This window comes from Cetorhinus maximus, chromosome 19, assembly GCF_964194155.1.
Source record: "Cetorhinus maximus chromosome 19, sCetMax3.hap1.1, whole genome shotgun sequence".
Lineage (NCBI taxonomy): Eukaryota > Metazoa > Chordata > Chondrichthyes > Lamniformes > Cetorhinidae > Cetorhinus > Cetorhinus maximus.
Genome location: NC_135897.1, coordinates 20,516,294 through 20,588,382, shown reverse-complemented (window position 1 = coordinate 20,588,382; position 72,089 = coordinate 20,516,294). Strand labels below are relative to the sequence as shown.

General features: G+C 48.1%; 1 protein-coding gene across 1 annotated transcript; it reads left to right on the top strand.

Moving 5' to 3' along the window:
- The first annotated feature begins 21,075 nt into the window (after window positions 1-21,075).
- On the top strand, window positions 21,076-58,158 carry klhl30 (kelch-like family member 30). Its single transcript, XM_078563563.1, has 7 exons — window positions 21,076-21,919; window positions 38,198-38,363; window positions 43,191-43,277; window positions 45,375-45,530; window positions 46,558-46,746; window positions 47,920-48,065; window positions 52,344-58,158. The coding sequence occupies exons 1-7, from the start codon at window positions 21,146-21,148 to the stop codon at window positions 52,590-52,592; spliced, it is 1,767 nt and encodes a 588-aa protein (XP_078419689.1). The 5' UTR covers window positions 21,076-21,145; the 3' UTR covers window positions 52,593-58,158.
- The last annotated feature ends 13,931 nt before the right edge of the window (window positions 58,159-72,089 follow it).

The following is a 72,089-nucleotide window of genomic DNA, read 5'->3' as shown; positions in this document are numbered from 1 at the left end:
ACAAGGCACTGTGAGACAGGGCATTGTGACAGGACACTGTGAGACAGGGCACTGTGAGACTGGGCTCTGTGACAGGACACTGTGAGACAGGACACTGTGAGACAGGACACTGTGAGACAGGGCACTGTGACGCAGCGCACTCGGACAGGAAACTGTGAGAAAGGGCACTGCGAGACAGGGCACTCGGACAGGACACTGTGAGGCAGGGCACTGTGAGATAGGGCACTGTGAGATAGGGCACTTGGACAGGGCACTGTGAGACAGGGCACTCGGACAGGACCCTGTGAGACAGGGCACTGTGAGACAGGGCACTGTGAGACATGGCATTGTGAGACAGGACAATGTGAGACAGGACACTGTGAGACATGGCACTGTGAGACATGGCACTGTGAGACAGGGCACTTGGACAGGACACTGTGAGACAGGGCACTGTGAGATGGCACTGTGAGACAGGGCACTTGGACAGGGCACTGTGAGACAGGGCACTGTGAGAGAGGACACTCTGAGACAGGACACTGTGAGACAGGACACTGTGAAACAGGGCACTGTGACAGGGCACTGTGAGACAGGACACTGTGAGACAAGGCACTGTGAGACAGGGCACTGTGAGACAGGGCACTCGGACAGGGCACTGTGAGACAGGGCACTTGGACAGGGCACTGTGAGACAGGGCACTGTGAGAGAGGACACTCTGAGACAGGACACTGTGAGACAGGACACTGTGAAACAGGGCACTGTGACAGGGCACTGTGAGACAGGGCACTGTGAGACAGGACACTCTGAGACAGGACACTCTGAGACAGGGCACTGTGAGACAGGGCACTAGGACAGGACACTGTGAGACAGGGCACTTGGACAGGGCACTGTGAGACAGGGCACTGTGAGACAGGGCATTGTGAGACAGGGCACTGTGAGACAGGACACCGTGAGACAAGACACTGTGAGACAGGGCACTGTGAGACAGGGCAATGTGAGACAGGGCACTGTGACAGGACACTGTGAGACAGGACACTGTGAGACAGGGCACTGTGACAGGACACTGTGAGACAGGGCACTTGGACAGGGCACTTGGACAGGGCACTGTGAGACAGGGCACTTGGACAGGGCACTCTGAGACAGGGCACTTGGACAGGACACTGTGAGACAGGGCACTCGGACAGGACACTGTGAGACAGTGCACTCGGACAGGGCACTTTGAGACAGGACACTGTGAGACAGGGCACTGTGAGACAGGGCACTGTGAGACAGGACACTCTGAGACAGGGTACTGTGAGACAGGGCACTTTGAGACAGGGCACTGTGAGACAAGGCACTGTGAGACAGGGCACTCTGAGACAGGGCACTGTGAGACAGGGCACTGTGAGACAGGACATTTGGTCAGGACACTGTGAGACAGGGCACTCGGACAGGACATTGTGAGACAGGACACTGTGAGAGAAGACACTGTGAGATTGGCACTGTGAGACAGGGCACTGTGAGACAGGATACTGTGAGACAGGGCGCTCGGACAGGGCACTGTGAGACAGGGCACTTGGACAGGGCACTGTGAGACCGGGCACTGTGAGACAGGACACTGTGAGACATGGCACTCTGACAGGGCACTGTGAGACAGGACTCTCTGAGACAGGGCACTGTGAGACAGGACACTGTGAGACAGGGCACTGTGAGACAGGACACTCTGAGACAGGGTACTGTGAGACAGGGAACTGTGAGACAGGGCACTGTGAGACAGGACACTGTGAGACAGGACACTGTGAGACAGGGCACTCTGAGACAGGGTACTGTGAGACAGGGCACTGTGAGACAGGGCACTCGGACAGGGCACTGTGAGACAGGGCACTGTGAGACAGGACACTGTGAGACAGGGCACTCTTAGACAGGGTACTGTGAGACAGGGCACTGTGAGACATGGCACTGTGAGACAGGACACTGTGAGACAGGGCACTGTGAGACAGGACACTGTGAGACATGGCACTGTGAGACAGGGCACTGTGAGACAGGTCATTTGGACAGGACACTGTGAGACAGGGCACTCGGACAGGACATTGTGAGACAGGACACTGTGAGAGATGACACTGTGAGACAGGGCACTGTGAGTTAGGGCACTGTGAGACAGGGTACTGAGAGACAGGACACTACGAGACAAGGCACTGTGAGACAGGGCACTGTGAGACAGGGCACTCGGACAGGGCACTGTGAGACAGGGCACTTGGACAGGGCACTGTGAGACAGGGCACTGTGAGAGAGGACACTCTGAGACAGGACACTGTGATACAGGACACTGTGAAACAGGGCACTGTGACAGGGCACTGTGAGACAGGGCACTGTGAGACAGGACACTCTGAGACAGGACACTCTGAGACAGGGCACTGTGAGACAGGGCATTAGGACAGGACACTGTGAGACAGGGCACTTGGACAGGGCACTGTGAGACAGGGCACTGTGAGACAGGACACTCTGAGACAGGGCATTGTGAGACAGGGCACTGTGAGACAAGACACTGTGAGACAGGGCACTGTGAGACAGGGCACTGTGACAGGACACTGTGAGACAGGACACTGTGAGACAGGGCACTGTGACAGGACACTGTGAGACAGGGCACTTGGACAGGGCACTTGGACAGGGCACTGTGAGACAGGACACTCGGAGAGGGCACTGTGAGACAGGGCACTTGGACAGGGCACTCTGAGACAGGGCACTTGGACAGGACACTGTGAGACAGGGCACTCGGACAGGACACTGTGAGACAGGGCACTCGGACAGGGCACTGTGAGACAGGACACTGTGAGACAGGGCACTTTGAGACAGGACACTGTGAGACAGGGCACTGTGAGACAGGGCACTGTGAGACATGGCATTGTGAGACAGGGCATTTGGTCAGGACACTGTGAGACAGGGCACTCGGACAGGACACTGTGAGACAGGGCACTCGGACAGGGCACTGTGAGACAGGACACTGTGAGACAGGGCACTGTGAGACAGGACACTGTGAGACAGGGCACTGTGAGACAGGGCACTGTGAGACAGGGCACTCTGAGACAGGGCACTGTGAGACAGGGCACTGTGAGACAGGGCACTGTGAGACAGGGCACTGTGAGACAGGACACTGTGAGACAAGATACTGTGAAACTGGACACTGTGAGACAAGGCACTGTGAGACAGGGCATTGTGACAGGACACTGTGAGACAGGGCACTGTGAGACTGGGCTCTGTGACAGGACACTGTGAGACAGGACACTGTGAGACAGGACACTGTGAGACAGGGCACTGTGACGCAGCGCACTCGGACAGGAAACTGTGAGAAAGGGCACTGCGAGACAGGGCACTCGGACAGGACACTGTGAGGCAGGGCACTGTGAGATAGGGCACTGTGAGATAGGGCACTTGGACAGGGCACTGTGAGACAGGGCACTCGGACAGGACCCTGTGAGACAGGGCACTGTGAGACAGGGCACTGTGAGACATGGCATTGTGAGACAGGACAATGTGAGACAGGACACTGTGAGACATGGCACTGTGAGACATGGCACTGTGAGACAGGGCACTTGGACAGGACACTGTGAGACAGGGCACTGTGAGATGGCACTGTGAGACTGGGCACTTGGACAGGACACTGTGAGACACGGCACTGTGAGACAGGGCACTCGGACAGGACACTGTGAGTCAGGGCACTGTGAGACAGGGCACTGTGAGACAGGGTACTGTGAGACAGGACACTGTGAGACAGGGCACTGTGAGACAGGGCACTTGGACAGGGCACTGTGAGACAGGGGACTTGGACAGGACACTGTGAGCCAGGGCACTGTGAGACAGAGCACTGTGAGACAGGGCACTTGGACAGGACACTGTGAGACAGGGCACTGTGAGACAGGGCACTCGGACAGGACACTGTGAGACAGGACACTGTGAGACAGGGCACTGTGAGACAGGGCACTGTGAGACAGGGCACTCGGACAGGACACTATGAGACAGGACACTGTGAGACAGGGTACTGTGAGACAGGACACTCTGAGACAGGGCACTGTGAGACAGGACACTGTGAGACAAGATACTGTGAAACTGGACACTGTGAGACAAGGCACTGTGAGACAGGGCATTGTGACAGGACACTGTGAGACAGGGCACTGTGAGACTGGGCTCTGTGACAGGACACTGTGAGACAGGACACTGTGAGACAGGACACTGTGAGACAGGGCACTGTGACGCAGCGCACTCGGACAGGAAACTGTGAGAAAGGGCACTGCGAGACAGGGCACTCGGACAGGACACTGTGAGGCAGGGCACTGTGAGATAGGGCACTGTGAGATAGGGCACTTGGACAGGGCACTGTGAGACAGGGCACTCGGACAGGACCCTGTGAGACAGGGCACTGTGAGACAGGGCACTGTGAGACATGGCATTGTGAGACAGGACAATGTGAGACAGGACACTGTGAGACATGGCACTGTGAGACATGGCACTGTGAGACATGGCACTGTGAGACAGGGCACTTGGACAGGACACTGTGAGACAGGGCACTGTGAGATGGCACTGTGAGACAGGGCACTTGGACAGGGCACTGTGAGACAGGGCACTGTGAGACAGGACACTCTGAGACAGGGTACTGTGAGACAGGGAACTGTGAGACAGGGCACTGTGAGACAGGACACTGTGAGACAGGACACTGTGAGACAGGGCACTCTGAGACAGGGTACTGTGAGACAGGGCACTGTGAGACAGGGCACTCGGACAGGGCACTGTGAGACAGGGCACTGTGAGACAGGACACTGTGAGACAGGGCACTCTTAGACAGGGTACTGTGAGACAGGGCACTGTGAGACATGGCACTGTGAGACAGGACACTGTGAGACAGGGCACTGTGAGACAGGACACTGTGAGACATGGCACTGTGAGACAGGGCACTGTGAGACAGGTCATTTGGACAGGACACTGTGAGACAGGGCACTCGGACAGGACATTGTGAGACAGGACACTGTGAGAGATGACACTGTGAGACAGGGCACTGTGAGTTAGGGCACTGTGAGACAGGGTACTGAGAGACAGGACACTGCGAGACAAGGCACTGTGAGACAGGGCACTGTGAGACAGGGCACTCGGACAGGGCACTGTGAGACAGGGCACTTGGACAGGGCACTGTGAGACAGGGCACTGTGAGAGAGGACACTCTGAGACAGGACACTGTGAAACAGGTCACTGTGACAGGGCACTGTGAGACAGGGCACTGTGAGACAGGACACTCTGAGACAGGACACTCTGAGACAGGGCACTGTGAGACAGGGCATTAGGACAGGACACTGTGAGACAGGGCACTTGGACAGGGCACTGTGAGACAGGGCACTGTGAGACAGGACACTCTGAGACAGGGCATTGTGAGACAGGGCACTGTGAGACAAGACACTGTGAGACAGGGCACTGTGAGACAGGGCACTGTGACAGGACACTGTGAGACAGGACACTGTGAGACAGGGCACTGTGACAGGACACTGTGAGACAGGGCACTTGGACAGGGCACTTGGACAGGGCACTGTTAGACAGGACACTCGGAGAGGGCACTGTGAGACAGGGCACTTGGACAGGGCACTCTGAGACAGGGCACTTGGATAGGACACTGTGAGACAGGGCACTCGGACAGGACACTGTGAGACAGGGCACTCGGACAGGGCACTGTGAGACAGGACACTGTGAGACAGGGCACTGTGAGACAGGACACTGTGAGACAGGGCACTGTGAGACAGGGCACTGTGAGACATGGCATTGTGAGACAGGGCATTTGGTCAGGACACTGTGAGAGAGGGCACTCGGACAGGACATTGTGAGACAGGACACTGTGAGAGAAGACACTGTGAGATTGGCACTGTGAGACAGGGCACTGTGAGACAGGGCATTTGGTCAGGACACTGTGAGACAGGGCACTGTGGGACAGGACATTGTGAGACAGGACACTGTGAGAGAAGACACTGTGAGACAGGGATCTGTGAGACAGGGCACTGTGAGACAGGGCACTGTGAGACAGGGCACTCGGACCGGGAACTTGAACAGGGCACTGTGAGACGGCACTTGGACAGGACAGTGTGAGACAGGGCACTCGGACAGGATATTGTGAGTCAGGACACTGTGAGAGAAGACACTGCGAGACAGGGCACTGTGAGATAGGGCACTGTGAGACAGGGCACTGAGAGACAGGACACTGTGAGACAGGGCACTGTGAGACAGGGCACTCGGACAGGGCACTGTGAGACAGGGCACTGTGAGACAGGGCACTGTGAGACAGGACACTGTGAAACAGGGCACTGTGAGACAGGGCACTGTGAGACAGGGCACTCTGAGACAGGACACTCTGAGACAGGGCACTGTGAGACAGGACACTGTGAGACAAGATACTGTGAAACTGGACACTGTGAGACAAGGCACTGTGAGACAGGGCATTGTGACAGGACACTGTGAGACAGGGCACTTTGAGACTGGGCTCTGTGACAGGACACTGTGAGACAGGACACTGTGAGACAGGACACTGTGAGACAGGGCACTGTGACGCAGCGCACTCGGACAGGAAACTGTGAGAAAGGGCACTGCGAGACAGGGCACTCGGACAGGACACTGTGAGGCAGGGCACTGTGAGATAGGGCACTGTGAGATAGGGCACTTGGACAGGGCACTGTGAGACAGGGCACTCGGACAGGACCCTGTGAGACAGGGCACTGTGAGACAGGGCACTGTGAGACATGGCATTGTGAGACAGGACAATGTGAGACAGGACACTGTGAGACATGGCACTGTGAGACATGGCACTGTGAGACAGGGCACTTGGACAGGACACTGTGAGACAGGGCACTGTGAGATGGCACTGTGAGACTGGGCACTTGGACAGGACACTGTGAGACACGGCACTGTGAGACAGGGCACTCGGACAGGACACTGTGAGTCAGGGCACTGTGAGACAGGGCACTGTGAGACAGGGTACTGTGAGACAGGACACTGTGAGACAGGGCACTGTGAGACAGGGCACTTGGACAGGGCACTGTGAGACAGGGGACTTGGACAGGACACTGTGAGCCAGGGCACTGTGAGACAGAGCACTGTGAGACAGGGCACTTGGACAGGACACTGTGAGACAGGGCACTGTGAGACAGGGCACTCGGACAGGACACTGTGAGACAGGACACTGTGAGACAGGGCACTGTGAGACAGGGCACTGTGAGACAGGGCACTCGGACAGGACACTATGAGACAGGACACTGTGAGACAGGGTACTGTGAGACAGGACACTCTGAGACAGGGCACTGTGAGACAGGACACTGTGAGACAAGATACTGTGAAACTGGACACTGTGAGACAAGGCACTGTGAGACAGGGCATTGTGACAGGACACTGTGAGACAGGGCACTGTGAGACTGGGCTCTGTGACAGGACACTGTGAGACAGGACACTGTGAGACAGGACACTGTGAGACAGGGCACTGTGACGCAGCGCACTCGGACAGGAAACTGTGAGAAAGGGCACTGCGAGACAGGGCACTCGGACAGGACACTGTGAGGCAGGGCACTGTGAGATAGGGCACTGTGAGATAGGGCACTTGGACAGGGCACTGTGAGACAGGGCACTCGGACAGGACCCTGTGAGACAGGGCACTGTGAGACAGGGCACTGTGAGACATGGCATTGTGAGACAGGACAATGTGAGACAGGACACTGTGAGACATGGCACTGTGAGACATGGCACTGTGAGACATGGCACTGTGAGACAGGGCACTTGGACAGGACACTGTGAGACAGGGCACTGTGAGATGGCACTGTGAGACAGGGCACTTGGACAGGGCACTGTGAGACAGGGCACTGTGAGAGAGGACACTCTGAGACAGGACACTGTGAGACAGGACACTGTGAAACAGGGCACTGTGACAGGGCACTGTGAGACAGGACACTGTGAGACAAGGCACTGTGAGACAGGGCACTGTGAGACAGGGCACTCGGACAGGGCACTGTGAGACAGGGCACTTGGACAGGGCACTGTGAGACAGGGCACTGTGAGAGAGGACACTCTGAGACAGGACACTGTGAGACAGGACACTGTGAAACAGGGCACTGTGACAGGGCACTGTGAGACAGGGCACTGTGAGACAGGACACTCTGAGACAGGACACTCTGAGACAGGGCACTGTGAGACAGGGCACTAGGACAGGACACTGTGAGACAGGGCACTTGGACAGGGCACTGTGAGACAGGGCACTGTGAGACAGGGCATTGTGAGACAGGGCACTGTGAGACAGGACACCGTGAGACAAGACACTGTGAGACAGGGCACTGTGAGACAGGGCAATGTGAGACAGGGCACTGTGACAGGACACTGTGAGACAGGACACTCTGAGACAGGGCACTGTGAGACAGGACACTCTGAGACAGGGCACTGTGAGACAGGACACTCTGAGACAGGGCACTGTGAGACAGGACACCGTGAGACAAGACACTGTGAGACAGGGCACTGTGAGACAGGGCACTGTGAGACAGGGCACTGTGACAGGACACTGTGAGACAGGGCACTGTGACAGGACACTGTGAGACAGGGCACTTGGACAGGGCACTTGGACAGGGCACTGTGAGACAGGGCACTTGGACAGGGCACTCTGAGACAGGGCACTTGGACAGGACACTGTGAGACAGGGCACTCGGACAGGACACTGTGAGACAGTGCACTCGGACAGGGCACTTTGAGACAGGACACTGTGAGACAGGGCACTGTGAGACAGGGCACTGTGAGACAGGACACTCTGAGACAGGGTACTGTGAGACAGGGCACTTTGAGACAGGGCACTGTGAGACAAGGCACTGTGAGACAGGGCACTCTGAGACAGGACACTGTGAGACAGGGCACTGTGAGACAGGGCACTTGGACAGGGCACTGTGAGACAGGGGACTTGGACAGGACACTGTGAGCCAGGGCACTGTGAGACAGAGCACTGTGAGACAGGGCACTTGGACAGGACACTGTGAGACAGGGCACTGTGAGACAGGGCACTCGGACAGGACACTGTGAGACAGGACACTGTGAGACAGGGCACTGTGAGACAGGGCACTGTGAGACAGGGCACTCGGACAGGACACTATGAGACAGGACACTGTGAGACAGGGTACTGTGAGACAGGACACTCTGAGACAGGGCACTGTGAGACAGGACACTGTGAGACAAGATACTGTGAAACTGGACACTGTGAGACAAGGCACTGTGAGACAGGGCATTGTGACAGGACACTGTGAGACAGGGCACTGTGAGACTGGGCTCTGTGACAGGACACTGTGAGACAGGACACTGTGAGACAGGACACTGTGAGACAGGGCACTGTGACGCAGCGCACTCGGACAGGAAACTGTGAGAAAGGGCACTGCGAGACAGGGCACTCGGACAGGACACTGTGAGGCAGGGCACTGTGAGATAGGGCACTGTGAGATAGGGCACTTGGACAGGGCACTGTGAGACAGGGCACTCGGACAGGACCCTGTGAGACAGGGCACTGTGAGACAGGGCACTGTGAGACATGGCATTGTGAGACAGGACAATGTGAGACAGGACACTGTGAGACATGGCACTGTGAGACATGGCACTGTGAGACATGGCACTGTGAGACAGGGCACTTGGACAGGACACTGTGAGACAGGGCACTGTGAGATGGCACTGTGAGACAGGGCACTTGGACAGGGCACTGTGAGACAGGGCACTGTGAGAGAGGACACTCTGAGACAGGACACTGTGAGACAGGACACTGTGAAACAGGGCACTGTGACAGGGCACTGTGAGACAGGACACTGTGAGACAAGGCACTGTGAGACAGGGCACTGTGAGACAGGGCACTCGGACAGGGCACTGTGAGACAGGGCACTTGGACAGGGCACTGTGAGACAGGGCACTGTGAGAGAGGACACTCTGAGACAGGACACTGTGAGACAGGACACTGTGAAACAGGGCACTGTGACAGGGCACTGTGAGACAGGGCACTGTGAGACAGGACACTCTGAGACAGGACACTCTGAGACAGGGCACTGTGAGACAGGGCACTAGGACAGGACACTGTGAGACAGGGCACTTGGACAGGGCACTGTGAGACAGGGCACTGTGAGACAGGGCATTGTGAGACAGGGCACTGTGAGACAGGACACCGTGAGACAAGACACTGTGAGACAGGGCACTGTGAGACAGGGCAATGTGAGACAGGGCACTGTGACAGGACACTGTGAGACAGGACACTCTGAGACAGGGCACTGTGAGACAGGACACTCTGAGACAGGGCACTGTGAGACAGGACACTCTGAGACAGGGCACTGTGAGACAGGACACCGTGAGACAAGACACTGTGAGACAGGGCACTGTGAGACAGGGCACTGTGAGACAGGGCACTGTGACAGGACACTGTGAGACAGGGCACTGTGACAGGACACTGTGAGACAGGGCACTTGGACAGGGCACTTGGACAGGGCACTGTGAGACAGGGCACTTGGACAGGGCACTCTGAGACAGGGCACTTGGACAGGACACTGTGAGACAGGGCACTCGGACAGGACACTGTGAGACAGTGCACTCGGACAGGGCACTTTGAGACAGGACACTGTGAGACAGGGCACTGTGAGACAGGGCACTGTGAGACAGGACACTCTGAGACAGGGTACTGTGAGACAGGGCACTTTGAGACAGGGCACTGTGAGACAAGGCACTGTGAGACAGGGCACTCTGAGACAGGGCACTGTGAGACAGGGCACTGTGAGACAGGACATTTGGTCAGGACACTGTGAGACAGGGCACTCGGACAGGACATTGTGAGACAGGACACTGTGAGAGAAGACACTGTGAGATTGGCACTGTGAGACAGGGCACTGTGAGACAGGATACTGTGAGACAGGGCGCTCGGACAGGGCACTGTGAGACAGGGCACTTGGACAGGGCACTGTGAGACCGGGCACTGTGAGACAGGACACTGTGAGACATGGCACTCTGACAGGGCACTGTGAGACAGGACTCTCTGAGACAGGGCACTGTGAGACAGGACACTGTGAGACAGGGCACTGTGAGACAGGGCACTGTGAGACAGGACACTCTGAGACAGGGTACTGTGAGACAGGGAACTGTGAGACAGGGCACTGTGAGACAGGACACTGTGAGACAGGACACTGTGAGACAGGGCACTCTGAGACAGGGTACTGTGAGACAGGGCACTGTGAGACAGGGCACTCGGACAGGGCACTGTGAGACAGGGCACTGTGAGACAGGACACTGTGAGACAGGGCACTCTTAGACAGGGTACTGTGAGACAGGGCACTGTGAGACATGGCACTGTGAGACAGGACACTGTGAGACAGGGCACTGTGAGACAGGACACTGTGAGACATGGCACTGTGAGACAGGGCACTGTGAGACAGGTCATTTGGACAGGACACTGTGAGACAGGGCACTCGGACAGGACATTGTGAGACAGGACACTGTGAGAGATGACACTGTGAGACAGGGCACTGTGAGTTAGGGCACTGTGAGACAGGGTACTGAGAGACAGGACACTACGAGACAAGGCACTGTGAGACAGGGCACTGTGAGACAGGGCACTCGGACAGGGCACTGTGAGACAGGGCACTTGGACAGGGCACTGTGAGACAGGGCACTGTGAGAGAGGACACTCTGAGACAGGACACTGTGATACAGGACACTGTGAAACAGGGCACTGTGACAGGGCACTGTGAGACAGGGCACTGTGAGACAGGACACTCTGAGACAGGACACTGTGAGACAGGGCATTAGGACAGGACACTGTGAGACAGGGCACTTGGACAGGGCACTGTGAGACAGGGCACTGTGAGACAGGACACTCTGAGACAGGGCATTGTGAGACAGGGCACTGTGAGACAAGACACTGTGAGACAGGGCACTGTGAGACAGGGCACTGTGACAGGACACTGTGAGACAGGACACTGTGAGACAGGGCACTGTGACAGGACACTGTGAGACAGGGCACTTGGACAGGGCACTTGGACAGGGCACTGTGAGACAGGACACTCGGAGAGGGCACTGTGAGACAGGGCACTTGGACAGGGCACTCTGAGACAGGGCACTTGGACAGGACACTGTGAGACAGGGCACTCGGACAGGACACTGTGAGACAGGGCACTCGGACAGGGCACTGTGAGACAGGACACTGTGAGACAGGGCACTGTGAGACAGGACACTGTGAGACAGGGCACTGTGAGACAGGGCACTGTGAGACATGGCATTGTGAGACAGGGCATTTGGTCAGGACACTGTGAGAGAGGGCACTCGGACAGGACATTGTGAGACAGGACACTGTGAGAGAAGACACTGTGAGATTGGCACTGTGAGACAGGGCACTGTGAGACAGGGCATTTGGTCAGGACACTGTGAGACAGGGCACTGTGGGACAGGACATTGTGAGACAGGACACTGTGAGAGAAGACACTGTGAGACAGGGAACTGTGAGACAGGGCACTGTGAGACAGGGCACTGTGAGACAGGGCACTCGGACCGGGAACTTGAACAGGGCACTGTGAGACGGCACTTGGACAGGACAGTGTGAGACAGGGCACTCGGACAGGATATTGTGAGTCAGGACACTGTGAGAGAAGACACTGCGAGACAGGGCACTGTGAGATAGGGCACTGTGAGACAGGGCACTGAGAGACAGGACACTGTGAGACAGGGCACTGTGAGACAGGGCACTCGGACAGGGCACTGTGAGACAGGGCACTTGGACAGGGCACTGTGAGACAGGGCACTGTGAGACAGGACACTGTGAAACAGGGCACTGTGAGACAGGGCACTGTGAGACAGGGCACTGTGAGACAGGACACTCTGAGACAGGGCACTGTGAGACAGGACACTGTGAGACAAGATACTGTGAAACTGGACACTGTGAGACAAGGCACTGTGAGACAGGGCATTGTGACAGGACACTGTGAGACAGGGCACTTTGAGACTGGGCTCTGTGACAGGACACTGTGAGACAGGACACTGTGAGACAGGACACTGTGAGACAGGGCACTGTGACGCAGCGCACTCGGACAGGAAACTGTGAGAAAGGGCACTGCGAGACAGGGCACTCGGACAGGACACTGTGAGGCAGGGCACTGTGAGATAGGGCACTGTGAGATAGGGCACTTGGACAGGGCACTGTGAGACAGGGCACTCGGACAGGACCCTGTGAGACAGGGCACTGTGAGACAGGGCACTGTGAGACATGGCATTGTGAGACAGGACAATGTGAGACAGGACACTGTGAGACATGGCACTGTGAGACATGGCACTGTGAGACATGGCACTGTGAGACAGGGCACTTGGACAGGACACTGTGAGACAGGGCACTGTGAGATGGCACTGTGAGACTGGGCACTTGGACAGGACACTGTGAGACACGGCACTGTGAGACAGGGCACTCGGACAGGACACTGTGAGTCAGGGCACTGTGAGACAGGGCACTGTGAGACAGGGTACTGTGAGACAGGACACTGTGAGACAGGGCACTGTGAGACAGGGCACTTGGACAGGGCACTGTGAGACAGGGGACTTGGACAGGACACTGTGAGCCAGGGCACTGTGAGACAGAGCACTGTGAGACAGGGCACTTGGACAGGACACTGTGAGACAGGGCACTGTGAGACAGGGCACTCGGACAGGACACTGTGAGACAGGACACTGTGAGACAGGGTACTGTGAGACAGGGCACTGTGAGACAGGGCACTCGGACAGGACACTATGAGACAGGACACTGTGAGACAGGGTACTGTGAGACAGGACACTTGCAGACAGGGCACTGTGAGACAGGACACTGTGAGACAAGATACTGTGAAACTGGACACTGTGAGACAAGGCACTGTGAGACAGGGCATTGTGACAGGACACTGTGAGACAGGGCACTGTGAGACTGGGCTCTGTGACAGGACACTGTGAGACAGGACACTGTGAGACAGGACACTGTGAGACAGGGCACTGTGACGCAGCGCACTCGGACAGGAAACTGTGAGAAAGGGCACTGCGAGACAGGGCACTCGGACAGGACACTGTGAGGCAGGGCACTGTGAGATAGGGCACTGTGAGATAGGGCACTTGGACAGGGCACTGTGAGACAGGGCACTCGGACAGGACCCTGTGAGACAGGGCACTGTGAGACAGGGCACTGTGAGACATGGCATTGTGAGACAGGACAATGTGAGACAGGACACTGTGAGACATGGCACTGTGAGACATGGCACTGTGAGACATGGCACTGTGAGACAGGGCACTTGGACAGGACACTGTGAGACAGGGCACTGTGAGATGGCACTGTGAGACTGGGCACTTGGACAGGACACTGTGAGACACGGCACTGTGAGACAGGGCACTCGGACAGGACACTGTGAGTCAGGGCACTGTGAGACAGGGCACTGTGAGACAGGGTACTGTGAGACAGGACACTGTGAGACAGGGCACTGTGAGACAGGGCACTTGGACAGGGCACTGTGAGACAGGGGACTTGGACAGGACACTGTGAGCCAGGGCACTGTGAGACAGAGCACTGTGAGACAGGGCACTTGGACAGGACACTGTGAGACAGGGCACTGTGAGACAGGGCACTCGGACAGGACACTGTGAGACAGGACACTGTGAGACAGGGCACTGTGAGACAGGGCACTGTGAGACAGGGCACTCGGACAGGACACTATGAGACAGGACACTGTGAGACAGGGTACTGTGAGACAGGGCACTGTGAGACAGGGCACATGGACAGGACACTGTGAGACAGGGCACTGTGAGACAGGGCAGTGTGAGACAGGGCACTTGGACAGCACACTGTGAGACAGGATACCGTGAGACAGGGCACTTGGACAGGACACTGTGAGACAGGGCACTGTGAGACAGGACACTGTGAGACAGGGCACTGTGAGACAGGGCACTGTGAGACACAGCACTCGGACAGGACACTGTGAGACAGGGCACTGTGAGACAGGACACTGTGAGACAGGGCACTGTGAGACTGGGCACTCGGACAGGGCACTGTGAGACAGGGCACTGTGTGACAGGGCACTGTGAGACAGGGCACTGTGAGACAGGGCACTCGGACAGGTCACTTTGAGACAGGGCACTCTGAGACAGGGCACTGTGAGACAGGACACCGTGAGACAAGACACTGTGAGACAGGGCACTGTGAGACAGGGCACTGTGAGACAGGGCACTGTGACAGGGCACTGTGAGACAGGACACTGTGAGACAGGGCACTGTGACAGGACACTGTGAGACAGGGCACTGTGACAGGACACTGTGAGACAGGGCACTTGGACAGGGCACTTGGACAGGGCACTGTGAGACAGGGCACTTGGACAGGGCACTCTGAGACAGGGCACTTGGACAGGACACTGTGAGACAGGGCACTCGGACAGGACACTGTGAGACAGTGCACTCGGACAGGGCACTTTGAGACAGGACACTGTGAGACAGGGCACTGTGAGACAGGGCACTGTGAGACAGGACACTCTGAGACAGGGTACTGTGAGACAGGGCACTTTGAGACAGGGCACTGTGAGACAAGGCACTGTGAGACAGGGCACTCTGAGACAGGGCACTGTGAGACAGGGCACTGTGAGACAGGACATTTGGTCAGGACACTGTGAGACAGGGCACTCGGACAGGACATTGTGAGACAGGACACTGTGAGAGAAGACACTGTGAGATTGGCACTGTGAGACAGGGCACTGTGAGACAGGATACTGTGAGACAGGGCGCTCGGACAGGGCACTGTGAGACAGGGCACTTGGACAGGGCACTGTGAGACCGGGCACTGTGAGACAGGACACTGTGAGACATGGCACTCTGACAGGGCACTGTGAGACAGGACTCTCTGAGACAGGGCACTGTGAGACAGGACACTGTGAGACAGGGCACTGTGAGACAGGGCACTGTGAGACAGGACACTCTGAGACAGGGTACTGTGAGACAGGGAACTGTGAGACAGGGCACTGTGAGACAGGACACTGTGAGACAGGACACTGTGAGACAGGGCACTCTGAGACAGGGTACTGTGAGACAGGGCACTGTGAGACAGGGCACTCGGACAGGGCACTGTGAGACAGGGCACTGTGAGACAGGACACTGTGAGACAGGGCACTCTTAGACAGGGTACTGTGAGACAGGGCACTGTGAGACATGGCACTGTGAGACAGGACACTGTGAGACAGGGCACTGTGAGACAGGACACTGTGAGACATGGCACTGTGAGACAGGGCACTGTGAGACAGGTCATTTGGACAGGACACTGTGAGACAGGGCACTCGGACAGGACATTGTGAGACAGGACACTGTGAGAGATGACACTGTGAGACAGGGCACTGTGAGTTAGGGCACTGTGAGACAGGGTACTGAGAGACAGGACACTACGAGACAAGGCACTGTGAGACAGGGCACTGTGAGACAGGGCACTCGGACAGGGCACTGTGAGACAGGGCACTTGGACAGGGCACTGTGAGACAGGGCACTGTGAGAGAGGACACTCTGAGACAGGACACTGTGATACAGGACACTGTGAAACAGGGCACTGTGACAGGGCACTGTGAGACAGGGCACTGTGAGACAGGACACTCTGAGACAGGACACTGTGAGACAGGGCATTAGGACAGGACACTGTGAGACAGGGCACTTGGACAGGGCACTGTGAGACAGGGCACTGTGAGACAGGACACTCTGAGACAGGGCATTGTGAGACAGGGCACTGTGAGACAAGACACTGTGAGACAGGGCACTGTGAGACAGGGCACTGTGACAGGACACTGTGAGACAGGACACTGTGAGACAGGGCACTGTGACAGGACACTGTGAGACAGGGCACTTGGACAGGGCACTTGGACAGGGCACTGTGAGACAGGACACTCGGAGAGGGCACTGTGAGACAGGGCACTTGGACAGGGCACTCTGAGACAGGGCACTTGGACAGGACACTGTGAGACAGGGCACTCGGACAGGACACTGTGAGACAGGGCACTCGGACAGGGCACTGTGAGACAGGACACTGTGAGACAGGGCACTGTGAGACAGGACACTGTGAGACAGGGCACTGTGAGACAGGGCACTGTGAGACATGGCATTGTGAGACAGGGCATTTGGTCAGGACACTGTGAGAGAGGGCACTCGGACAGGACATTGTGAGACAGGACACTGTGAGAGAAGACACTGTGAGATTGGCACTGTGAGACAGGGCACTGTGAGACAGGGCATTTGGTCAGGACACTGTGAGACAGGGCACTGTGGGACAGGACATTGTGAGACAGGACACTGTGAGAGAAGACACTGTGAGACAGGGAACTGTGAGACAGGGCACTGTGAGACAGGGCACTGTGAGACAGGGCACTCGGACCGGGAACTTGAACAGGGCACTGTGAGACGGCACTTGGACAGGACAGTGTGAGACAGGGCACTCGGACAGGATATTGTGAGTCAGGACACTGTGAGAGAAGACACTGCGAGACAGGGCACTGTGAGATAGGGCACTGTGAGACAGGGCACTGAGAGACAGGACACTGTGAGACAGGGCACTGTGAGACAGGGCACTCGGACAGGGCACTGTGAGACAGGGCACTTGGACAGGGCACTGTGAGACAGGGCACTGTGAGACAGGACACTGTGAAACAGGGCACTGTGAGACAGGGCACTGTGAGACAGGGCACTGTGAGACAGGGCACTCTGAGACAGGACACTCTGAGACAGGGCACTGTGAGACAGGACACTGTGAGACAAGATACTGTGAAACTGGACACTGTGAGACAAGGCACTGTGAGACAGGGCATTGTGACAGGACACTGTGAGACAGGGCACTTTGAGACTGGGCTCTGTGACAGGACACTGTGAGACAGGACACTGTGAGACAGGACACTGTGAGACAGGGCACTGTGACGCAGCGCACTCGGACAGGAAACTGTGAGAAAGGGCACTGCGAGACAGGGCACTCGGACAGGACACTGTGAGGCAGGGCACTGTGAGATAGGGCACTGTGAGATAGGGCACTTGGACAGGGCACTGTGAGACAGGGCACTCGGACAGGACCCTGTGAGACAGGGCACTGTGAGACAGGGCACTGTGAGACATGGCATTGTGAGACAGGACAATGTGAGACAGGACACTGTGAGACATGGCACTGTGAGACATGGCACTGTGAGACATGGCACTGTGAGACAGGGCACTTGGACAGGACACTGTGAGACAGGGCACTGTGAGATGGCACTGTGAGACTGGGCACTTGGACAGGACACTGTGAGACACGGCACTGTGAGACAGGGCACTCGGACAGGACACTGTGAGTCAGGGCACTGTGAGACAGGGCACTGTGAGACAGGGTACTGTGAGACAGGACACTGTGAGACAGGGCACTGTGAGACAGGGCACTTGGACAGGGCACTGTGAGACAGGGGACTTGGACAGGACACTGTGAGCCAGGGCACTGTGAGACAGAGCACTGTGAGACAGGGCACTTGGACAGGACACTGTGAGACAGGGCACTGTGAGACAGGGCACTCGGACAGGACACTGTGAGACAGGACACTGTGAGACAGGGTACTGTGAGACAGGGCACTGTGAGACAGGGCACTCGGACAGGACACTATGAGACAGGACACTGTGAGACAGGGTACTGTGAGACAGGACACTTGGAGACAGGGCACTGTGAGACAGGACACTGTGAGACAAGATACTGTGAAACTGGACACTGTGAGACAAGGCACTGTGAGACAGGGCATTGTGACAGGACACTGTGAGACAGGGCACTGTGAGACTGGGCTCTGTGACAGGACACTGTGAGACAGGACACTGTGAGACAGGACACTGTGAGACAGGGCACTGTGACGCAGCGCACTCGGACAGGAAACTGTGAGAAAGGGCACTGCGAGACAGGGCACTCGGACAGGACACTGTGAGGCAGGGCACTGTGAGATAGGGCACTGTGAGATAGGGCACTTGGACAGGGCACTGTGAGACAGGGCACTCGGACAGGACCCTGTGAGACAGGGCACTGTGAGACAGGGCACTGTGAGACATGGCATTGTGAGACAGGACAATGTGAGACAGGACACTGTGAGACATGGCACTGTGAGACATGGCACTGTGAGACATGGCACTGTGAGACAGGGCACTTGGACAGGACACTGTGAGACAGGGCACTGTGAGATGGCACTGTGAGACTGGGCACTTGGACAGGACACTGTGAGACACGGCACTGTGAGACAGGGCACTCGGACAGGACACTGTGAGTCAGGGCACTGTGAGACAGGGCACTGTGAGACAGGGTACTGTGAGACAGGACACTGTGAGACAGGGCACTGTGAGACAGGGCACTTGGACAGGGCACTGTGAGACAGGGGACTTGGACAGGACACTGTGAGCCAGGGCACTGTGAGACAGAGCACTGTGAGACAGGGCACTTGGACAGGACACTGTGAGACAGGGCACTGTGAGACAGGGCACTCGGACAGGACACTGTGAGACAGGACACTGTGAGACAGGGCACTGTGAGACAGGGCACTGTGAGACAGGGCACTCGGACAGGACACTATGAGACAGGACACTGTGAGACAGGGTACTGTGAGACAGGGCACTGTGAGACAGGGCACATGGACAGGACACTGTGAGACAGGGCACTGTGAGACAGGGCAGTGTGAGACAGGGCACTTGGACAGCACACTGTGAGACAGGATACCGTGAGACAGGGCACTTGGACAGGACACTGTGAGACAGGGCACTGTGAGACAGGACACTGTGAGACAGGGCACTGTGAGACAGGGCACTGTGAGACACAGCACTCGGACAGGACACTGTGAGACAGGGCACTGTGAGACAGGACACTGTGAGACAGGGCACTGTGAGACTGGGCACTCGGACAGGGCACTGTGAGACAGGGCACTGTGTGACAGGGCACTGTGAGACAGGGCACTGTGAGACAGGGCACTCGGACAGGTCACTTTGAGACAGGGCACTGTGATACAGGGCACTGTGAGACAGGGCACCGTGAGACCGGACACTGAGAGACAGGGCACTGTGAGACAGGTCACTCGGACAGGTCACTGTGAGACAGGGCACTGTGAGACAGGGCACTGTGAGACAAAGCACTCCGTGACAGGACACTGTGTGTCAGGACACACTGTGATAGGACACTTTGTGAGGCAGGATACTCTGAGACCGGATGCCCAGTTGCCGGCTATTCTATAGCAGGCAAGTTTTTATGAGGCGCTCTGAAACATAATTTTGTAACTGGTCACTATGGTGCCATCTGCCCTCTAGTACATCTTGTACTTGCCCATTCTTTGGATATGATCTCACACAGTGTGTGCTTGCAGTTGTTTAACTGTGGGAAGCATCACAGCTAAGCCTGAAACTGTACTCACCCAATATGCTGTGTCTTACTGGGGTTACCGGACACATCATAAGCAGGAACTCTGGCTGTATTGCACCTCTCCAGCCTGGAGGCTTTGAGACCAACTATAAAAGAAATAACTTGCATTTAGGTAGTGCTTTTCATGACCACCGGACATCCCAAACTGCTTTACAACCAATGAAGCATTTTTGAAGTGCAAATCCCTGTTATAATGTAGCAGTGCCAGTGAAATTGTACACAGCAAGTTCCCAAAAGCACCAATGTAATAATGTTGGTTGAGGGATAAATATTGGCTAGGACACTGTGGAGAACTCCTATGCTCCTCTTTAATATAGTGCCATGGGATCTTTTAAATCTACCTGAGAGGGTAGGCAGGGCCTTGGTTTAATATCTCAACTGAAAGGTAGCACCGTCAACAGTGTAACACTACCTCAGCATTGCATTGCACAGTCAGCCTCAATTTTGTACTTAAATCCCTGGAGTTGGACTTTGAACCCAAAGACCTCTGACTCATAGTTGAGAGGGCTGCCCACTGAACCACAGCTGCAGTGTCCTAAATGCTGCTTCAGCTGAAACCAGATAACTGAGCACAGATGAAACTTGGGACCTCTGCTCAGCTGCCCTGCAGATAGACTAAACAAGGAGAAATCACATCTTCAGTCTGTAAAGTTCACTTCTCTGCTTTTGTCCAGGGTCAACTTTGCAAACGATGGCTCCAACGTGTCTCTAAACGACAGTGGACTCCCCGAAACAGCGAAAAAGTGAAGCGCGATGGTGCGGAATGTGGACGACTTTGACTTCTGCCTCCCATCTCACCCTCAGAGCCTGCTGGAGGGTCTCCGATCCCTGCGCTCCAACCCCAAGCTCTCCGATGTTACCCTCCTGGTGGGTGGCCAGGAGTTCCCGTGTCACCGGAGCGTCTTGGCGCTTTGCAGCGTCTACTTCCATGCCATGTTCACGGGGGACTTTGTCGAGAGCATCTCGGCGCGGGTGGAGGTCAAGGAAGTGGACCCTGCAGTGATGGGGATGCTGATTGACTTTGCCTACACGGGGAAGCTGACCATCAACCAGCAGAACGTAGAGTCCCTGACTCAGTCCTCCAACCTCTTGCAGTTCAGCACCGTCCAGAAGGTATGCAGCCGCTATCTCCAGCAGCAGATTGACCCCACAAACTGTCTGGGGATCTACGAGTTCGGGGAGCTGTATGGCTGTCCAGAGGTCATCGCCAAAGCACGCTCCTTTCTCCTGGAGAACTTCGAGGCAGTGTCCCAAAGCGAGGAGTTCCTATTGCTGGACAGCGAGCGGCTCTTGGGCTATCTTGGTGCAGAGTTGCTGCAGGTCCAAGAGGAGCAGAGCCTGGTCCAGGCTCTCCTCCGATGGATACGATACGATGAGGCAGAGCGGAGTTGCTTCCTTCCCGAGCTCTTTGAGCTGGTTCACCTTCCACTGTTGTCAGTGGAGTATCTGAGAGACCAGCTTTTGCCTGACAAACTCATTCAGGAGTCCGAATACTGCAGAAAACGGATCGAGGGATTTCATAACAAGGTATGGCCTAGTGAGCATTGTGCTTGTCCGTCCAATTATCTGTTCAGTGCTGAATAATTTCTGATTGAACCCAAAAAGAACCACTACTCCAAGGGGCTTATATATAGAATAATGGACTATTTCAATACTTTGCTGGTTGAAACCCCATTTTCCACCCTCCATAAACTTGAGCTCATCCAAAACTCTGCTGCGCGTATCGTAACTTGCATCAAATCTGTTAGCCTCTGCGCTGACTGACCTACATTGGCTCCCTCTCTGGCATTGCCTCGATTTAAAATCTCTCATCCTTGCTTCCATATCCCTCCATGGCCTGGCCTCTCCCCATTTCTGTACACTCCTGTAGCTCTACACCCTCCTGGATATCCAACATCCTCCAATTCTGGTCTCTTGAGCATCCCCCATTTTAGTTGCTCCATCATTGCTGGATGTGCCTTCTGTTGCCTAAGTGCTAAGCTCTGGAATTCCCTCACTAAACCTCTCTGCCTCTCTTTTGTCCTTGAGCGTGGGAAACATACCTCCCTGACCAAGCTTTTGGTCATCTGCCTGACATTTCCTTACATGACTTTGTATCAAATGTTGCCTTGATAGCACTCCCATAAAGCGCTTTGGAATGTCTCACTGCTTTTAAGGTGCTATGTAAATGCAGCTTCTTGTCACATGCTCCCAAGTGATTTAGAAGCTGAAATCTAATTGAGGGATTCAAGACGATTTACAGAATAATGGATACCCGGCAGTGAGTTGTATGCTGTGTAATCAACTAGAGAGGTTTGAATGGTTTATATCTGACTGATGGATATCTGGGAGTGAATTACAGGCTGGAATCTGGTTGGTTTATGTGAGAAGAGTGGATACCTGAAGGTCAGTTATGGGCTGGAATCTAATCAAGCTGTCTCGATAGTATTTCTAAGCTACTGGAATTTTGTTCTGAGAACTTTTGATGATACCTTAACGGCAACATCTGAATTTCTTCCTGCAATTACTGCCTGTGTTTTTATTATTATGGAGTAACCTATACCGTGTTAACTGAGAGGGAGGAGAGAACAGTTTGTACTATTAAATTACAATGAATATTGTGTAACATGCTGGAAGTGTCTTGAAACTGTATATGTGTGTGCACAACACATGACTAACTGGATGTTTATGTTGAAAAATCATTAGGCTAATCTGCAGAGATCAAGCATAATACACATTCGACCAACCACCAGGCAGACAGAAGTGTACCGCCATGTAAATTGGATTTTCTCCTACTATCCAATCTTGGGATAGGGTATCGGAGGAAAAGAGATGAGATTGTGTGATGATGCATCCAACCAGTCAAAATTGCCTCATTCATGTGTGACATCAGTTCCCCTTCCCCAACTTCAACTGGGCCCATCTGCCTGCTAGATTTGCGTGATTAGGGGTGGGGGCCAGTTATGGCCACATTTCTCACCTCTCTGTCACTGATTCCTTGTCCCTGGGACTGCTAGTTGGACCATGACAATAGGCCTGGTGGGAATGGGCCCACAGATATCAATTGGAGGGAGAAGGTCCAGTGGAGGCCTCCTCTTCCTCTGATTGCTTACCTGCTGAAGGCCCCAGTCTTGGCTGAGACCTCATTCATTGTCCTGGATCAATTTTTAAGAGGCCTTGAAGTGGATTATAATCCTAACCACTTTTTGGAGCTATTCCAGATCAGGCGTACATCTCGGATAATCACTCTCACTTAAGGTTGAGAAAGCCAGGCCTCACAGACACTTAGATGGGTCTGAAGAGCTGATCTAACTCTCCCCAAAGGAAAAGAACCACCAGAGAATATTACATTCCTGGATCTCCGAGTACACTCAAGCTTCACCTTCCAAGCATAATTTCAGATCTTCGGCCATGCCAAGCAGAACCACAGCTCCAAAGGGATACCTTTGCCCCAGTGGCCCACAGCACAGAGTCACCAACCTTTGGCTGACTTCTCCAACCTATAAAGTTCTACACTCAATATTCTTGAGTGTTCTCAGAGATCCAGGAGAAAGAAATCTCAGATGGTGAGATTGGAACCCTGCAAGGTGGATTGCTGGTGAGGCCTTCTGAGTGGGAGTGACTTTTGGAGACAATTCCAAGGCAAGATCTTCAGATGTGGAGATTGGAAACCCTCATGAAAAAAACAAAGTTTCAGTGATATTAGTTAGCTCACAATGTGACAAACATCTGGGTGGATTGTTGAGAAATCTATGAATCTGTTTTGGTCGCATCTGTCATCTTCTGTGTAATGTGGCATGTCCGACCACAGTTCACCTGTTAATTCACTTATATCTCATAATTACCCTCTCATGCCCACTTTGCTTAAAGTCTGCTCCCTGCAGCTCTTTCTTGAATTCAGAGCCTATTACTCTGCTCCTTTGTTTACCAATCTCACTTAAGGGAATTATTTCTCTACCCTAGCTTTGTCCCTTACTTGTGTTATGGCACAGCAGTTGGTAAAGCTGAGTTATTTAAAAATCCCAGAGGGAAACTTTAAACAAATGTCATAACCTATATTTTTAAATGGTATGTTTGAGATGCAGTTCTAAATTCAGGAATCAGACTACCAGTTCTCAAGAGATTTTTATATCAAACTACATGAGGCATTTATTGGTTTACACAAGTTAAATATATACAAAACAAAAACAGAATTACCTGGAAAAACTCAGCAGGTCTGGCAGCATCGGTGGAGAAGAAATCAGTTGTTTTAACTGATTTCTTCTCCACCGATGCTGCCAGACCTGCTGAGTTTTTCCAGGTAATTCTGTTTTTGTTTTGGATTTCCAGCATCCGCAGTAGCTTTTAGCTTTTTGTTTTTAAATATATACACATGGCTACAAATTACTACTGTCATAACTTTTAACAAATTCCCAAACTAATCTCCACTAAGACAACAGCAGCCCATAGACTTTAAGCAGACACCAGGCAAAGCATTTTCACCTCACAAATTCAAAATGAGGTTCCTTTCACTTTGGTTCCTTTGCAGACACAGTGGTAGGCTTACAGGCTTTGATCTTACATTGCCTCTGCCCTGCACACACAAAACTGCTATACCCAGCACATCTCATTCAATGTAAATTCTCATTGTATCACCAGCCCCTTTGAACTCCACCTCTTATAACAATAAAATCACTTTCATAGTACCAATTTTATTAGTAATATAAACATTGCTTGGCCTCTGCTAGCTAGGTGCCAGATTTCACCCTCCTTCTTGAATGCTCTATTCAACAAAATTCAAATGCATTCTACCTCTCTTACATGTCAAAACTATTGTACATCAAAGTACCCAGACTAGTTGGCTTTAATCCAATTAAGACACACTCATAGGCTAACCATCTATTTTTTAAAAATAATTTCCAATAACGTTAAATACAATAATAGCTTCATGACACTTGGCGCTTCCTTTTGCAACCTCTCCCTGTCCCCCTCCCATGTCCTGCTCCCTAGGACACCTACAAGATGATGGTGCTCCATATCAGGTCATCTGACCTACGTTTTCACGCCATTCTGTTTTGTTTCTTCTGCGCAGGGCCGGTCCGTGGCCTGAAGAACGCAAAAAATAAACCAAACTGCGTGTGTGTGGCCATCTCTTGGCCAATACATGCACACGAGGCCCAAGGACCATCGGGAACTGTTCCCGGCCTACGAACTAAAGAAGATAAGTATTTGACTTTCTTAACAATACCATAAAAAGCTGAACTAGCTGGAATCAGTCCATGCCCAAATGCAGCAAGACCTGGACAATATCCAAGCTTGGGCTGATAAGTGGCAAGTAACATTCATGCCACACAAGTGCCAGGCAATGACCATCTCCAACAAGAGAGAATCTAACCATCACCCCTTGACATTCAATGGCATTACCATCACTGAATCCCCCACTATCAATGCCCTGGGGGTTACCATTGATCAGAAACTGAACTGGACTAGTCATATAAATGCTGTGGCTACAAGAGCAGGTCAGAGGCTAGGAATCCTGCAGTGAGTTACTCACCCCCTGTGTCTCCAAAGACTGTCCACCATCTACAAGGCACAGTCAGGAGTGTGTTGGAATACTCCCCACTTGCTTAGATGAATGCAGCTCCCACAACAGTTAAGCTTGACACCGTCCAGGACAAAGCAGCCCGCTTGATTGGCACCACATCCACAAACATTCACTCCCTCCACCACCAATGCACAGTAGCAGCAGTGTGTACCATCTACAAGATGCACTGTAGGAATTCACCAAGGCTCCTGAGACAGCACCTTCCAAACCCATGACCACTGCCATCTAGAAGGACAAGGGCAGCAGATAGATGTGTGCTTTATCACCCAGAAGTTCCCCTCCAAGTCACTCACCATCCTGACTTTGAAATATATTGCCATTCCTCCATTGTCACTAGGTCAAAATTCTGGAACTCCCTTCCTAACAGCACTGTGGGTGTACCTACACCACATGGACTGCAGCGGTTCAAGAAGGCAGCTCACCACCACCTTCTCAAGGGCAACTAGGGATGAGCAATAAATTCTGGCCCAGCCAGCAAAACCCACATCCCGTGAATTAATTTAAAATAGCATGTTGAGCAGTCATGCTAGACAACATCCTTTGTTTTAGTTAACATCCTTCAAGCAAACAGGATACTGAGAGCTGCAGCTGATGGTTACTTTCTTGCTACACACAAGTTTCCAGGATTCAGTTGTCAAGTGATTTAGGGGCATCTTTAAGATTATCCATTGTCAGATTGTGGTATCAATGCCTTGATGAGATGATGTAGAGGCCAATTCCTGTTTTTTCAGAAACAGCCTAGAGGATAAACCATATCCTATACCACAGGATGTTGGTGTCCTTGAGCATACAATTATGTTTATAAACTTCTGAACCTTTGTCCAGCAGATGAACTTCCTACTTTATAGGAAAATCACTCTTTTTAATCATATAACTCTGTATTTATAGCTGGATTCTCTTATAACTCCATACTTATAGCTGCATTCCTTCACACCCTGTGGCCTCTTTAACACTTCTTTCCATTTTTTCCAGTGGCATAGCCCTGTAATGATTTTGGGATTCAGGAAACTGGGCCAAGGTCATGGCCGAATCAAGGTGACAGGCAGAATTCGGAATAAACAACCCTGAGTGTTAGCAGGTTATCATTTGTGATCTCTCTTCGTCTAACCCCATCAACATATCCTTCTATTCCTTTCTCCCTCACCTGCTTATCCAGCTTCCCCTTAAATACACCCATCATATTTGCCTCAACTACTCTCAGTGGTAGCGAGTTCCATATCCTAACCACTCCCTGGGTAAAGACGTTTCTGCTGAATCCCATGTTTTTTTTCGTTTGGAAGAGAAAGAGAAAGAAAGGAAAGGAGAAGTAAAAGAAGAAGAAAAAGAAAAGAGAAAAAAATAATAAGAAAATCAACAACAATCATAGGTTAAATATAGGGCAGAATTTTCCGGTCGGCGTGCGGGGATGGCCCAACACGTCGACCCGTAAAATGGCGCGCGATGACGTCAGGCGTGCATCCCGACGTCATCACGCTCAGTAGCGATGTTTTGTTTGGCAGGCGCACACTGGAGTCATCTGCGCCTGCCGATATGTAAACGGCCTATTAAGGACATTAAGGATCTAATTAAAGTTATTCCAAATGCTGCCCATCCAACCTTAAGGTTGACAGGCAGGTGAAAAGGCCAAGCGGCCTTTGCGTTATTTAGGAAACCTCATCCACAAGTGGGGTAAGGTTTCCTAAAGCGTTTATTAAATTGAAAAATTTTCATAAATTTAAAAACACGTCCCAACTCATGTCTCAAAACACGTTTAAATAAATTTTTACACCTTTTATTTATTAATTCTATTATCGATTCAATCTCCCTGAGGCAGTTCTGTGCCTCGGGGAGATTGAAGCGCTCTTCCGTGCGCATGCGCTTAAAGTTCGCGCTAGGTCCGCTCGCCCTCCTCCCCCCTGCCTGCACAGGCAGCGCTCGATGCTGCCACTCATGTTCCATGCTGGGCAGTTTGGCCCGCCCGCGTAAAATTGCCGTGCGGTGCCGATCGTTGGCGGCAGTCGGCTTCCCGACCACCCCTGCCCACCCCTGCCGAGCACCCCCGCCAAGGGCAAAATTCTTCCCCTTGGATAGATGGATACAATGTAAGATTTTGAATTGTAGCAACCCATGTCTTGCACATACAGATGAGGAATGTACATAAGAGAGAATAGACCTCCAGTTATCTTCTGGTAAGCCTGAGTCAAAATCTTGCTCCCAAAGAGCTCTTAAGGTAGAAAGCGAAAGACAGTGTAGCGAAAAATATTAGAGAATACAATTTGGAAATGAACACCTGAACAATGCCTTATTACTTTTAATTTCTTTTAGTATTTCACCTTGGGAAAGGGGTACTTCTAACACATTCATAAAGTCAGACGTTAGAGATGGGGTGTCAATAATATCAAAAAAAATTGTGAAACACAGCAGGATCTGAAAAGGAGTCTGAGGTATAAAGAATGGAATAAAAAAGTTTGAATTGACCACTGATCTCCTGATGATCGGTGGTGGTTGACCCTGTTGGAGTGGTAATTTCAGTAATAAGTTGAGAGGAAGTAGAGTGACGAATGTGAGCCAGGAGACTACTGGTTCTTTCACCATGCTCATAGAATGTGCCACATGATCTAAGTATAAGCTTGTATAACACTGGGGTAGGTGCAATAGCATACTGCTGGTCCACGAAGAGAATTTGGTCGATCAATTGGGACAATATTGAAGTATTGCGTTTGTTAAGTTGAGCAGTATATGAATATTTGTCCATGTAGGTAAGCCTTCATACTCTCCTAGACAGTAGCAAAGGAAATATCTGAAGTAATATTGAGTTCTATAAAAGTATCTATTTGTGAGGAAATGAATTTAGTAAAATCCGGGTCTGCCAGAAGGTGAGAAACAGGTTGGTCATGGAAGAGTATTACTAAAAATGATCAAAGATCACTAAACTATTGTATGCGCAAGATTGAATTAATGTGAGCAGCCTCTTGTCAAGGCAAAAATTATCAATATGTGAGTGGGTGTGGCGAACAGGAGAGAAAAAGGGGTGTTGTCTTGCTGATGGGTAATAGAAAACGCCTTGGATCTACCAATCCGTGTGTATCCAGAAAAGAACTGATGGCTGAGGCTGATTTTGATATTAGAACAGATTTTGTGGATGAACAATCTAAATTTGGGTTAAGAACACAGTTAACGTCTCCTCCAAGAAATAAGTGATTTAAATCTAAATAGGGTACGAAAATAAGAAACTCAAAATGAAATGGTGATCATCCCAGTTGGGTGCATATACATTAGTTAGGATCAATGGACAGTTAAAAAGTCTGCCTTGTACAATAACATAGCGGCCATTAGTGTCAGCTATAACCTGAGAGTGAATAAAGGGAATGCCTTTATGAATTAAAATTGCCGCACCTCTCGCTTTACTATGAAAATTAGGATGAAATATCTGCCTAACCCGACCCCTACACATTCCAAGGTGGTCAGATGTACGTAAGCGAGTTTCCTGCAGGAAGGCAATGCCCACTTTCAAATGATGTAAATGAGAGAGAACTTTATTTATTTTAACTGGGTGATTTAGACTCTTCACATTCCAGTTGATAAAACGGATTGGACAACCATCCTGTGAAGCCTTAGTGGACATTATAATGATAAAAGCGTATCAAATCATATGGCCCCCATAGGTTAACCATTGCAAATAAAGGATTAAATGTTTTTGAACCAGAGCTTATCCACCTAAAGAATGCTAAAAGCTGACCAAAAGGAAAGTTTTTATGGAGGAGAATTTTCTCCCCGTTGGGGGGGGGGGGGGGGTAGGGCAGGAGCTGGCACGGGTGGGTGTGCAGCCCATCGCCACCCGTGATCGGCTAGGTGCTGCCATTTTATATGATGCACACCCGGAAGCGCTGAGCGCTCCCTGCGCGGGCGGGGGTAGTAGGCTGAGTCGGGGTCTGTGCTCTTTCGCACAAGAGCTGCCTCAGGGAGATTAGTTTGATTTTTAAAAATTTTAATGAAGGGAAAAAAATATTCAAGACATGTCCCCTCATGTGACAGTGTCACATGAGCTGGGACATGTCTATGAATTTTATTAAAAATTTTTATTAAAGTTTAAAAACCTTTATGAAACCTCATCCCGCCCGTGGATGAGGTCTCATGATAAATACGAAGGCCGCCTGGGCTCTTCGCCTGCCCGGCAACCTTAAGATTGGACAGGCAACTCAGTTAATCACTTTAATTGTTATTTAAATGGCCTTAATAGGCCTTTTACAGTTCGGTGGGCACGCAGCCACCTCCGGTGAGCACCTGCTGAACTGAAGATCTGAATGACGCGCGGTGACATTGGGATGCACGCCCACGTATCATTTTACGTGTCGGCGAGCTGGACCCGCCCCCACTCGCCAACCCAAACATTATATTTGGAAAAGAACAGGAAAAAGAGAAAAAAGGAGAAGAAAAGGGAGAAAAAATAGAAGAAGAATCCCATATTCTATCTTATGCCTTGGGTCCCTAGTTCTGATCTTGCCCACAAGTGGAAGCATCTTCTCTACTTCTATCTTATCAAACCATTTCAGTATCTTGAAGATCTCTATCAGGTCACCCCTTAATTTTCTCATTTCTACAGAAGAAAGCCCTAGCCTGTACAATTTTCCTGATTGGTATAACCTCTCAGTACTGGTATCATTCTTGTAAATCTTTATTGCAACTTCTCCATTGCTTCTATAATTGTTTTATTATATGGAGAGCAGTTCTGTTCACAGTACTCCGAGTGCTGTCTAACCCAGGTTCTGTACAAGCTTAGCATGAGCTCTCTGTTTTCTATTCTATTCCTCTAAAAATAAATCCCAGTGCTTTGTTTTCCCTTTTTCGGCCTAATTAATCTGTGTTGCTACTTTTGATGATTTGTGTATCTGTACCCCCAGATCCCTCTGCTCCTTTATCCCATTTAGGCGCTATATTCCAAGGAGTTTGTCACCTCCTTATTCATCCTAACATTATGATGCCCACACTTTCCTACATGAGTCACTGGGCAGCAGGTGGGGTGCGAAGCCTGGGTGGTTTTTTTTGCTTTCTTTTAGTAAGCTATTGTTAAAGTCAAGGATTTCTCACTGAAATATCTATAGATGCCTGCACATATGGCATGAGCTTTCAGTCCGAAGCTCATTTCACCTTCTTCCAGTTTGGAATAAAAGTTAAAGGGAAAGATAAAATGCTGACTGGGAAAAGTGCTGGTAAAATAAAAATAAAGCAATTGAAATATTAAGGAGGGGAACACTAACTTGCATCCAGTTTTTGCTGTACTGACATGCTGATCATTTTCTCATGATGTCAGTGAAAGATTAGCGGGAACTCTGGATTAACCAAGCAAATGGATTTTCTGTCAACCTCCTAATAAAGTTATGAAGGCCAAGCAGGGGGTCCCTGAAGGAATTCCTGTTGCCAGTCCCACACAGTGTTTTGGACACTATTAAGGAATATTTGATAAGTTCAGGGATGATTGAGAGTAGGCTGATGGGGCAGTATTTGGCCGGGTTGGATTTGTCTTGATTTTGGTGGACAGGACATACCTGGGCAATTTTCCACATTATCAGTTGGATGCCACTGTTGTTACTGCACTGTAACAGCTTGGCCAGGAGCATGTCTTCAGTATTACTGCCGGAATGATTTCAGGGCTGATAGCCTTTGCAGTGTCCAGTGCCTTAAGCTGTTTTTTCTTATCAGGTGGGATGAATTGAGTTGGTTGAAGCATGGCATATGTGGTGCTGGGGATCTCTGGAGGAGGCAGAGATGGATCATTCACTCTGCACTTTTGGCTGAAGATGGATGCAAATGCTTCAGCCTGGTGTATTGCAATGATGTGCTTGGCTCCTCCATCATTGAGGATGGGGATATTTGTGGAGCCTCCTCCTCCAGCGAGTTGTTTAATTGTCCATCACCATTCATGACTGGATGTGGCAGGACTGCAAAGCTTAGACCTGATACATTAGTTGTGGAGTCGTTTAGCTCTGTCTATTTCAGACTGCGCCTGCTATTTGGCATGCAAGTAGTCCTGTGTTATAGCTTCACCAGGTTGATGCATCATTTTTAGGTATGCCTGGTGCTGCTCCTGGTAGCATCCAGCATGCCTAATGTCCAGATCTCCTGATTGAATCGGGGTTGATCCCCTGGCCAGATGGTAATGGTAGAGTGAGAAGTATGCCGGGCCACTGAATACTATTCTACTCCAGCTGATGGCCCACGGCATCTCAAATCTGCTAGATCTATGTTGAATCTATTCCATTTACACAGGTGGTAGTGTCACACAACACAATGGATGGTATCCTCAGTGTGAAGATGGGACTTGGTCTCCACAAGGACAGTGCTCACTCTTTCTAATACTATCATAAACTGATGCATCTGTGACAGGTACAAAGTACAAAGTGTATTATAAAAACACAAAGACAAAAAAGATTTAATTTTTGTACATAACTTTGTTATTGATGTTTTAATCTGAGTTGATAATTGATATTTTGCTAATTGTTACGGACCGAGATGGACGGAGTGCACAGTTAATTCTAGCCCCGCTTCTCCACAGGTCGTAACAATAAACAATTAAATGTTTAATTCACCCACAAAGCTGGCCAATTGTTTACCTTTGATACTGTTAATCCAGCATAAAAAGACTTCCTTCAGTAAACACAAAAAAATTACAAGATAATAAACTGGTTAACATATAAGTTGTAATTTAGAAGTGTAATGATTTTTCCCTTTTTGAAAAACAGATATTCGAACCCCCATACACTCGCACACAAACACAAAGCAGGACAAATCAAGCACAGTCCCCCGCAGAGGTTGGAGGATGAGAATGTTTCTTTTAAAAGGATAAAACTCGAAGAGATCTTGATGCTGTTGATTTAACAGAATTTAATCTACAGAGTCCTGGTCACTATAGACCTGGAGGTTCCTTCAGACGGATTTGTTGGTGAAACTGTCCTTGATGACTCTTACTTATCACAACTTTGTGAATTCTCAAAAATAAAATAGATGATTTATCCTGATGAGATGTTTCTGAGGAAAGTTTAACTCACTCTAGATCGCATATAACACAAAGGTGGGGCAGAGAGTCTTTTCTTGAAGCTGGCTGAGGCATATCCCCATTCACTCTCTGAGGGTTTTAAAGGCTAAGATGTTTAAAGAATACTTCACTTAGGCCAGGTGGTTTTAAGCAATCAGCAAGAGTCTTTAGCCTGGCAACAGCAGTTCTTGATTAACTTAGTTAATAAAGTATCTCTTCCCTTTCCAAGTGTTCCCCACTGGACATCTCTGTTGACCCGTGGGTTCTTGGAGAATGGCATGTTCACAGCCACAAATTAACATTGCAAACTTTTAAAAATAACTCAGGAGGAAGAATGACTAAAATTCAATGTCCTTCCATTTTTCCAACAATGGGCTCCTCATATAATTTTCATCTTTTTGTGGTTTCTTTGCTCTGAACAGTTTGTATTTTGGGCAAATTTCTTTTCAGGAATTTGAGGAACAAAAGATTGCCAATCCCTGAACTATGAGAAGAGCTTAGAAGAGTTTAACCTTTACAACCCAGAGACAGGGCAGATTAGGGGCGAGAACTTCATTAAAGTATATAAAATATTAAAAGTAAGATAAATCCAGGATATGATAAGAAAGTTAGTCAGTAATTTCGGAGCAGCTGAGACATATGTAAAATTGTGGCTTGGATATTTGAAGCAATCAGGGAGGATTTAACTCAAAGAGTGAGAGTTATTTGAAATAATCTGACAGAAGAAAAATGCAATTAGACCCTAAGATTAGAGCATTACTTCATAAAAGACTTGGGACAGAATTTTACGTTCCGCAGGCGGGTGTGGGCCCGACCCGATCAGGGGTAAAATCGCGCGAGATGACATTGGGCAAGTGTCCTGATGTCATCCTGCACGTGAACAATCTTCAGGTCAGCGGGCATGCGCAGGTATTGGATCTGCACCTGCCATCAATCAAAAGGCCACTTAAGGCCATTAAAAAGGCAATTGATCCAGATTTTATGTTGCCCGTGCAATTTCACGCTCGCCGCATGGGCAAAACGGGCAGGCAGACCACTTTTTACAATGCCCCATCCAAGGGCAGGATAAAAAGGGTTAGCAGCATTGCCATTGAGAGTAGTGAGGAGTTTAGGAGATAGTTTGCTGCTGGTTGCTTATTTGAGCTTGACAGCTTCATCTCTGTTCTGTGCTTTGGATGAGCATTTCCAGGCTTCATTTCAGGACTCATTGGTGTCTCCAAGGCCTCCGGAGAATTTTGACGATGTGGACTCTTCCAGGTATCAGACAGCCTTCTGTTACCCTGGTAATGGGGATTGTGGTCTCCGCTGGTGGCAACTCCTCTGAGGAGGAAGAGAGGGGAAGAAGGGGGAGGAGGCCAGGTGTCCCAGTGCAGCCTCCAGGGGAGCCACCTGTGGGAGGAGAGGCGCAGGCACAGAGGGTGCAGGGCCAGCAGGTAATCCAAGGCGTTATAGGCTGTAGAAGATGTCACTAACCCACTGCCAGGATTTACAGGCAGTGATGCAGCTACCTCAGTATGTCCAGGGTGCAAAGACAAAGGGGGCTCTGTCTCTCTGTCTCTCCAGAAAGACTGTGACCTCCATTTGTTAAATGACTGGGCCTGAGATCACCTCCAACTGTGTGGGTGGACATTCCATGCCAATGGCTCTGAAGGTCACAGTGGCCCTCAATTTCTATGCTTCCAGTTCTTTCCCGGGGTCAGTGGGGGAATCTTTGTGGAGTCTCCCAATCAGCTGTCCGCAGTTGCATCAAACTGGTGGCTGATGCTCTGTTCAGGCCGGTAATGACATTTATTAATTTTCGTACAGACGAGGCGAGCCAGACTGAGCGAGCCAGAGGGTTTGCAGCAATTGCTGGCTTCCCCCGTGTCCAGGGTGCAATCGACTGCACACATGTGGCCATCAAGGTGCCAGTGGGTCAGCTGGGTGCCTTCGTCAACAGTCACTGGAAGAGGGGCAGAGAAGTTGCTGCCATCATCCAGAGCGCCCTGAAAGGAGCCCACAGAGACAACAAGCAGCCCGTATGCCAACATGAGGTCACTTTGGACCTCCCTGCGTGCCATTGATGGACGGGCATCTAGCTGGGATGCTGGGTGCCTCATTCATCTCCCACACTGACCCTGGCCACCTGAGGTCGTTGCCTGTATGAGGACTTGCAGATCTGAACGCAACCCCAGGAACCCATGGTTCTGTCTCTGGAGTTGCCTCTCCATGGAGGAAGCAGTGTGCTTGGTGATGAGGGTCAACACAGTGCTCATGCTCCACATGGACTCCCCCACGACAGAGACCATGGCACGCATAACCTTATGGATCTCCGCCAGATCCTCCCACATCCCGCTGGACATCCAGCATCTGCCACCTTACAGATGACTCCAGACGTTCATCATCTGCCTTTGACTCAGCATTGTCCTGGTCTCCAGCAGTCCTCTGACTGCCGGTGCCTTGGGCACCCTCTGCCTCTGCCTGCACCTCAAGAGAGTGTGAAGTGCCCTCACCGCTGTGCACCAACATTCTCGCTGATGATCTAACACCTACCGAGGTGCTGGTATCTGCGCTGGTGCCTGGTTCAGAGAGCGGGTGTGATGCAGGTGCATCTAAAGTCCGATGGTCTTCTGGCATCAAGAGTGGCTCTTTGGGGTCCTGTGTTTGTGTGCAAGCTGGAGAATCTAAGGGAGAACAATGACATATCATTAGTTTAAGCCATCACACTGTCACTGTGCATGCCAGGCGACCTGGTGAGACAATAGAGATCTGCATCATGGTGCCATTGTCTTTCAATGATGAATGGGTCTCCAGGTTTGAGGCTCCCATTAGTGATGAGACTATACAAGAAAGTTTGCACAATCTGACACTCACCTCTGTGCACTGCACTCTTACCTTCTTCAGAGACACCTACCTCTCCACGACCAGCTGACCGAGGTGGGTGGCGGCTCTCCAGCTCCAAAGCGTCCATTTCAAACCTTATCAAAATTAGGAGGTTCGGGGGGGGGGGGGCGCGGAGGGGGGCGGGGGGAGCGGGGGTGGCCTCTGCCTGTCCTTCACCTCTCATTGTTGTTATGGCTTCTTTTCTCCTGAAAGGACAGAGGAGCATTGATTAGTCCACTCTCTACCTGCAGCGCCATCGCAGCCTGACCAACCCCACCTGAGGAACACCTTGCAGGGCACATCTGAGTCATGGCCTTCAAGCTGCAAGGTATTCAGCCCAAGCAGCCAGGGCTCACCACCTTGGCCAGCTCCGGTGTCAGTGACAGTTGGCACTCAGACTCTTACACCCCTGAGCTCCATGGGGGGCGGCCAGCCCTTAACAGTCCTCCACACTGATCCACGCCAACTCGGTACTCACCCTTGCCGAGCTCGGCTGATCGTTGAACCATTTGCGGTTCTGCACCCATGTGCACTTCAACGTCATGGCTGCTGATCTCGGCTGCAATCTCCTCCCAAGCTTTTTTGGTCGGGTGTGGTAGCCTCCTCCTGCCATCCCTGGGAACGAGGGTATCCCGCCTGACACCAGCCTCCTCCACGAGGACCATGAGGCACTCGTCCAAGAAATGGGGGGGCTGAGTGCCCACCCGACCTGCCCTCCCGCCTGACATTTCCTGCAGCTGGCGAGGCCATTGCTCCGGTCTCCGGGCCGAATAAAGTTTCTCCCTGGCAGCCTTCAGTGAGCTGCCTTTGCTAATTTTAAAGCCCCTGCCGGGTCACCATTGGACCCAGCGCCTGACAGGCCCCCGCCCCTGCCCAGCCCTTCCCAACCATTCAGAAGGTGCGTTTCACGTTAATTGGCCAGCCAGCGTGAAATCGCGCTCGTGGGCCGATCACGGTTGAGGGCTCATTTCCTGACTGCTCCCGGCCCGTCTATTGCACGCACCCAGTGAGGGAAAAATTCTGGCCTTCGGCTTCAATGGAAGAGTTCAAATATTAGATCTTTGATAGGAAACTACGAAATGGATGCCCTCCAATGGAGATGTTACTGTGCTGTATGGTTGAGCTTCAGTGGGTTAGTTCATGTACTAAAAGGATGGGCTTCATGGAAGCGCTGGGATGTTAGAAAAAATGGGTTTTGAAGGGACAGTTATCAGTTACGAGAAGGATGGATTGCAATGGGGGAGTTAACATAAAAGAGGGATGGGTTTTAATGAAATGATGAGCTTCTGTGACAAACATTGTGTATTTTTGTCTTATTTTGCTTTGATAGCAGTTATGTAAAAGCTCAGTCATTGTGCAAAGAGAATTTAGCAGTCAACCAAAACTGGAAAACCTTCAAGAGGCCTGTGTTTCCATGGTGAACAACCACAAAAGATAATGTAACAAAATTTTCAAATACGTAGAGACTTCGTGATTAGTTGAGTTTGCATTTGACTGCTAGTTTGAATTTGTGGGATCGGACATTCTAAATGCAGGATGTCCCAGTAACTGTTTTGCAAAATATTAAAAAACTATTTTGCTTGACTAGAGACAGGTAGAAGATCTCAAAGAATACAATTAGCTTTTCAGAAATCTCAGAAGACACATTTTAAGAATCTTGAAAATTCGACAAGTACAATTTGTATTAAAAGTCACTTAGAAAAAATTAGATTAATTCTTGAAGTTGGATTCTTTATAATTATAATTACAGTAGTTAAAGAATACATTCCAATACTTCAACTGTACATATGTAACTATTAAATCACTGTTGGCGTCTTTATTTGTTGAATTCATTTCATATTCTTAACTTTAAATATAGTTTCATATAATGCTGTTTGTACCATTTTTGAAGAGTCGTAGAGGTCTACAGCACAGAAAAAGACCCTTCGGCCCATCGAGTCTGCACTAGTCAAACAAGTACCTAGCTATTCTAATCCCATTTTCCAGCACTAGGCCCATAGCCTTGTATGCCATGGCATCGCAAGTGCACATCCAAGTACTTCTTAAATGCTATGAGGAAAGTGAGGAAGCTGTGAGGAAGAGTGAAGTGAGATCTGAAGCAGATAGACTAATACCAAAGCAGTTAGCAAACTGAGTTTACTGTTCATTTACCTGGATGCATAACCCAAAGCTTACTTAGTTCTCAAGGCAAGGATATATACTTTTGTAGATCTCAGGAGTTGGGGCTCAGCCATTAGACTGAACCAAGAACTGAAAACCAAAGCACCTAGGGTAAGAAAGGTGAAAAAAGTCACCCAGAATTTAAATCTGCTGTGAGTGAAATTGTCTTTGTTTTTCATCCCTGACTTTTCTTGTGTTCTGCTTTTAGACTGAAACAGAAGGAACTGTTAGGCAAAGACATGACCCTGGCCTCAAGAAGCTGCAGGAGGTCCTGGTGGTCATTGGAGGACGGGCAATGGATGACTCTGATGATGATGATGATGAAGATAACCAGCTCCTGTCAAGAAACAGTGCTTTTTACAACATCAGGACCAGTGAGTTATAGTATTAGTCATTTGGTAGTACAGAACTTGAGTATTGTTGAAAAAAGAGACATGTCTAAGCTTTTCATCTTGCACTCATCAAGGCACTCGCAAGAATACCAAATAAGAGGAAAACAACAATTCATACTGTATGTGAAGAGAGTGCTGATTGGTTGGCGAGTGGCGTTGTCATGGAGAATGCACCACTGATGGTGATTGACAGTTAACTGCCATGCATTGTTTGAAAATAAACCAGGCAGCTTGACCCTGATTGGTCAAGGCATTGCCCTAAGGAATAAGTCAGCGAATAGCTGTCACTTATTTTGTTTAGCTGAAACAGGCGCAATGTTTGTGCATGTTCTTTCTGTCTGCAAAGAACAGGGCCCTGTGTATCAATATATGTAGCTCCCAGTACATGCAAATGCACCACATTGTGAACCTGACTGACAATCTTAAATTGGTTGTCAGCGTAATTCTTCATGTACTAAATTTCAAACAATGTGTGGCAGTTAACTGTCAATCACCATCAGTGATTCATTCTCCATGCAACATCACTTGCCAACCAATCAGCATTCTCTTCACATGCAGTATAAATTATTGTTTTCCCTTTACATTGGTATTCTTCTGAGTGAATTGATGATTACAAGACTAAAAGCTAAGACATGTCTCTTTTTTCAGCAATATTGAAGTTATAATATGATGAGCATGGGTAGTGTGGTTTGTATTAGTCACTGGGACTAGGTAGCATGGTATAGTTTGCTAGATATTGGAACTATGTTGTATGGTGTCGTGTTCAAACACTGGGGCCAGCTAATATGTTGTGTTTTAGACACTGGGCTTTCATTTTTATGAGCTGATTCCTAAAGTAGATTAATGAGTGGGTTATTTTGCTGGCTTAACACTCTTTAGTAGCCAGCTGACACAATTCTGCAGAAATATTGACAGACACCAAACTGGGCAAAAACATGACAGTTCCAGGTTCCATCCCACTTTGATTCCTCGGACAACCCCTTCCATCCCAAATATGGTATAATGTGAACACTGGACATGCATTTTTGGTGCCAATGTAAACTAAGGGTGAGTTAGAAAGGAACCAAAAATTTAGCTGTCAGAAAGTGATTTTTACAAATCAGGAGACCCGTGTAAAGGACCAGAGCATTAAACAATTGGGTGTTTAATTCCCAAATATGGGCTGGGAGAAAACAGAGTAAAGTCTAAGGAGAATTTGTGTTTCATAGAATCATTGAATCATACCATATTAAAGGAGGCCATTCAGCCCATAATATCAATGTTGGCTCTTTGAATGAGCTTTCTAATTAGCCCCACTATCCTGCAGAGCCAAATTCCTTCCCTTTTCAAGTATATATCCAATTCCCTTTTGAATATGCTTCCGCTACCCTACAAGGCAGTGCATTCCAGATCAAAAACAATTTGTTGCATAAAACAAAGTTCTCCTCATCTTCCCTCTGTTAAGCTTTGCCAATTATCTTAACTGTGTCCTCTGGTTGCCAACCCTCTGGCCACTGGAAATAATTTTTCCTTATTTACTCTATTAAAACCCCTCATAGTTTTGAACACCTCTTCTAAATCTTCCTTTAACCTTCTTTGCTCCAAAGAGAACAACCCTAAGGGCTCTCTGGGCTCTCTACATAACTGAATTCCCTCATCCCTGGTATCATCTAATAAATCTTCTTGGTACCCTTTTCAGTGCCTTGAAATCCTTTCTAAAGTTTGGTGCCTGGAATGGGCTGCAATGTCCCTCCTGAGGCCTATAGCCACTCTATATAAAGATTGAACATAAAATGATCATTTTTGTGTGTCTCCATGTATAAAACCAAAGGTCCTGGATGCCTTTTTTTATAGCCTTATCTTCTCCATTCCCAAATGAGGAGCAGTCCTGCTTCCGTAAGTGTTTTTCTTATTTACTCTATTGACCCCTCATAGTTTTGAAAACCTTTTCCAAATTGCCCCTTAACCTTCTCTGATCTAAAGAGAACAATCCCCTAGGAAGAGCTAGGGGTCACTGTTTAAAAATAAGGGGTCACCTATTTAAGACTGAGATAAGGAGAATTTTTTTCCCTCAGAAGGCCATGAGTCTTTGGAACTCTCTTCCTCAAAAGGCAGTGGAAGCAGAGTATTTGAATATTTTTAAGGCAGAGGTAGATAGATTCTTGATAAGCAAGGGGGGATTAAAAGGTTATAGGGGGTAGGTGGGAACGTGGAGTTGAGGTTACAATCAGATCAGCCATGCTATTATTGAATTGCTGAGCAGACTCGAGGGGCCAAGCGGCCTACTCCTGCTCCTAATTCATATGTTCGTATAAGGGGTCAGCCTTTTAGGATTGAGATGAGGAAAAATTTCTTCAGCCAGGTGGTTGTGAATCTTTGGATTTTTCTACCCCAGAAGGCGTGGATGCTCAGTCATTCAGGACTGAGGTCGATAGCTTCTTGGATACTAAGGGAATCAAGGGATATGGGAATAGGGCTGGAAAGTGGAGTTGAAGTAGATGATCAGCTATGATCTTATTAAATGGTGGAGCAGGCTCGACGGGCTGTATAACCTGCTCTTATTATTGTGTTCTTATTATTTGTGTTGTTGTTCTGTTTTTCAGGCAGCTAAATTCATTCTTAGCCTAACCTTCAGTAATGAACATGGTTTGGTGCGTGGAGGAGGCCATTTGACCCATCATGCCTGTACCTGCTCTTTAAAAGAGCTATCCAATTAGTCCCACTCCCCTGCTCTTTCCCCATAGTCCTGCAATGTTTTCTTTTGAAGTATATATCCAATTCCCTTTGGAAAGTTACTCCTGAATTTGCTTCCACTGTCCTTTCAGCATATACTTTCCCAATCTCACTGTGTGAGAAGATTTCTCCTCACCTTTCCCCTGGTTACACAGGTGCCTAGATCAGGTATCAGGTTTTCAGGGAAACATCAACTGACAGAGTGTAAGTTTGCTAAATTTAGAAGTGCTTTCTGAGGACTGGGAATTAGCTCATAAAATCTCATTGTTTACAGAAGGGCTGGAGGCAAAAACTGGAAGATCAGTAAAACCGAGCTTCTGCCGTAGAGAAATTCTTTGAAATGCTTTTGAGAAACCCGTTGAATGAACAATTCAAAAAGTGTTCTGGTCACCAGGGAGCAGTGCATTAGGATCCCAGTCAAGGTTCAGGGAGCAGTACATAGTCCTCACATTTCTGTTCTCAGTTTATGTGGGTAGTTATGGAAGCAGGAAAAGGAAGTCAGTACCTATGACCTGACTTAGAGGGGAGCACTTGAAGTTCTGGATCGCAACAATTTAAATTTTATGCATAGAAAATTCATTAAATTGCCACCTACCAGGAACAACTCATTGTGCCGCCTCTTCCACCCAATTACCAAACAGTTTCTCAGCCGTTCTAGGGTGTATGATTAAGAAGTTTGCGGACTGTACAAAAGTTGGCCATACGGTTGCTAATAAAGAAGAAGAAAGGTGTAGACTGCAGGAAGATATCAGCGGACTATTCAGGTGATGGAATAGTGCAAATAGAGTTCAATCCAGAAAAGTGTGAGGGAATGCATTTGGGCAAGGCTAACAATTAAGGCAAGGAAATACTCAATAAATGGTAGGATACTGAGAAGTATAGAGGAACAAAGGGACATTGGAGTGCATGTCCACAGATCACTGAAGATGGCTGGACAGGCAGATAAGGTGGTTAAGAAGGCATTTGGGATATGTGCCTTTATTAGTTGAGGCATAGAATAAAAGAGCAGGGAGGCTATGCTGGAACTGCATAAAACACAAGCTAGACCACAGCTAAAGTACTGCATGCAGTTATGGTCACCGTGCTGTAGGAAAGATATGATTGCGCAAGAGGGAGTACAAAGGAGATTTATGTTGCCTGGACTGGGGAACTTTAGTTATGAGGGATTGATTGGATAGGTTAGAGTTGCTCTCTTTTGAACAGAGGAGGCTGAGGGGAGACCTAATTGAATTTATGAGGGGCCTAGATATGACGGTTAGGGAGGCCTCATTCCCTTTGGCTGAAGCACCCATGACCAAGGGGCATAGATTTAGGATAAGAGGTAGGAGGCTGAGGGGAATTTTGAGGGGAAACATTTTCACCCAGGTGGTAGTGAGGCTCTAGAACTCACTGCCTGAAAGGGTAGTAGAGCCAGAAACCCTCATAACATTTAATAAGTGCTTGGATTTGCACTTGAAGTGCTGGAACCCACAAGGCTACAGACCAAGAGCTGGAAAGTGGGATCAGGTTGGGTTGCTTCTTGTCAGCTGATGCAGACACGATAGGTCAAAGGGTTTCCTTTCATGCTATAAATGTCTATGATTCTATGATTCTAATTTTGTTTTATTCTTTCATGGGAAGTGGATGTCACTGCAAGGACAGCATTTGTTACCCATCCCTAATTGCCCTTGAACTGAGTGGCTTCCTCGGCCATTTCAGAGGGCAGTTAAGAGTCAACCACATTGTGTGGATCTGGAGTCACCTGTAGGCCAGGCCAGGTAATGATGGTAGTTTTCCTTCCCTAAGGGACATTAGTGAACCAGATGGGTTTTTAACTACAATCGATGACAGTTTCATGGCCACCATTATTCAGATTACCTCCCAATTCCAGATTTTAAAAACTAATTTAATTTAAGTTCCACTAGCTGCCATGGAGCATTAGCCTGGGCTCCTTGAATACTAGTCCAGCGGCATTACCACTACACCACTGTCTCCCCCATAACTAACTCCTGGGATTCTAATTACTGGGAGCAGCCTGTGATTTGAGTGAAGAACCTCCAGCAACCTCTTGGGTGCTGATGATGGAGTTGCCAATAACATGTTACCTTGTGTCCACAGAGCACTGGTCCATTCTCCCAGACTTCCCGGATTACAACAAATGGGGATTTTCAGTCACAGCCTTAAACAATGAAGTCTACGTTACTGGTGAGATATCTACCTGCAGAAACATTCAGGAGACAGAAAGAATGAATTTGCATTTATATATCACCATCCACCTCCACTGCAGCAGCTAATTAATGCAACAAGGTCCCACCACAACAATGGGATGAGCTAGTAAATTGTTTTTGGTGATGGTTGACAGATGAATGTTGGTTAGGAACTGCTCAAATAGCATTGCGGCATTTTAATGTTCACTTGAACAGGCAGATGGGGCTCTGGTTTAACATCTCATCTGAAAATAGCACCTCTGACATGAAATGTCACTTTAAACAATGCCTTGGAAGGGACTTGTACCCACCATCCCTCTGAGCTGGATCAGACCGCCCAGGGGTCGCAGTAATACAATTTGTGATGACTGTCACTTTAAAATCAGTTCAATTGAGATGGGGGGGTGGTCACATGTTTTGTTCAACCAATGTGTGGCTAGTGCTGGGGAATAAATTCCAAGGAGGGGTTTCCCAGGTAAAAATGGCTGTACAAGGGGCTGGCTGGATACAAGCAGCCACGGAATCTCTCATGTAAATAAAGTTTGTTTTGTTTGACTAAGAAGTCTACCAGAGTGTGTTTCTACACAATTCTTTCATTCCTTTTGAATATCAAAAAGGGATCAAAATATCTTTTTGCCTTAAATGGTGGCTGATGTGATTAGTTTAATGGTCAGACCATTTCCAATGCCCACCCCCCGCCACCACCACCTCCCTGGCTGACACCAGCTAACTCTGTGGATCAAATTTAGAACTTTCCACAGCTTTCAGCACATTTATCCCAGTGGCTATCAGGAGTTTTTATTGTTTAAAGTCCAATGAAGGAGAATGATGCTTTATTATAGGATTTAATGCCAGTTTTACCCATCATAGATGGATCCTATAGGGCCTTGAGTTTCCATTGTTTTTTTTTGGTATAATTTGACCAAAATCAGCATAACTGGTGCCTGTTTAAAGGTAAATTACATCCACTGCAAATCGAGTTTCTGCAATCTTTTGCGCTAGTCTAAAAAAAATTATACCCGAAACAGGCCCCACCCACAAAACTGACTGCAGCCCAAAGATGAATTAATCACCATGGTGATTTTCTGCTAATTACACTCATTTGCAGGTCTTCAAGGAAGCTGTAAAAATTCCAGTTTCTTTTGGATCCCAGGACACTAACAGGGATGTTTTAAAAGCTCTTTGCTTATCTTTTGTGATAAATGCATTTTCTGCTGTGTTTGACAAAATGCACCCATAGCTACCACTCTTAAATATATCAAGGAATATTTTTCAAAGCAAAATTCCTGTCAGGAAAAGCTATGTTTTGAAATGCTTCCCCATTGCGCTGGTTCATGGCAGATTTTGTGTTTGGCGAGATGCAAGGGAGTTTGAGGGTAAACTCAAGGGAGAAAGCACTTTACAAAACAGGTGCAATAAATGCCTGAATCACCAATTGCCTCCAAAACAGATACCCCGCCCCCTAATATGGACCAAAAATAAACATCATATGAGGGAACAGGACTGCAATAGTTCAAGGTTCAAAGGGCTTCATTTATATCCAATATCCCAGTGTGATGGAAGAATCCCAAGAGATGTTTACAGGCTTCAAGAGTGAAATAGGCAGTTAGGGTGTGTTACATGAACTGGGGATCTCAGGTAAACAAAGTTCAAGAACCTTTCCTATGTAATTGGAAGTTGTGTGAGAGCTAACAGAGAAAGACTTGGGCCTACACACGAAACCCCTAATTATGGTTCCCATATGGTTCCTGTGCTATCCTACATGGTGAACAGAACAGAGCAGAGTGGGAAGTAGGACCAATGGGAATCTGCGACAGATTAATGGTTGGATCTTCCAATTGGCTTCTTGGGGTCTGCAAATACAATCTGCCTAAGCTGTCTGGATCGCGGTGTAGAAAATTCTTAAACTATCTTTGTCAATCTTTCAACCTCATCAAAGCTAGTTTACTAATCTCTGTCTCCTCCTCTTCCAGTAAACATGTTACATAGTTTCAATAGAAAGTCAAGGTTTAAAAAAAATAAACTGACCGTGAGCTTCTTGAAGAAATGTTTTTCAAAGATCACTTGACAAGCACTTCAACTGTTGCCTTTCCAGGAGGCTCCAGGGGCAGTAAGACTGACACATGGTCAACAACCCAGGCCTGGAAATTCCATTCCAAAGAAGGGACCTGGAAACCCATTGCTCCGATGTTAAAGCCCAGAACCAACCACTCTACAGCAGCATTAAATGGAGAAATCTACGCCATCGGAGGTAGCAGGCGAGAGATTGAAGACTAAATCTAGTGTAAAGTAATGGGATGGAGTACAGATTTAAAATGAAGCATTGTGGCCGAGATGCTTTCTTTCTTTTTTGATGTGTTACTTCGGTCATCACAGAACGTGAATTAGTTTCCCTAAGTCAGCTGTGTTTTTTCTTGTAGTGGAATGCTGAGGCTCAAGTTCAAAAAGGCTTAAGGACATAAGAACATAAGAGATAGGAGCAGGATCTGGCCATTCGGCCCCTCGAGCCTGCTCCACCATTCGATAAGATCAAGGTTGATCTGAGTGTGGCCCTAACTCCACTTTCCGCCTGTTCCCGATAACCCTAGACTCCCTTGTCAATCAGAAATCTGTATAACTCAGCCTTGAATATGGCATTGAATATTCAATGACCCAGTCTCCACTAGTCTCTAGGGAAGAGAATCCCAAAGACTAATGACTCTCTGAGACAAGAAATTCCTCCTCATCTCCGCCTTAAATGTGAGACTCTTTATTTTGAAGCTGTGCCCCCTCATTCTAGATTACCCTTAATGCTTAGTGGTGGCAATTTGGTATCCCATTCAGAAGTCCAATACCGCCTTGGACCTAGATAGGCAACTCAAGTTTCTCCAGTTGTCCAGTGTAACTCAATCTGATGAAAGTGGAAAATTCTTTTAGGCTTTCTAGAGGCTGTGAATGTCGAGGATAACCATAGTGAAAGAAGTGACTCCGGTTAGGTTTGACTAAGCTCAGTGTTACTGAGCTTCACAAGCAGCTAGAGAATCTCTGCACAATATCAGAATAGTTCCCGGCATGTACATTGTAAGAAGTGGCCTGTGGGAAACAAGAGGAATACTGAGGCAGAGGGTGGAAGTGGCTGATCACTCCCCAGTTGATGGAGAGAGGAGGCCAGGGTAGAGGCAATGCAGGAGACTACTGGATCCTGGGTGCCTTTGATTGGGATGTAGTGTATCCCAATGCAGTGGAAGGGATCAGGCCATGCAGTCCTGTAGTAAAGTATGACACTTTTTGAATTGCAGGTACCACTTTAGATGTTGTGGAAGTGGAACATTACGACCCGTACAATGATAGCTGGGCTCTGATTGGTCCCACGGTGAAGTATGTCACTAACTTCACTGTCACAGGGTGTGTGGGAAAGCTCTACGTGATTGGTTCGTGTGCAGCCAAGTACAATGTTCTCACTCTGCAGTGTTACAATCCTGTAATAGGTAGGTGCCAGTTCAACTTGCAGGAAAGAAAGGAGACTGCAGTGCAATATTGCATTTGATGACTGCCTTTAACTGATATGCCCCATTAAATGACCTGCTGCTCTATCTGATCTGTACATATACTGCACCGTAGTTTTATACTTAACCCATATCCTCTCCATTCCCATTCCATTCCTGCTTTCTCTGTTCCCTTTGTCACCCCTTTCCTTGCTTCCTTCCCCACTGCTCTTCCATTCCCTTTTCCACTTTATTTCCCATCCCTTATCTTGCTCTAATCCTTACTCTGTTTTTTATTTTTTTCCTCACTCTGTTCCTCTCCTGTTGTTTCTCAGGCTCTGTCCTTTCTGTTCTTTTTTGAGGATTTGCCTTCTTGCTGTTCCCCTCATTCTTTTCAGAATTGACACTTGCCCCACCGACAAATATATTGATTCTTCTACGCATTTGTTGAGAACTAATTTAAGAAAGTGGATACTACTGTAGGTCAGATTCTGCAGGAGGGATAGGTTAGGGGGAAAAGTGCCCAATATTGCCTTGTCTCTCATAGCAACCAGTGCTCGGGGAAGCAGCGAGAAAGGGGCAATTGAGGGAGCGCCATTTCCACACATGTTCTGGCAGCTGATAGACAGCACCAAAGCTGAAGGCTGGGTGAGTAGATGGCACACAAATGGAATATATATTGGGAAACTACTGTTAGCACAATACACTTGAGACATTGAAGAGCAAAAATACCAATACGACAGTCATTCTGATTGCTTAATTCACAATCCAAGCTGTAAAATTGGGTACAACTCAACCCTATTCCCTTGTGCAGAACCAAACATCTGTGTTCCTTGTTACCAAAGTTGTGTTCCCATTATTCTGCTGCTATAAGTTCCTCAGATTTGTTTATTTCAATTTGCTCAAGTATTGAGTTGTCACTGGAACAGATCACAATAATCTCAACTTCCTCAGAAATATTGATATTAGAGGTTGCTGTGGACCCAGCCAACCACCAATACTCAGTGACACCTTGGACTTCTCCATTTTGCCCACAGGGTCACACCCAGTTACCTTCTTTTCAAGACAATGTTCCTTCTAATACCATACTTCAAACTTTTACTATTTAGATCCAGGTGGTCGGAATGTAAGACTTTTCTCTCTAACTCTCTCCTCTTTCTCACTTTATCTCTGAAGATAACTGGAGTGTTATTGCCTCTCCCTTCATTCCCAAATACCTCTCGGCTCCCCGGTGTGTCTCTGTTGATGGAGTGATTTACTTAATTGGAGACAACACAAAGAAGGTTTACGCGTACAATTCTGAGGCCAACATGTGGCAGAAGGTAGGAGTGGGGAAGCTGAGGCTGACATTACTCTTAAATTACCAATCGCATTCAAATGACTCTTAACTTATCAATGTCTCTACGTTAACTCTTAACATAAACCATCAATATTCACAACACAGAAGGAAGGTTTGTTGACCCTTGTGTCTGTGCCAGCACTTTCCTAGGCTGAACCAAAACAAATCCGAGTTCCCTACTCTCTCCTCATAGCCCTTTGTCTTCCTGTGCTTCAGCAGTTTATCTATTCATCCTTTAAAAGATGGACCTGTTTCACCTGAATAACCCAACGTGACAACACACTTGCAGATTGATCAGCTCTCTGTGTGAAGAAACTTCTCCTGATCTCTCTTAGTGATGATTGTAACTTGATGAATCAGAGTTATGGGGAGAGATGTGTGGCCTCTGTGGGAATTCCAAGCAGTTAACTGTAATTAAGAATGTCAAACCTGCAGTATGCTGCACTGATGCATCAAAGTGATTCACCTTGTAATTTGTAATTTCCTCACATAAATATGAAGAAAGTAATGGTTCCCCCTACCCCCCTTTACCTTTAGTGGCTCAGTCACAACAACTTGTATTTTTCAAGCACCTTTAACACAGTGAAACACCCCAAGGTGTACATGTGAGCGCAATCAAACATAATTTGACACGAAAAGTTTGGTCAGAAAGTTAAGGAGTTGTCTTAATTGGCACTCACTCAAAAATAACCTGCTTACTGACGCTCAGTTTGGGTTCTGCCATGGCCACTCAGCTCCTGACCTCATTACAGCCCTAGTTCAAACATGGACAAAAGAGTTGAACTCCCGAGGTGAGGTGAGAGTGACTGCCCTAGCCATCATGACATCATTTGACCGAGTGTGGCATCAAGGAGCCCTAGCAAAACTGGAGTCAATGGGAGTCAGGGGGATAACTCTCCACTGGTTGGAGTCATATCTACTACAAAGGAAGATGGTTGAGTTTGTTGGAGGTCAATCATCTCAGTCCCAGACATTGCTGCAGAGGTTCCTCAGGGTAGTGTCCTAGGCCCAAGCATCTTCAGCTGCTTCATCAATGATCTTCCCTGCATCATAAGGTCAGAAGTGGGGATGTTCGCTGATGATTGCACAATGTTCAGCACCATTCGCGACTCCTCAGATACTGAAGCAGTCCATGTCCATATGCAGCAAGACCTGGACAACATCCTGGCTTGAGCTGATAAGTGACAAATTACATTTGCATCACACTAATGCCAAGTAAGGACCATCTTCAAAAGGAGAGAATCCAACCATCTCCCCTTGACATTCAATGGCATTACCATCTCTGAATCCCCCACTATCAACATCCTCGGGGTTACCATTGACCAGAAACTGAACTGCACCGGCCATATAAATACTGTGGCTACAAGAACAGGTCAGAAGCTGGAAATTCTGCAGGGTATCACTCACCTCCTGACTCCCCAAAACCCATCCACCATCTACAAGGCACAAGCCAGGAGTGTGATGGAGTACTCCTCACTTGCCTGGATGAGTGCAGCTCCAACAACATTCAAAAAGCTTGACACCATCCAGGACAAAGCAGCCCACTTGATTGGCACCACATCCACAAACATTCATTCCCTCCACCACTGACGCACAGTAGCAGCAGTGTGTACCATCTACAAGATGCACTGCAGCAACTGACCAAGACTCCTTTGACAGCACCTTCCAAACCTACGCCCACTACCATCTAGTATGGGAACATCACCTCCTGCAAGCTCCCCTCCAAGTCACTCACCATCCTGACTTGGAAATATATCACCGTTCCATCACTGTCGCTGGGTCAAAATCCTGGAACTCCCTCCCTAACAGCACTATGGGTGTCCCTACACCACATGGACTCCAGCGGTTCAAGAAGGCAGCTCACCACCACCTTCTCAAGGGCAATTAGGGATGGACAATAAATGCCGGCCTCGCCAGCAATGCCCACATCCCATGAAAGAATACAAAAAATCATTAACTCATACCTTGCAGTGAAAGGTTTAAGGATGGAATTCCAAAGTTTGGTACTTTAATTGGCAGCTGAGGTCAATGTGCAAGAAGCCAAAACTAGATGTGTGCAGAGATTTCGGAGGGTTGTTGGGCTAGAGGTCATTACAGAGAAAGTAAGGGGCAAAACGATCGAGGGATTTGAAATCAAGGGTGATAATTTTACAATTGCATTGGTAAATGAGATATGTAATAGCCCTCGGCTCCCTACACCTGTAATTGGTCTGGGCTCAGTTTGCTGATCAGCTTTGGGTGGCATTGGAGAAAAGTGCAGCTGGCGTACATCTGTCAGAATGTGTGTAGAATTTTAGTAGGGATTGGTTTGATATCTCCTTAAGTTGACTACCCCGGCTACACATACTGTCTAGGCCAGGCCATGGTCGCAGAGATAGAACGTGCCTGTGGAGCTTGCATCCCGGAGCGGGAGTTGGGGTTTTCAGGGGAGAAGAGGGGATATCATAGAGTTGTTACAGCATAGAAGGAGGGCATTTGGCCTGTCGTGTCTGTGCTGGCTCTCTGCTTGAGCAAAAGTTGGGGAAACTGGAGGGAAAAGACAGAATGAGGTTTTATTTGGTAGGGAGATCTGTCAGAGGAGAAATACGTGAAACAGGTGCCTGACCTGGGACACTGTTGTGCCTGCCTCTGAGTTAAATACAGATCCCTGAATTAAAAGTCCAGCGGGTGGCCCTGTCTTTTCTTTGTATGTTTTCCATGGCACTGGCACTTAATTTGACACGTTTTGACAATATGATGGTTTCTCTGCCATTATGATGCACCAAGACCTGGGCGAGTTGCATAAGTGTTTCACCTGCTTTCATGTTTCATGTTACTTTTCGAAATATATGCACACACACAATCTCCCAGTCTCTGGAATCTGCTGGCCCCTCCTATATGGAAGGACTTTTTCCAAGTAGACACTGGTTGCTGAGAAAGCTCATCCCCACATTAGACCTTATTGAAACATATAAGATCCTGAGGAGACTTGACAGGGTGGATGCTGGATGTTCCCCCTTTTGGGAGAGACTACAGCTAGGGAACACAGTTTAAAAACAAGAGATCTCCCATTTAAGATGGAGATGAGAAGAATTTTTTTCTCAGAGAGTTGTTAATATTTGGAACTCTCTTCCCTGGAGAGAGGTGGAGACGGGGTCAACGAATACTCTTAAGGGAGAGGTAAATAGACTCTTGACTAACAAGGGAGTCAAAGATTATCGGAGGTAGATGGAATGTGGACACAATTAGATCAGCCATGATCTTATTGAATGGCGGAGAAGGCTCGAGGGGCCGAATGGCCCACTCCTGCTCCTATTTCGTATGTTCCAATTTTCCAATCTGTGCTGGCAGTAAGCGAGTTTCTTCACAATCGGCATGTACTCTGAAAGTTTATGCCATGACACCTGCCTACACAGAATATTAACCTTCTTCCCCCTGCTCCTCTGTGCTTTAGTTGCAGCAGGTTTAATTTAACTTAAATGATAATTAATTCACACAATTCATCTTTCCTCCATTTGTAGATTCAGAGATTAAACAGCCTTGTTTTTCCTGTTGCTATGCTCTCAACTTCCATTTTCAAGGCAGAAAAACAATTTTGTTTTTGGTAAAAAGGTTTTCATTGGCTGAAAATCAGTTCTGAAGACCTGTTCTCCAACCAATCAAACCAGTTCTACAGATTAGCAAAGTCTTTTTTATTTATTCTTGGGGTGTGTGCACCACTGGCAAGGCTAGCGTTTTGAGAAGGTGGTGGTGAGCTGCTTTCTTGAACCTCTGCAGTCCATGTGGTGTAGGTACAGCCACAGTGCTGTTAGGGAGAGGAGTCCAGAATTTTGACCCAGCAACAGTGAATGAACGGCGATGTATTTCCAAGTCAGGATGGTGAGTGACCTGGAGGGGAACTTGCAGGCAGTGATGTTCCCATGCATCTGATCCCTTGCCCTTCCTGTGCCAGATGGGTTTGTCTCTGACAATGTACTAGAACGTAGAAAGTCTATAACCAACAAATAAGGGTCACCCCTGTAATCTGATTGAATGTACTAATGTGCACTTTAATGATAGACAGTTATACCATGTCTGAGCATTACTGATAGATGAGTGAAGTGCAAATATATGAAGACCAACACAGCCATGATTCACTGTACTGGTATCCCATTGTTCATTCTACTGGTAGCCCATGGTTTATTCATGTATTCCAACTGGTACCCCATGATCCATTGCACTGATGTTCCACAATCCATCACACAGACATTCCATGATGCATTGTTTGGTTCTTCTCTTTCAGGTTCAGCTGCTCCATAAGTTACATGAGAATGGGGGCATGGTGGTGATTGCTGGGAAGATCTATGTTACTGGCGGTCATTGGAAGGGGATGGAAGGAGACTACAGTGTGGAGTTGGAGGTGTACGATTGTGTCAAGGATGTGTGGACTATCGAAGGCTTCCTGCCGCGCCCCTGGCTTTATCATGGGTCTTGCTCCATTTTCATTGACACATCCAGATGGACTGAACTGTTTCCAGACAGCAACACCTAGAGAAACACTCTGTAACTCTTCCTAGTCTGCGCACCCAATTAAGGACACTGCCTGCACAGCACAGCACAGTTCACACAGTGAACAGTTAGTCGAAAAGAGAGGGGTGGAACCCACTGTCCAGAGCAAGACTATGGGCTGCACATGCTAGTTTTTAGCAGCTTCACCTTCTTTAGTCTGAGAGGTATTTTTTCTAGAAAGGCTCCCAGGAGGTCTGGTATTCAATGAAGTGAATGGGCTGTAGTTACAAAGTCTTGCTCAACACCTAACATGTCTGCCATCCAACATAACTTTGATCAAACTCAGTCACAAGTTATGCTTATTAAATTTGGTTTCAGTGTTCAGCTAGGACATGGGAGGGAAGTGAATTATTCAATATAAATGGTCCCTTGGCAACCCGGAAAAAAGCTAATAGTGTTGCCTGTTATATCTGGAGCAGGCCCTTGACATTCATATCGAGCAGTAATTCAGTGACAGCACATCTCTCCAAACAAGGAACCAGCGCTCCACATCAAAAGCACTCACTTCCACAGTTACCCTTACTTTGAAGAGTGGTGATGAGTAAATAACTGGTCGCAGTATCCTTTCTTAACTGTATATTATGTTCTTTTACCTCAAGTAAGATAACCCCATCCCTCTTGTAGTGCCAAAACATGAACCTGTATCAAAGGTATCCTCCCAACTGCTTTAACAGCTGTTTCAGAGTCAAGGATCCTCTTTGAAATGGAATTCCCCTTTAACACCTTAGCACAAAATAGTGGGGAAACTGGACAAATATTGTGTAAAAGCAGTACAACCCAATAATACCTTTTTCAAGTGGAGAGTGAAATCAAATTAAGACTGAGGGGGAAAAAACCATTATTCTCCTGTCCATTTAGCTTAGCAACATTGGGCCATTATGCTTTATTTAAAATTAATCTTCAAAATCGTGTCATAGAACGGTTTTGTCCCCATGGTAACCAGACATTGAAAACCAGCACCATCTGCTAACTGAACTTGGAACTGCAACAAAAAAACCACCAACGGGCAGGATTTTCACCTCGTTGGCCGCGAAACCGACCGCCGCCCGCAATCAGGCCCCACCCAACTGCAATTTCACGAGGGCTGGCCAATCAACGGCCAGCCAGCGGGAAAGGCCCCGCTAAGAGCCTCAGTGCTGCCAGGGTTGGGGGGTGGGTGGGGGGGGGCGGTGGGAAGAGCGCGAGCACTGAAGTGTGCGCATGCACAGGGGGCGCGCACACTGAAAGCTCCCTGAAGGCACAGAGCTGCCTCAGGGAGCTCAGGATTTTTGACATTACATTTTGACAGTAAAGAATTGAAAAATAAGGAAAACATGTCCCCTAACGTGACTCCGTCACATGAGCAGGGACATGTTGAAAATGAGTTTTAAGAGTTTTAATTTTTTTAAAATCACTGGTCGAAACCAAATGCTGCTTGGCCTATTCGCCCGCCCGCCAACTGGAAGTTTCGACGGGCAGGGAAAAATTCAACTTAATGAATTATTTAATGGGCTCAATAGCCCTCTTAAATGTCTGCGGGCGCGCTGCCAACTCCTGCGTGCGCCTGCCATCCGAAATATCGCGCGAGTGCGCAATGAAGTTGGGACGGTCACCTGATGTCATCACGCGCTATTTCACGCTCGTGCATGTCGGGCGCACATCCGCACACCGAGCTGAAAATCCTGGCCATGGACTTTGAAAATTGTCCTCGAGAACCTTGGACCTGCACTGTGTGCTGGGACACTCTTGTGGGGTGGGTGCTGGTTACACCGGATGAGAACAGGGTAGGAGGGGACTCAGGGGAGTACAAATTTCTTGCATCCACCCTTCCGCCAGACCTGCTGGCTCTTGCTTCAGCTGCTGGCTGACATTGCTCCTTCAGTGGTTCTCCCTGACGGGACCCTCACTTGTGCTGACACTGACGTAGGTGACCGTAGGTCTGACACACAAGTGTGTGGTGTTATTGGAAATCCCTCTCCATCTTGCTTACAGTAGTGTTGCCAACCCTAATTAATTACCTGAAGAGAAAAAATTTGCAGTGCTCCGGGGAAAGATAGGGAAGTAGAACTAGCTCGATAGCTCTTACACAGAGCCAGCATAGACCTGATGGGCGAATGGCCTCCTTCTGGGCTGTAACCGTTCTATCATTGCACAGCCTCCCATCTCCAACTTCCCCGGCCAAGCAACCAGACTTTTTCCCACACCTTCAATATTTTTAAAGCTATGAAGTGAAAGTGTTCAAAGGAAATGGCAAAACACTTTTGGTAAAAAATGCTTGAGTGATTCTTGTTCTCCCTGGTTGCTAGCAACAGTGTTCAGTTAGATAAATCTTTCTTTCCTTGATAGTCCTGGAGGACTGGTTTCCCAAGGCTACAGTGGCTGAGTGGGGCTTCAGGCTGTTAAGGCCTAAACGTTTTTTGACTAAAACCAGCAAAAGTTGAGGTGGAGTGAGTTAACACCTTCATGGTGGTATGGATAAATATCTGTGACTGGGATTGAGTTTACTGATACAGTGGTAGACTGAGATGGTTAAACATTGTATAGGACAATAAAAGGCCAACATCTGGAGGGCAGCTGTGTTAGGGTTGGTCATGAGAGGAAATCAATGGATGAGGTTTTATAGAATTACCTTTGGGGATTAGAGAATATTTATATAGGACTAACCCTCTGGAGAGTAAATGTAGAGTCTGTGATAGAATAGATTGTACCGGGCCTGTGGGGAGAGATTGAATGAGTGGGTAGAGTCCTTGCTGGGAACTTTCTTGCGGTTCCTCCGGCTCCAACACCGCAATTTTGCTGGAAGTTCGGTGGGAGTCCGCAGCTTCTGTGTGTTAATGGTTTTTCTACCGCACAGCCACTTACAGCCACTGAGCAGGAGGAGCTCCAAGGAAATATAAACCGAAAATGCTGGAAATCCTCAGCAGGTCTGGCAGCATCTGTGGAGAATGTTATGTCTGTAACAGGATTTAAGCAAGTACAGATGTTAGGAAAGGGTTGGCGGAAGAAAACTTCCCACTTCACTTCCTGTCAGGGCTCTTCCATTCTCCCAGCTTTTTTTGTCCCCATTGCATCAGTTCTGGTGATACCATCTTCGACAGCTCACTTTAAGAGTTTCCAGTTTCCTGACACTAACCACCTCCTTTTCACCATGGGCTGCCAAACCCTCGACATCTCCATCCCCTATCAGGATGGTCTGAAGGCTCTCTGCTTCTCCCTTGAATGGAGTCCCCATCCATTATCAACCTTCTCTGCCTGACTGAACATTGAACAAATGCTTCTTTCATTTTACTCACTCCCTCCAAATAAAAGGTGTTGCTATGGGGACTCCCTGGGGGCCTAACTATACCTTCCTTTTCATGGTATATGTGGAACATTCGTTGTCCTAGTCCTACTCACCAGCACCTTCTCAAGGGCAATTAGGAATGTGCAAAAAATGCTGGTCTAGCCAGCGACACCCATACCCTGTGAATGAATAAATAAAAAAATCTCAGACCACCACGCTCATCACTTTTTTCAGTACATCGACAACTATGTCAGTACCACTTTCTGTTCCTGCCCTGAACTGCTGGAAAGCTTCATCAATTTTGCTTCCAATTTCCACCCTTCTCTCACATGGCCCATCTCTGATTCTTCCCTCCCCTTCCTCAACTTCTCTGTCTCCACATATGAGGATAGGCCATAAGCCCATTGATTCTCACAGCCACCTTTACTCCATTTCCTCACATTTTGCTTCCTGGAAGGACTCCCTCCCATTTTCCCAGTTTCATCGCCTCAGTCACATCTGTTCTGATGATGCCACCCTCCATACCAGTGCTTCTGAAATGTTTACCATTAACCTCAAGGAGAAATCCTCCCCTCTGATTGGGGTTGGCAGGGGTCTCCACCATATCTGTTTAATTTTCTGCACTTCTGCTCTTACTCTTTCCCCTCCCTCCTAGAACCATGATGGGGTTCTTCATGTCCTCACCTTCCATCCCCCCAGCCTCCATATTCAGCAGATCATCCTTCGCCATTTCCAACAACATCAAATTCAACAGTCTCAGATCATGAGCACTGAATCATAGATTCATACAACGGTTCCAGCAAAGAAAGAGGCCATTTGGCTCATCATGTCTGCAAGAGCAATTCATCCAGAACTACTCCCCCACCTTTTCCCATAACCCTGCAAATTGTTCCTCTTCAGATTATGATCCAATGGTCCCATTTTCTGGCGGGGGGGCAGTGGTTGGTGGGAATCTGTTAGTAATGATTCTGCTGCTTTCATTTACACCTCCTCTAGATAGATTTATTGTTCATTTATTTGTGCGCTTACCATCTCCTTTGGCCTTGCACCATCATCCCTTTTGAGATTTAATCTCTCCTTCCACCCTTTCATAGACTTTCCCTTTTGTTTTTTCCTCTTCCTTCTTTCTCTGCCCTCTGTCCTTGCTTAACATCTGTTATATCTCTAACATTTTCCATTCTGATAGAGGGTCATCAATCTTTCTGCATGGATGCTGAGTGTTTCCAACATTATGTTTATATTTCAGATTTCCAGCATCCACTGTATTTTGACATATGTATTAGCTCCGAGGCTATTCCAGGCCCAAGATGGAACAGGCTGTTCCTGGGCTGTGGGGGAGATTAACTCAGAGAAATACGTCCATTTCCTACTTTTCTTGCTGTATCCGAGATTGCGGGTCCTTTTGTAGCCCTCCTGCCCTCCCCTCCCCCACCCCATTGCAGTTTTCCCTGATCTCTTCTTTCCAATGTCTAGTTCCTCATTGCCTTTTACCATCTTTATTACCAGACAACCAATCACTGTCTATGAGTCAGAACAATGAACAACACCAGGAAACTCAGCTCCGAGTGTAAATCTCCTGTGAAGTGCAGCTCCACCTCAGATGCCACAGGCTCACAGGTTCCAGGGTAGCTCCAGTCATTCTTTACACATTACAAGCAACTAAAACTAAACCGTGACAAAGCATAGCAAATGAAACACAAGACATCCTAAAGTATGGAACGACACCTCCTCAGCATGGAATACAAACAGAAACTTTGAGAAATGCTCAGCAGGTCAGGCAACATCTGTGGAGAGAGAAACAGAGTTAACGTTTCAGGCTGATGACCTTTCTGGGAAACTGGGAAAAATCAGATTTTAAGCAAGGGCAGACACAGGAAAATAGGGGTGGGGGGGAAAAAAACAAAAGGGACTTAGGCAGGAGCACAGAAGTATGAAACGACAGAAGCCAAACAGATACGATAATGGGACAAGCTAGAAACAAAAGCTGGGCCCAGAGGAGGTGTCAATGGTTACAGAAGGATAGAAGAGGGGGAGAGAAGTTTGGAAAATCTGACAGGGAGGAGAAAACTCCATTGACATCTTCATCATACTTTGACTTCGAAGCATTGCCCCATACAGTTTGTTAGATATCAGTTCCAAATGGAAAAACCGACTTCACATTACGTAAATTGAATATAAACAGATATTTTAAAGTGTGTTATTTTATTCTGTTTTCTTATTTAATGCCTTGAGCTGTCAGAAAGATCTAAATAAATGAATAAGTAAATCAAAATCCTGCTTAACTGCACACTTCCATGGTGAGATTATTGTGCAGGAATGTTTGTTAAATTCATTGGTAAAATCATTGAATTATTGAAATGACCCTGTGCATACTGGAATAGTCCTTATCACTTCCTCCTCACTGCCCACTCCCTCCTCCGTCTCCCTCCTCAAACTTTAGCACTATTGGAGATAGTTGCTAGGTGCTCTAAGGTGTCATGAGCCATGTCTGCAGATAATGGCCTTGACTGCCTAGACACCAACCTGGTACTTGTCCTGTGGATCAAACATTGCTTGACTGGTGGAGGGTCTCAGAATGAAGGCATTGTAACAGATGCCTGGGAAGCGAGCACTGCCTTGTGGAGGGGGTTGCAAATGCACAGAACTGTTCATGTAGGGAGCACCATAATGTGAGCGAGCACATAGGTGGTGCAGCTTTAACCTTGGGGTCCTTCTAACATGTAAAATTGCACTGTCCTCTCATGGTGCTGCCATTTCCCATGAGGAATCAGATGGGATGGTTTGATGGAATGAGAGCCTGGAATACACCCAAGCCCAAAAGTTAAGGACCATCTAAACCTCTGGCAGTCATTGCCAGTTGATGACTTTGGTTGTAGGTCAGCAAGGAGCACGGGGCATAACTCTTGTCTGGTCCCTTTTAAACTGATGCTCGAGTGGAGACGTGTTTGCCTCTGGCTGTGGATCCTGGTAAGGGGGCAAGTAGCAGATAGGTGCAAAGCATCTCTGGTGCAGCCTGACCTGCCAGGCTTCCTAATTGTCCCTTTTCTTATCCCTGTATAAAAACCCAAGTAAAGGCTTATTCCCATAAGGAAAGCACAACTGTGGAATTTCCTTTTGGACCTGGTGAACACTCAATTCCCAGGTCTGGCAAAGAGGGAAAGGGGGTGGGGGCATATTATATTGGGTCTTTTCCCCGACAATACTGGCTGAGGACTTCCTGAACATTCCCAAGCCCACATCAATGGGCTTGTGGCTGGAGTAAGAGCAAGATTCAAATGAGGCAGGAGAGGGAGATTCTTGGCCTTCCGCCCCAGTTTTCGCTGAGTCAGATCACAGGACCACCAGCAGGAAAAACAGTTGAAGAAACCAGATGGGGGACCTTAAAGCCAGGATCGCCTTGGACTCTGAAGATATCAAAGGCAAGTTTGGTTTTAGTAATTTCAACTTTCCCAGGATGGCCTACGGGCCTCAGAACTTTCTGGCAACCAGAAAGTGCATGATACTGGAGACCAGGAGCCTCAGGCCTTTTAAGTCTTCAGTTTTGTTCCCGTTTCCACTCTCCAGTCCAGGCGCAAGGCCCTTCCAGGATTAGAGTCGCTTCCTAGACAAGTAAATGACCTGGGCCAGGAAACTTTGGGCAGACTCCTCCCCTCACTGTATGCTGCTCAGGCCAAGTGTCCAGCTGGAGCACCAAAGGAAAGAATTGATCCTTATGGTAACAGGTAAACTGGTAACATTCTACAAAGCCAGACCCCAGGCCTCTTCCACTGTCTCAGTATTATGCCATTTTGTACCTCCAGAGCATTAGAAAGATGGGGAATGTGAGAAGAAAAGGTAAGGGTGACTGTTTCCAACTGCATTCTTGGCATGTAGGCCAGACCAGATAAGGGTGGCAGATTTCCTTCCCAAAAGGCCATTAGTGAGGCAGAAAGGGTTTTTATAACAATCAATGATAGTTCTGTGGTCACCATTACTGAGACAAGCTTTCAATTCCACATTTATTAATTGAATTTAAATCCCACCAGCTGCTGTGGTGGGATTTGAGCCCATGTCCCAGGGCATTAGCCTGGGCTTCTGCATTATTAGTCCAGTGACATTACCACTACACTACCATCCCCCCTATAAAATGTCATTTATTATATCATCAAATGCTTCCTCTAACATCAGAAACACACTTAATGTCTGTCAGTAACATTAGGACATACAGTCCTGTATTTTTTGATACAAGTACTCAATGTAGAAGCACAGGCGAAGGCAATTATCCTATTGCACCTTTGTCTACTCCCTGAAGGTTCTCATCCCAATTCTCTGCTTCTTTCCATCCCTTTCCTAGAACTTTATTATTTTTTCCTTCTGTAATACATACCTGATTTCCTTTTAAGTGAACTTATGGGGTGGGATGTTCCTGACATAGAATATAAGCACGAATCAGGACCACTTTCAAACACTGCTCAATTCTGCAGTGTGCCCTCCAGCACAATCTTCCAGGAGATGGTAAATTAAGAGGTTGCCTCTGCGTTTGCCACCCCTTTAAGGATGTCGGGTGGTTTCCCAAGGTGGGAGGCCCAATGAGAGGGCCTGCAGCACTGGTTGGCCAGCAGCCCCACCGGGAGCTGCCACTGAGATAGAAAGGGGTGTGTGAGGGCGTCTCAAAATGGAGGCGCTCTTGGATGTGTGTAGAAAATTTAAAAATAAAGAAGGAGATTGCGAAGATGGGAAGGGGTGAGGGCACGGAAGGATTTAAAAACAAAGATGAGGATTTTCAAATCGAGACATTGCAGTGTAAATCAGTGAGTACAGGGGTGATGGATAACCAGGATTTGGCGTGAGTTAGGTCACAGGCAGCAGAGTTTGGATGACCTCATAGAATATTGGTGACCAGCCAGGAATCATCGAGTCTGGAGGTAACAATGATCAAGGTGAGGTTTCAGCAGCAGAAGAGCTTAGGCAGGGACTGAGTCGAGCAATGTTACAGAGCTGGAAATTGGTGGTCTTAGTGATGGCACAGGTTGTGGTCAGAAGCTCATCTCGAAGTCAAATATGAGACTGAGGTAGTGAAGAGTCTGGTTCAGCTTCATACAATTGCAAGGGAAATGGATGAAGCCGGTGGATAGGGAGTGGAGTTTGTGGCGGGGAACAAAGGCAATGGCTTCAGCCTTCCAAATTTGAATTGGAGGAAATTCCTGCTCATCCAACACTGAGGCCAGACCCAGTCTCTGACAATTTCAAGACTGTAGAGGAAGCAAGAGAGTTGGTGATGAGGTAGAGTTGGGTGCCATCAGGGTACATATGGAAACTGACATTTGTGTTTTTGGATGGTGTCACCAAGGGGCAGTGTGTGGATCAGAAATTGGAGGAGGCCAAGGATAGATCATTGGGCAACACCAGAGGTAATGGTGAGGGAATGGGAAGAGAAGCCATTGATGGTGATACACTGTTTATGAATAGTTGGCTAAGAATGGAAGGATGAGAGCAGTCCCACCCAGCCAGACAACAGTGGAGAGGCGTTGGAAGAAGATGGCATTGTCAACGATGTCAAAGACTGCAGGAATGTCAAGACAGATGAAGAGGGACAATTTACCTTTGTTACAATCACATATCATAGGGGAGGCGATAACGTAGTGTATTGTAGCTGGACTAGTAATCCAGAGACTCAGGGTAATGTACTGGGACCTGGGCTCAAATCCTGCCATGGCAGTCTAATGATGACCATGAAACCATTGTTGATTGTTGTAAAAATCCATCTGGTTCACTAATGCCCTTTAGGGAAGGAAAACTGCTACCCTTTACTGGTCTGGCCTACATATGACTCCAGACCCACAGCAACATGGTTGGCTCTTAGAAATGCCTTCTGAAATGACCTAGCAAGCCACTTAGTTGTATCAAACTGCTACAAAGTCACAAAAAAGGAACGAAACCAGGCGGACCACCCGGCATTGACTGAAGCATCAGAAATGACAACGGCAATTTCAGCCCTGTCGACCCTGCGAAGTCCCCCTTACTAATATCTGGGGGCTGATGCCAAAATTGGGAGAGCTGTCTCACAGACTAGTCAAGCAACAGCCTGACATAGTCACCCTCATGGAATCATATCTTACAGATAATGTCCCAGACCCAGCAGAGGTGGTATACAGTCAGGAGGGAGTTGCCCTGGGAGTCCTCAACATCAAATCTGGACCCCATGAAGTCTCATGGCATCAGGTCAAACATGGGCAAGGAAACCTTCTGCTGATTACTACATACCGTCCCCGCCCCTCAGCTGATGAATCAGTGCTCCTCCATGTTGAACACCACTTGGAGGAAACACTGAGGGCGGTAAGGGGGCAGAATGTACCCTGGATGGCGGACTTCAATGTTCATCATCAAGAGTGACTCAGCTGGCCAAGTCCTAAATGACATAGCTTCTGGACTGGGTCTGCGGGCAGGTGGTGAGGGAACCAACAAGAGGGAAAAACATACTTGGCCCTTGACCAACCTGTCTGCCACAGATGCATCTGTCCATGATAGTATCAGTAGGATTGACCACTGTACAGTTCTCATGGAGATGAAGTTCCTCCTGACTGTATACCACCTCTGCTGGGTCTGGGACATTATCTGTAAGATATGATTCCATGAGGATGACTATGAAGTTCTGCCTTCACATTGAGGATACCCTCCATCGTGTTGTGCGGCACTACCACTGTGCTAAATGGGATAGATTTTGAACAGGTCTAGCAACTGAAGACTGGGCATCCATGAGGCACTATGGGGCAGCAGCAGAATTGTACTCAAGCACAATCTGTAACCTCATGGCCTGGCATATCCCCCACCCTACCTTTAACATCAAGCCAGGAGATCAACCCTGGTTCAATGAAGAGTGCAGGAGGGCATGCCAGGAGCAGCACGAGGCAGACCTAAAAATGAGGTGTCAACCTGGTGAAGCTATAACACAGGACTACTTGCATGCCAAAGAGCATAAGCAGCAAGCGATAGATAGAGCTAAGCAATCCCACAACCAATGGATCAGATCAAAGCTCTGCAGTCCTGCCACATCCAGTCGTGAACGATGGTGGACAATTAATCAACTCACAGGAAGAGGAGGTTCCACAAATATCCTCATCCTCAATGGTGGGGGAGCACAGCACATCAGTGCAAAAGATAAGGCTGAAGCATTTGCTACAATCTTCAGCCAGAAGTGCCGAGTGGATGATCCATCTCGGCCTCCTACGGAGGTCCCCAGCATTCAGCCAATTCAGTTTACCCCACATGATATCAAGAAACAGCTGAAGGCACTGGATACTGAAAAGGCTATGGACCCAGACAATATTCAAGAAATGGGAAACCATAATGGGAGTTATGTACAGGCCTCCGAACAGTAGTCAGGATGTGGGGCACAAGATACACCAGGAGATAGAAAAGGCGTGTAAGAAAGGCAAGGTTATAGTGATCATGGGGGATTTCAATTTGCAGGCAGACTGGGAAAATCAGGTTGGTAGTGGATCCCAAGAAGAGGAATTTGTGGAATGTCTACGAGATGGCTTTTTGCAGCAGCTTGTGGTGGAGCCCACTAGGGAACAGGCAATTCTAGATTTAGTGATGTGTAATGAGGCAGATTTGATAAGGGAGCTTAAGGTGAAAGAACCTTTAGGAGGAAGTGACCATAGTATGATAGAATTTACCCTGCAATTTGAGAGGAAAAAGCTGGAATCAGATGTAACGGTATTACAGTTGAATAAAGGCAACTACAGAGGCATGAAGGAGGAGCTGGCCAGAATTGACTGGGAGATGAGCCTAGCAGGAAACACAGTGGAACAGCAATGGCAGGAGTTTCTGGGAGTAATTTGGGAGACACAGCAAAAATTCATCCCTAGGAAGAAGAAGCATACTAAAGGGAGGACGAGGCAACCATGGCTGACAAGGGAAGTCAGGGACAGCATAAAAGCTAAAGATAATGCATACAATGTGGCGAAGAGCAGTGGGAAACCAGGTGATTGGGAAGCCTACAAAGACCAACAGAGGACAACTAAAAAAAGAAATAAGGAGGGAGAAGATTAAATTTGAGGGTAAACTAGCCAGTAATATAAAAGAAGATTGCAAGAGTTTTTTTAGATATATAAAGGGTAAGAGAGAGGCAAAAGTGGACATTGGGCCGCTGGAAAATGATGCTGGAGAAGTAGTAGTGGGGAACAAAGAAACGGCGGTGGAACTGAATAGGTACTTTGCGTCAGTCTTCACAGTGGAAGACACGAGTAACATCCCCAAAGTTCAAGAGAGTCGGGGGGGCAGAGGTGAGTATAGTGGCCATTACCAAGGAGAAGGTGCTAGGAAAACTGAAAGATCTGAAGTAAATCACCTGGACCAGATGGATTACACCCCAGAGTTCTGAAGGAGGTAGCTGAAGAGATAGTGGAGGCGTTAGTGGCGATCTTTCAGGAATCACTGGAGTCAGGGAGGGTCCCAGAGGACTGGAAAATCGCTAATGTAACCCCCCTGTTTAAGAAGGGAGTGAGGCAAAAGACGGGAAATTACAGGCCGATTAGCCTGACCTCGGTCGTTGGTAAGATTTTAGAGTCCATTATTAAGGATGAGATTTCAGAATACTTGGAAGTGCATGGTAAAATAGGGCAAAGTCAGTATGGTTTCATCAAGGGGAGGTCATGCCTGACAAATCTGTTAGAATTCTTTAAGGAGGTAATGAATAGGTTAGACAAAGGAGAGCCAATGGATGTTATCTACTTGGACTTCCAGAAGGCCTTTGACAAGGTGCCGCACAGGAGGCTGCTCAGTAAGATAAGAGCCCATGGTGTTAGAGGCAAGGTACTAGCATGGATAGAAGATTGGCTGTCTGGCAGGAGGCAGAGAGTGGGGATAAGGGGGTCCTTCTCAGGTTGGCGGCCGGTGACTAGTGGAGTTCCGCAGGGGTCAGTGTTGGGACCACAACTTTTCACTTTATACATTAATGATCTAGATGAAGGAACTGAGGGCATCCTGGCTAAGTTTGTAGATGATACAAAGATAGGTGGAGGGGCAGGTAGTATTGAGGAGGCGGGGAGGCTGCAGAAGGATTTGGACAGGTTAGGAGAATGGGCAAAGAAGTGGCAGATGGAATACAACATGGGGAAGTGTGAGGTCATGCACTTTGGTAGGAAGAATAGAGGCATAGGCTACTTTCTAAATGGGGAGAGAATTCAGAAATCTGGAGTGCAAAGGGACTTGGGAGTCATAGTTCAGGATTCTTTTAAGGTTACCTTGCAGGTTGAGTCGGTAGTTAGGAAGGCAAATGCAATGTTGGCATTTATTTCGAGAGGACTAGAATATAAAAGCAGGGATGTGCTGCTGAGGCTTTAGAAGGCTCTGGTCAGACCACATTTAGAATATTGCGAGCAATTTTGGGCCCCATATCTCAGGAAGGATGTTCTGGCCCTGGAGAGGGTCCAGAGGAGGTTCACAAGAACAATCCCAGGAATGAAAGGCTTAACATATGAGGAATGTTTGAGGACTCTGGGTCTATACTCAATGGAGTTTAGAAGGATGAGGGGGGATCTGATTGAAACTTACAGAATACTGAAAGGCCTGGATAGAGTGGACGTGGGGAAGATGTTTCCATTAGTAGGAGAGACTAGGACCCGAGGGCACAGCCTCAGAGTAAAGGGAAGACCTTTTACAACAGAGATGAGGAGAAACTTCTTTAGCCAAAGAGTGGTGAATCTATGGAATTCATTGCCACGGAAGGCTGTGGAGGTCAGGTCATTCAGTGTATTTAAAACTGAGATAGATAGGTTCTTGATTGGTAAGGGGATCGAAGGTTACGGGGAGTAGGCGGGAGAATGGGGTTGAGAAACTTATCAGCCATGATTGAATGGCGGAGCAGACTTGATGGGCTGAATGGCACAATTTCTGCTCCTATGTCTTTTGGTCTTATGGTCTTAAATAGTACTGAAGACATGTGCTGCAGAACTTGCCGTACCCTTAACCAAGCTGTTCCAGTACAGCTACAACACTGTAAAAATTGCCCAGGTATGTCTTGCACATAAAAAGCAGGACAAATCCAACCTGGCTAATTACCACCCAAACAGTCTACTCTCGATCATCAGTTAAGTCTTGGAAGGGGTCATCTACAGTGCTATCAAACGGCACTTGCTGAACAATAACCTGTTCACTGACACTCAGTTTAGGTTCTGGCAGGGTCACTCAACTCCTGACCTCCTCACAGCCTTGGTTCAAACATAGAAAAATAGCTGACCTCCCGAGGTGAGGTGAGAGTGACTACTCCTGACATCAAGGCTGCATTTGACCGAGTGTGACATCAAGGAGACCTAGCAAAACTGGAGTCAATGGGAATCGGGGGAAAACTCTCCGCTGGCTGGAGTCATACCTAGCATAAAGGAAGATGGTTGTGGTTGTTGGAAGTCAGTCATCTCAGCTCCAGGACATCACTGCAGGAGTTCCTCAGGGCAGTGTCCTTGGCCCAACCATCTCCAGCTGCTTCATCAACATGAAGAGAAATAGGAGGGAAACTATAGAAAAATACAAGTTTAGGGCTGGGGCAGGGGGAATCCTTGGTGGAAATTTGGCTAGGTGGGCTGGGGAAGGGAGGGAAGTGGCAGAGGCAGCTGATTGGATGGTCTCAATTTGGTGGAAAAGAATTTCAGGAGCATCTCGCACTTGTTGTTGGAGGTGATGGCGGAGGGATCAGGGGACAAGGGTTTAAGAAGAAAGACTGTTAGCAGAAGAGAAAATAATCCAGGGGTTATCCTTGCATTCCAGGATGATCTTGCAGTAGTGAACATAAGACCATAAGACCATAAGATGTAGGAGCAGAAGTAGGTCATTCAGCCCATCGAGTCATGGCTGATCTGATGATCCTCAACTCCACTTTCCTGCCTTCTCCCCATAACCCTTGATTCCCTTGCTGATTAAAAGTCTGTTTATTTCAGGCTTGTATATACTTAACAACCCAGCCTCTAAAGCCCTCTGTGCTAAAGAATTCCACAGATTCACTACCTTCTAAGAGAAGAAATTCCTCCTCATCACTGTTTTAAATGGGAAACCCCTTACTCTGAGATTATGCCCTCTGATCCTAGACTCTCCCACAAGGGGAAACAACCTCTTTGCCTCTACCCTGTCAAGCCCCTAAGAGTTGTTGAATCAGGTTGCCTCTCATTCTTCTTTCCTCCAATGAGTACAGGCCCAACCTACTCAAACTCTCCTCGTAAGAAAATCCCTCCATACCCGGGATCAACCTAGTGAACCTTCTCTGGACTGCTTTCAATTCCAGTATATCTTTCCTTAGACAAGAGGACCAAAATTATTCACAGTATTCTAACTACTGCCTTGTGCAGTTTTAGCAAGACTTCCCCATTTTTATACTCCATTCCCTTTGAAATAAAGGCCAACATTCCATTTGCCTTCCCTATTACCTGTTGTACTTGTATGTTAGCTTTTTGGGATTCATGCACAAGGACTCCCTCTGTTCTGCAGTCTTCTGCAGTTTTTCTCCATTTAAATCAGCTCCTCTATTCTTCCTGCCAAAGTGCATAACCTTATATTTTCCGACATTATATTCCATCAGCCAAGTTTTTGCCCGCTCACTTTTTCACTTTGGCATCTCTCTTCCTTTTTAAATATTTAAAGAAGCTGTTACTGTGTTTTTTTTAATATTATTTGCTAGTTTACCCTCTAAGTTTATTTTCTCTCTCTTTGTTTTGATTTGGTCATCTTTTGTTGGTTTTTAAAACATTCCCAATCTTCTGGCTTACCACTAATCTTTGCCACATTGTATGTTTTTTCTTTCAATTTGATACTATCCTTAACTTCCTTGGTTAACCATGGTTGGTTTATCCCCTTCCTAGAATCCTTCTTCCTCACTGGGATACATCTTTGTTGAGAGTCATGAACAATTTTCCTAAACGTCTATCTTTATTCATCAACTAAACTCCTTTCCCAGTCCACTCCTGCCAACTCTGCCCTCATTCCATTGTAATTACCCTTATTTAAGTTTAGCATAGTTGTTTCCTACCCAAGTTTCTCACTCTCAAACTGAATGCTAAATTCTACCATATTATGGTCACTGTTTCCTTGGGGGTCCTTTACTCTGAGATCATTTATTAAACATTCCTCAGTACACATTACCAGATCCAAAATAGCCTGACCCCTGGTTGAATTCACAACATACTGTTCTCAGAAACTGTCCTGAATACGCCCCATGAATTCTTGCTAGTGTTTAATTTTCCCAATCTACATGAAGATTAAAGTCACCCATGATTAATGTACTGCCTTTTTACATGCCCTCATTATCTCCTGATTTATTCTCTGTCCTACAGAATAGCTACTGTTAGGGAGCCCATAGACTACTCCCACCAGTGTCTTCTTCCCCTTGTTATTTCTTACCTCCACCCATATGGATTCTGCATCTTCCGATCCAAGATCATTTCTTGCTATTGTACTTATTCCTTCTCGTACTAACAAAGCTACCCCACCACCCTTTCCTTCCTGCCTGTCCTTTCGAAAAGTCACACACCCCTGAATATTTAGTTCCCAGCTTTGATCTCCTTGTAACTATGTCTCCATAATGATTATAAGATCATATCCATTATCCTGTATTTGTGCCATTAATTCATTTATTTTGTTCAGAATACTACATGCATTTAAGTAAAGGGCCATTAATTTTGCCTTTTTATAATTTTTTCCCCCTTTGATCCTATTTGCTGTTTTTTTAATGTTTGTACACTCTGTCCCTTCCTGTCACACTCTGGGTATCATGACCTAAATAGCTGCCCTGCAATGCTGCCACATGCTTTTGCTTTGTAAGCCTACATGTCCCTTTTCCAGAACCCTCCTTCACTCTATTTGGTTTAAAGCCCTCTCTACAGCCCTAGTTATTCAGTTCACCAGGACACTGATCCCAGCATGGTTCAAGTGAAGCCTGTCCCACTGGAATAGCTCCCTTCTATCCCAGTACTGGTGTCAGTGCCCAATGAACTGAAACCCATTCCTCCCATTCCAATCTCTGAGCCATGAATTTAACTCCTTGACTTTATTTACCCTGTGCCAGTTTGCCCGTGGCTCAGGTAGTAATCCTGAGATTATTACCTTGGAGGTTCTGCTTTTTAATTTAGCTCCTAACTGTTCAAATTCTCTCAGCAGAACTTCCTTTCTAGTCCTATCAATGTCATTGGTACCAACTTGGATCCCTCCCTTCCCACTCTAAGTTCCTCTCTAGCCCTGAGGAGATGTCCTTAACCCTGGCACTGGGCAGGCAACACAGCCTTTGGGACTCACGCTCACGGCTGCAGAAAACGGTATCTATCCCCCTAGTTATACTGCCCCCTACCACTACTATGTTCCTATTTCCTCTCCCCACTTGAATGGCTCCCTGTACCACAGTGCCATGGTTAGTTTGCTTATCCTCCTGTAGTCTCCGCTCTCATCCACACAGCTCGCAAGAACCTAATAACTGTTGGACAGTTGCAGGGGCCAAGGCTCCTCAAATGCTACCCCCTGGGCCCCCATACCTGCATCACCTGCAGTCACACCCTCCTGTCCCTGATCACAGACCAAATTTGAATTACCTAATCTGAGGGGTGTGACTACCTCCTGGAGCAAAGTGTCCAGGTAACTTTCCCCCTCCCTGACATGGCGCAATGTCTGCAGCTCAGACCCCAGCTCCTTAACTTGGATCCGAAGTTCCTCAAACTGCAAACACTTACTACAGACATGTTCACTCTGGATCACCTTGGTGTCCAGCATGCAACACATCACCCGTTCTGCCATCGCTACCATATTTTATTCAATTTATTAATTAATTATTCTAGTATCCCCACTCTTTACGCTTTATTATATATTTTTTAATGCACACCAGTATCAACCTTATACATAACAAACTATCTTTAAGAGAAAGTTAAAAAAAAGACGAGCGATCTAAACACAAACTAAAAACTTTACTTTTACTTGAAAGACCAGAAGTACTCACCAATCAGCTACTTGCTGTGGTCTTTTCCCACTCGCGCTCTTTAATGGCTCACACTCTCCTCTTGCTCTCTCATGATTAAAGGCCTCGCTGCTCTCACACTCTCTCGCGGCAAATGAGCACATGGTTTCTCTCATACTCTCCCGGTGAAAATAACCATGCTGTTACTCTCACACCCTCTCCCTGTAAATGACTGAGCTGTTTCTCTCAAATTATCTCAATGTAAGTAACCACGCTGTTTCTCTCACACTCTCTCCTTGTAAATGATCCCACTGTTTCTCTCACACTCTCTCACTGTAAAAGACGGTGCTGATTCTTTCTCGCGCTTCCCTGTAAATGAAAACGCTGTTTCTCTCTCACTCTAACCCTGTAAATGACAATGCTGCTTCTCTCTCACTCTCTCGCTGTAAATGACCATGCTGTTTCTCTCTCACCCTCGCACTGAAAATGACCACGCTGTTTCGCTCTCACTCTCTCCCTGTAAATGACCATGCTGTTTCTCTCTCACTCTCTCACTGTAAATGACCATGCTGTTTCTCTCTCGCTTTCTCACTGTAAATGACCATGCTGCTTCTCTCTCAATCTCTCACTGCAAATGAATATGCTGTTTCTCTCTCAATCTCTCACATCAAATGACCACGCTGTTTCTCTCTCACTCTCTCACTGTAAATGACCACGCTGTTTCTCTCTCACTCTCTCGCTGTAAATGACCATGCTGCTTCTCTCAAACTCTCATGCTGTAAATGACAGTGCTGCTTCTCTCTCACTCCCACAAAGCAAATGAACTAGCTGTTTCTCTCTCGCTCTCTCACTGTAAATGACCATGCGGTTTCTCTCACTCACTCCCTGTAAATGACCATGCTGTTTCTCTCACTCTTTCACTCTAAATGACTATGCTGTTACTCTCACACCCTCACCCTGTAAATGACTAAGCTGTTTCTCTCAAATTATCTGAATGTAAGTAACCACGCTGTTTCTCTCACAGTCTCTCCTTGTAAATGGTCCCACTGTTTCTCTCACACTCTCTCACTGTAAATGACAGTGCTGTATCTCTCTCACTCTCTCACTGTAAATGACCACGCTGTTTCTCTCTCACTCTCTCACACTGTAAATGACCATGCTGTTTCTCTCTCACTCTCTCCCTGTAAATGACCATGCTGTTTCTCTCTCACTCTCTTACACTGTAAATGACCATGCTGTTTCTCTCTCACACTCTCCCTGTAAATGACCACGCTGTTTCTCTCTCACTCTCTCACTGTAAATGACCACGCTGTTTCTCTCTCACTCTCACCCTGTAAATGACCATGCTGTTTCTCTCTCACTCTCTCCTTATAAATGACCATGCTGTTTCTCTCTCACACTCTGCCTGTAAATGACCACGCTGTTTCTCTCTTACTCTCTCACTGTAAATGACCATGCTGTTTCTCTCTCACTCTCTACCTGTAAATGACCACGCTGTTTCTCTCTCACTCCCACCCTGTAAATGACCATGCTGTTTCTCTCTTACTCTCTCACTGTAAATGACCACGCTGTTTCTCTCTCACTCTCTCCCTGTAAATGACCATGCTGTTTCTCTCTTACTCTCTCACTGTAAATGACCACGCTGTTTCTCTCTCTCTCTCTCCCAGTAAATGACCAATCTGTTTCACTCTCACTCACACTCCGTAAATGACCACGCTGATTCTCTCTCACTCTCTCCCTGTAAATGACCACGCTGTTTCCCTCACACTCTCTCCCTGTAAATGACCACGCTGTTTCTCTCTCTCTCTTTCCCAGTAAATGACCAATCTGTTTCACTCTCACTCACACTCCGTAAATGACCACGCTGATTCTCGCACACTCTCTCCCTGTAAATGACCACGATGTTTCTCTCACACTCTCTCCCTGTAAATGACCACGCTGTTTCTCTCTCTCTCTCTCCCAGTAAATGACCAATCTGTTTCACTCTCACTCTCTCCCTGTAAATGACCATGCTGTTTCTCTCACACTCACTCCCTGTAAATGACCATGCTGTTTCTCTCTCACTCTCTCACTAAAAATGACCATGCTGTTTCTCTCACTCTCACGCTGTAAATGACCATGCTGTTTCTCTCTCACTCTCTCACTAAAAATGACCATGCTGTTACTCTCACACCCTCACCCTGTAAATGACTAAGCTGTTTCTCTCAAATTATCTGAATGTAAGTAACCACGCTGTTTCTCTCACAGTCTCTCCTTGTAATTGGTCCCACTGTTTCTCTCACACTCTCTCACTGTAAATGACGGTGCTG

What these genes read in the sequence shown, in the direction of transcription:
- klhl30 (XM_078563563.1), top strand. Translation starts at nt 21,146, where the DNA reads ATGGTGCGGAATGTGGACGACTTTGACTTCTGCCTCCCATCTCACCCT. An exon ending in CAATGAAGTCTACGTTACTG is followed by an intron (nt 43,278 to 45,374) that starts GTGAGATATCTA and finishes TTGCCTTTCCAG; the next exon opens with GAGGCTCCAGGGGCAGTAAG. An exon ending in AGGCCAACATGTGGCAGAAG is followed by an intron (nt 48,066 to 52,343) that starts GTAGGAGTGGGG and finishes CTTCTCTTTCAG; the next exon opens with GTTCAGCTGCTCCATAAGTT.